This window comes from Amaranthus tricolor, chromosome 4 (genome assembly GCF_026212465.1).
Source record: "Amaranthus tricolor cultivar Red isolate AtriRed21 chromosome 4, ASM2621246v1, whole genome shotgun sequence".
Taxonomy (NCBI): domain Eukaryota; kingdom Viridiplantae; phylum Streptophyta; class Magnoliopsida; order Caryophyllales; family Amaranthaceae; genus Amaranthus; species Amaranthus tricolor.
This window is the reverse complement of record NC_080050.1, coordinates 23,410,653-23,465,025: the sequence shown is the minus strand read 5'-3', so window position 1 is coordinate 23,465,025 and position 54,373 is coordinate 23,410,653. Positions and strand designations below refer to the sequence as shown.

Genomic DNA, 54,373 nt, shown 5'->3' with positions numbered 1-54,373 from the left:
TCAGGTAAGACGTAGAACACAACTTGTCAAATTGCAACTTTACTTTGGTTAAACACCCATTAAAGACCAAAATAGACAATCTAAAAAGGAGCCCATCACTTTCATATGCAACAAATATTTAATTTATGACCAAACCTAGTACTTCCTCGTACGTTTGCCTATAAATATATATAGTGCAATAGACCTGATCTTACAAACAAAATATATGCTTGATTTGATTTAAGTAACGTAAGGCAAAATGTTATTCATTCTCTTAATTGTAGCACTATTTCTTGTTTTTCTTCTTATTTTAAAACAAAGGAAAAATGAACAAAATCGTCTTCCACCGGGGCCTAAAAGACTTCCGTTTATTGGTAATCTTCATCAGTTTGATCCCTCAAAACCGACTCATATTTTCTTCTCAAAATTAGCCAAAATGTATGGGCCAATAATGAGCTTGCAGCTTGGCCAACGAACTATGGTTATGATTCAATCTCCTCGTATAGCCAAACAATTTTTGTTAGCACAAGGTAATAATTATTATAACAGATTTTTACCTGTTGGTGCACGAATGTTTAGTTACAATGGTTTGGGTGTATTTTTTTCCCCTTATAATGAGAATTATGTAGAAATGAAGAAGATGTTTGTCGTTCATCTTTTAAATTCTAAAAGAGTTGAATCTTTTGCTTCCATACGACAAGAAGAAGTTACACGGGTTATTCATAAGATTTCATCTCTTTCTTCCGCTGCTCAAGTCGTCAATTTGAGTGATTTTGCTATAAATTTTACAAACTCTACAATAAGTCGAGTTGCTTTTGGAAAAAGGTATATATTATCTATATATAGATATCTCATCTATTTCCTTCTAATATATTAGTTAAAAATAGAGTATGTTAAGGTACTAACTCAACTAAAAGTTTACAAGTTTATAGTTGAGGCCACATAATATGTTATATGCTCTAACATGCTCTTCACACACGATCCCTTCGTTAGCTTCTGATACCATATTCAATCAAAAGTTTAAGCTTATGGTTGAGGCAAGGATATGTTATAGACCGTAACACATCCCCTCACACGAGAGCCTTTCGGGCTAGAAGTGTGGATGCAACACATGCTCTTCTCATATCCGGCATTAATATTTCACTTTAAATGAGGGGTGGTTGAGATTTGAACCCGTGACCTCTTGTCACGTTGGCTTCTGATACAATGTCAAGTAATCAACCCAGACAAAAGCATAAACTTATGGTTTGAAGCTCCATGATTGTATACTCTTAACATTATATATTTATTTTATATAAACTAAAAAATAGTAAATTTGGTTATACAGGTATGATGATGAGGATGGGTCAAGGAGCAGCTTTCATGGTCTTCTAAATGAAGCTCAAGCATTATTTGCAGGTTTCTTTTTTGCTGATCATTTTCCTGGACTTGGTTGGGTAGATAAGGTAACGGGACAATACTCTAGACTTGAAAAGACGTTTAAAAAGATGGATGAGTTTTATGAAAAAGTCATTCAAGACCATCTCTACAAGCCTAAATCTAGTGAGCAAGAGGATATCATTGATATTCTTCTCCAACTCAAGAAAGACAATTCCTTTGCATTTGACCTCACTATGGAACATATCAAAGCAACTTTGATGGTAATTTATTCATTTTCATGCATTACCTCCATAAAATTTTAAGATTTCATGAAAAAATTATCTACTCCTATAAGTTATATCATGAATCTTATGTTTAAATATTGAAAATTTATATTCTACTAAATTATATATTATCAATTTTTATAGGATATTTTCATTGGTGGAACAGACACGACCGCAGCATCAATAGTGTGGGTAATGACTGAGCTAATGAGGAATCCCAGTGTAATGGAAAAAGTCCAAAAGGAAATTAGAAGTATAAACAAAAACAAGAATTATATTGAAGAGCATGATCTTGTAAATCTTGAATATTTTAAGGCAGTGGTGAAGGAAACATTCCGATTGCATCCACCACTTCCGTTACTGATTCCACGAGAATCAGTTAAGAAAAGTAGCATTGATGGATATGATATTTTACCTAAAACTACAATATCTATTAACTTATGGGCACTCGGAAGAGACCCTGAAGTTTGGACGGATGCAAATTTATTTCTTCCAGAGAGGTTTATGGGAAGTTCAAAAAGTTTCTTAGGACAAGATTTTGAAATGATTCCTTTCGGAGCTGGAAAACGAATGTGTCCTGGTATAAACTTTGGTGTTCTTAACATGGAGCTTGTGGTTGCAAATTTACTATACACTTTTAACTGGAAATTACCAATTAACGTTAAGAAAGAAGACATTAACACTGAAGTGAAACTCGGAATAACTATGCATAAGAAAAATCCACTTTCCCTTATAGCAAATAAAGTTGGCTAATAAGTAAATAATAAATAAAGTGTTCAACGTTTAAGGAACCTTAGCTTCACATAAACATAGATCTAAATCTAATAAACTTCATGTGCATTTGCTATTATATTGTCACTTTTGTTTTTGTTTTATTTTAAGAGCCGTAATCAATTTCTTGATGTACTATTGTATATACGGATCAAAAATAATATTTCCACTTCATATATTATATAGTTCAAATCACCGTTATAATAATAACTCTAAATCTAATTATCAATAATAGTTTTTTCTTTTTTTTTTTTATAAATTTTAAAGTTATCATCATCGTTATATTAATATTAACTTTTTTAGTATATATTATTATAATCATAATTATTATGAAAATTATTGTTATTGCGATTATTATTTTTCTTATTAATTATTATCAGCGTTAAATAGTATTAAAATTCAAATTATTAGTAAGAAAAATTAGCATAAATAGGCCAACGCATTATTGATATATTTAAAAAGGAGTAGTAAGCTATATGTTGCTTTTAAATAACATGCAACTCAATAATCGGTGAACATTTTATGATGCTTGTAGAAACTAGAAAACATGACACGTATTAGGGGTGATTTTGGAGTGTTCAGGATGCCTAATCATATAGGACCCCAAAATTAAAGAGTCTCGTATAAAATAATTATATTAAAATAAAGTCAAGTACTTAATAATAGTTTAATTAATTATATTAATGATTTACAGGATCAAATCCTATTAATAACATTTTTTTTCCCTCCTTTCTTTATCTATTAACAAAATAATCATTTTAACTCCCAAACATCTTCACTTACATTGTTTAATTTTCATACATTCATTAAACATCAATAGTCACCAACTTTTCTATTATTTTTCATCAAGCCATTACCTTTTTTCTCTTTCTTAACATTAGAGATGAAAATTTAATTTTTTTAAAAAATTAGTTAATTTAATTTTTATAAAATTAATATATGTGTAATTAGAAATTATGTTGAGTTTTTATTTAATTATAGTACTTAAAAATATAATTGTATTGAATTTTTATTTTAATTTAAAAAAATCTCTCTTAATTATGGAAAGCCTCAAGCCCTCAAGTTTAGAAATTAACGCAAAATAAATTGGACCCTTAAAATACTATGCACTGCCCGGATGCACACTCAGGTGTACTTATTTTGGAAATTAATTACTCCCTTCGAACCAATTTAAATGTCTCATTTGTTTGGGCACGGTTATTAAGGATGGTGTGGGGTCCATTAAAAAGGGTAAGTAGTAAAAGGTAAATAGTGAAGGGTAAGTAGTGAAGGGTAGTTGGGTAAGTAAAGTATATGGGGGTATATTCGTAATTACTTGTGTGAACTAAGGATTTTTTAAGTAAAAAAATATTGACAAAAATAAAAATGAGACAACTAAAAAGACTTTGTCAAATAATGAAATGGGACAACTAAATTGATTCGGAGGGAGTAGTATATTGCTTCCGTCCTTAACGACAACAAGTGAATAGGAGACTTTCCAAAATGAATCGCATAAAAAGTACGTTGTGCTATAAATAGTTAAGACATAATAATTTTTAAGTGATACTTTAATTAGCTACTTTTATTGAGAATTTTTTTTTACATGTTAAATTAGGTACAATTGTATAGATTGATTCCAAAGAATGAGAACTCAATAAGAACTAAAGCTTTTACATCTTAAAAAAAAAAAGAAAAAAGCTTCCCAATTTTTGGTGTTTCAATTATAAAAATGAAACCTTTTACATATGGAGTATCATTTAAAATTCAGGCTTTTGGATGCATTTTATTAAAAAATCTCAACTTTTAAATATTATTTAAAAATCTTAACGTTAAAAAAATTAAAAGAAAAGATAAATGGACCAATAATATAATGACATGTATTTATTTTTACTTTTTATAGTGGTCATTATTAGGATGGGTGATTTAAAATAAAATACTCCTAAATTTGGGATTTTGATATGAAGACGTAAAGTTAGAATTTTTATAATTAAAGCACCTAAAGTTGGCATGTTTAAAATCAAATTTTCCATAATTTATTTGTATTTTATTCTAAATCATTATTATTATTATTATTATTATTATTATTATTATTATTATTATTATTATTATTGTTGTTGTTGTTATTATTATTTAATTGCTTTTTGTTATTGTAGTTAATTTATTGAAAAGTAGTAAATAATAATTTGTTTTATTTAAGATTTAAATATTAGGAAAATTTATTGTAAATAATAAATTTATTGTAAATAATAAATTTATTGTAGTTAATTTATTGAAAAGTAGTAAATAATAAATTTATTGTAAAATATTAGGAAAATTTACTTAGAATAGTCCAACTTTTTATTGATTTTTCTATAATAATCCCAAATTTTAATTAACCATGAATAATCTCAACTTTAGAGTCATTTACCCAAGAACATTGTTACTCAAATGGTGATCGATTTTTGCATGTTAATTGTCGCAAAACAAAGAAAGATAAATAATAAATCAAAAATATTAAAAATTAAAAGTTAATATCAAAAAATAAAATTACTTGATTTCTCTTTTTAAGTTTTTAAAATTTTTTTGATTATTTTATGATTTAATTTTATATTTATTTTTTTTTATTTTTTAAGCAAAATGACTTGTTGTATGGGTAAAAGGGTCACTTTGATGCATTCTTAGCAAACACCCCTCATAGTTGAGATTACTTTTGATTAATTAAAAGTTGAGATTATTGTAGAAAAATCAGTAAAAGATTAGATTATTTTAGATAATTTATCCAAATTATTATTATTTATTCTTGAAAAAACTACAACTATAGAGGACGCACCAAACGCTTCTTTTCTGGGTGTAGGTTAAGGATGGCTGTGGCCTGTGGGTATGAGATGGTTTTAAAGGTCGACAACATAAAAGACGAGGGTGGCGGAGATTTTACTGGTGTCAATTTCTGGGTTCATTAGATGGAGATTTTGTCTATTCATCAGGGAGATGGCGTTTAGGATGGGTTGGTGAAGTACGGGATAGGTTGGTAAAGGGTTTTTTTTTTTTTTTTTTTTTTTTTTTTTTTTTTTTGTTTTATTTTAGTTTCCTTTTTTTTTTATTAGGCAAGATAACCAGTGACGAAGTCAGGATTGTCAATTAGGGGGTTAAATTATCGATATACTAGCAAGTTATTTATCATATAAAAACTAGGTAAACTATTAAATTTGAACTTCATTTAGATTGAAATTAACTTGAATCATAGTAAAAATTATGGGGTATTTGACAAATAGAAGTTGAAGCTTTTCTATCATTACACCTTTTGAAAAAAAAAAGCAACGTATTTTTGACTCTATTTATTTGTCTTCTAACTCTCCAAAAAAACACTATTAAAATTAAGATAAGAAAAACATAAAGACACACACTAAAAAGGATAGTAATTTCTGTTACAATTATGTACTCTTAAATTATATAATATATTAATACGGAGGCTGAAGCCAAAATTACAATGAATCCCATTTTCGGCAAGGAGGTTGGGCCTCTGTCGGCCCCTAGTGTGGCTTCGCCCATGAAAATAACCTAGTTATCAATGAGTTACGAATGTTACAAGAAAACACATTTTTTTGAGTGAAAACACGCCTTATAAGTTTGTATTATTTATTGTTAATAGATAATTAATATTATATAAGGAAAAAGTTAAAAAAAAAGAAGGTATTTTTCCACAATTTTGATTAAAAATGTAATTTTACTTAGCTTTTAGGGGCCTAATTGTTGAAACTAGATTAAGGCCTTTAAAATTTTTAAAATAACTCTTACCATAATCAAAATTTGTTGAATGTTAATTTTTTTCGTTAGTTGAGTATAATTATTTTTTTGTTAAAATTATTTCGTTTATCTTTTTTTTTTTGGATCTACCCCTAGGCCCTCCCCAATCCGTGATTATAGCCGCTATGAATTGAATATATTGAATGTAATGATAATGATTTATATTTGTTTTATATCACCGTTGAATATAGGATATATATTTTTGAATAATATCATGAAAACATTGATTAAAACCCTTGTTGAATATTTGACATTTTACTCTTAAAAGTTTTGGCAAAAAAATAATCTTAGGTTGAAACACGTTTCATAATAATGTATTTGTAGAAAATCATAATGCGGAAATAAAGATTGATTTTGGTTTTGAATACTTGGTTTGTATTGAATTATAATGAGAGATACTACCTCAATTTATATAAGTAATAAGGACTAAAATAAGAAAACAAAATATTAACCTAAACCTAAATAATTAGGAAATAAAATAACCTTAATATTAAAAATATTAAAAATATCTTAATTTCCTAAAACATAACATTCTGAAATATTATCTTTATTTTATTCTACTTTCTATTTTCCTACACTCCCCCTAAACTTAAGTCTTGGGATCATCTAAACCGAACTTGCACAATAATTTCTAACTCTTCAAATCCAATCGCCTTTAATAGAAAGTCCGCTAGTTGATGTTTTGATTTAACAAAGAAAATTTTGATATTCTGATCTGCAAAATTTTCATAATTGATTTTCTACTTTTCGGGTTTAGATAAAAGGTAAAGAAACAAATTGAGTTGGTTTATTTTATTATTGGGTGAAGGTCAGAACAATGATACGAATATGGGTTTAATGAAACGGGTTTGATAGGGATTTGGGTAAGGTTATTTGAAAAAGAGGTACACAAAAAGTATTTTTCATATGCACCAATTTTCTTTCCTGCCTCCTTTTTCTCTTTCTTCTCGGTTGTTCTAATTTCTTTGTTACCTGCTACCTTCTAAACTTCTTTATGACATGTTGCCTTTATCTCACTTTTCTCCATTATTTTAGATGGACTGCTATTGTAAGCTCTGGTGACCATTATAGCGGTGGTTGTTGGAGTTGCTCCAGAAATACTCAAGTTTATCTTGTCGTCGGTGTCTCCTGCATTTCTCCCCCTTGCGACCTCACGGTGGATGAGATTGTTCATGGGAAGTAGCGAAATTGGCCTGAGAAAGATGTGAATCTAAGTCCACAAGTCATGAGCAGTAGTAGTATAGTCAAGAATACAATCAATAATGGTGGGTTCAAGACTTACAAGGACCCAAGAGATCACCAATTTATCACTTTGGATCCATTGTTGATCTCTGGTGGTAGGAGGGGCGGCAATGATATAATCGAGTCGCCCCGATCATCAATTTCACTCTGAATTTCTTTACACCACTTCGTGTAATTTTTGAAATTTAATTTTTCAGAAATTTCTCGCCAAGTATGAATTTTTTGTTGTATTTTTGGATAAGTTGGAACAAGTGTTTTTTTGAGTCATAGAAATCATAATTCTTGTTTGGTTTTTGTTTTTGATTTGGTTTGGTTTAATTGGTTTTTGTTTTGATTGATTTTGGTCGATTATGATCAATGGTAAAATACCGATAGAGTTTTTTCGTCCAAGAAACCTTATGGCGATGATACCATATAGAAAATCATAATGCGGAAATTGTAACACCCCGATATTTTCTCGATTTTTTTTTCCCTGATATATTTAATAATTTACTAGTAATATTATATATATATATATATATATATATATATATATATATATATATATATATATATATATATATATATATATATATATATATATATATATATATATATATATATATATATATTATTTATTATTGGGCTTGGTCATGAGATTTGCAATCCTTTTTGGCAATTAGAATTATTTGGGCCCAAACTTTTCCTTAACTCATCTTTTATTTTCAAAAAAAAAAAAGAAAATAGGAGGGACTCTTGTTGGAGCTTGTAACTCCCTTAGGGTAATGAAGGATCAAGGCATTAATCCCATATAATTAACCCTTCTTAATTCCTTAATCATTTTCATTTTGACATCCTTTCTTTTCTAAAGTTTCCAAAGACAAAAAAAAACATATCCTTTCAAAATTCCTCCTAATCCACATTCCTAACTCCATTACACTTGATCATTAGGTGTTTTCCTTTATAATTGTAAGTGTAATTCTTAATCTATGTTGATTCTTAAGTTTTAATTTAAAATTCTATGATTATTATATGTTTTATTTTATAATTCATGTTTAATTTAAGAATTTAAAATTTCATGTATGATTTTGGGATGTATTTTTCTATCTAAATTGATGAAGAATGTTTCTTTTTAGAGTTTTTAGATATGCATATATGTGAAGAATATGATTGGTTTGTGTGATGGGTGATTTTGAAATTTATATATAAAAATGAATGTTCATGTAAAAAAAATGTGTGTGGTTAAAGAAATTATTGTTGAACAATGAATTTAATCTCAAAGATGGTTCATAAGAATTATATAAATTTGGTTATTGATATTTAATAGGCAATGTACCATTTGGAATTCATTTGTTGATGAAATTTTGGTGAATCCCGTAGGGTTAGAAAAATGTTAAAAAAATCTGTTTTAGGGACACTTTTTGGCTTGAAAATAGGTTTAAAATACTTAGAGTACATTATGAATTATGAAAATTGGTACCCGGGGGTTTTGACGCCTTCCGGACGCAACGGTGAAGTCGGATTTTCAGTTTGACAGTTTTAAATTGCGTTTCTGGACAGATTATGTATGCTGTCCTGTTTTGTGCGTTTACCATGTTATAGTATGTGATGGATGTTCATGATGTGTGTGGTATTCTAGGTGTGGTTGTAATTGTATGTGTGTGTTATGGTTAATTTGAGGAAAGTGTGTATGTGTGCTTATTTCCCGAATACGATTGAACCTTGTAGGAAGTCGATTCATGACCGGGAATTGAATAGGACGCTTGAGAGTTGGTTATCTTGCTTAAGGTATGTACACGCAGCGAAGTTCGCATTTAGTCCGATGTATCATATAATAATGGTAAACAAAAGTAAAGTATGGATATATAGTATGAATATTGTTATCTTTCCGAATAAATAATTTTGATACATTATTTTGATAAGCAGAGGTAGTATGACCTCACTAACCTTAAAGTGGACGTAGTATGACGTCAATTGGTGGAAATGAATTACTCGCGGTATATGGGGGCATTATGAGCCACCGCGGGGGTATGCATACTTAACCATAGGCACCGAAGTAAGGTGAGTGTCTATGGTAGAGACTTGCTTAGGGGTTAGCTTCCCCTAATGTAATGTCTCACTTATGGAGATTGGTGTTGTACCGGCAGTATGGCTGGATAGTACAACAGTATGGCTGACTAACCTTTACATGAAATTGATTATTCTTAGTTAGCGCGATCGAAGCGTATTTTCTGAAATCGACAGCTATTAAATCTTTCTCTTGTTATATTTAATCAATTGGTATGCGACGTTTGCTGACGTGTACTTTTGGTCTTAACGACCCTGCGATGATGTTGTTTCCTTTCTGGGAAATGACTAGCAATAAGTTGAGTTGCAGGTCTGGGGAGTGAGGATTGTCCCTTGGAGAAATAAATCGTTAAGGATACAGAAGTCTTGATAAGAACTTCTAATAAAGTTTTAAAAAAATATTTGGTTTTATGAGGCGATTTCGTTCTCAAGTTGTAATAAATAGATTTAATTTTTTCGTTCTTGTCCGCTGCTAAGAATTTCTTATATCTAGTAGTTTATAATAACAATAATAGAACTCGATCCGCAAGCTTTCCTTGATTTCAAATCCGTTTTATAACTGCCTTCTAACATCCTGGTTTGACTCGGACTATATTTACCTTTCTTTAAAAAGGACGTCTTCTCTTTTCAAACGATCCGAGTTATTTCGAGATGTTACAGAAATAAAGATTGATTTTGGTTTTGCATACTTGGTTTGTATTGAATAATAATGAGAAATACTACCTCTATTTATACAAGTAATAAGGACTAAAATAAGGAAAAAAATATTAAGCTAAACCTAAATAATTAGAAAATAAATAACCTTAATATTATAAATATTAAAAATATATTAATTTTCTAATATATAATATTCTAAAATAATATCTTTATTTTATTCTACTTTTTATTTTCCTACAGTATTAATATACAATATAGTTGAAAGAAATGTTTTCAATTTTTTTTCGCAAATTCTCTCACGAAATCGTTATATAGTATTAAGCATGCTTCGAAAGATGTTCCGTTCACTTCCATAAAATACTCAATAAATCAGAGAAAATGGCTATCATGCATCTTGGAACGTGACTGGGGCATTGCAGAGACCGAAGGGCATCGTTTGATATGCAAAGGTCCTATAGGGACAAGTAAAAGTGGTCTTTTCTTGATCATCTGGATGGATAGGGATTTGGAAAAATCCAGAGTATCCATCCAAATAGAAAAAGTATGAATGGTTTGCCAAACGTTCCAAGATCTGATCTATAAAAGACGAAGGGAAATGATCTTTACGGGTTGTTTTATTCAACTTCTTGTAATCTATGCACATTCTCCAACCCGTAACTGTTCTAGTGGATACTGACTCACCCTTATCATTCTTGATAACGGTCATGCCACCATTTTTGTGCACTACCTGTACGGGGCTAACCCACCTACTATCAGAGATAGGGTAGATTATGCCTGCGTCAAGTAATTTCTAAACCTCTTTTCTTACATCATCTTTCATATTAATATTCAATCTCCTTTGAGGTTCTATAGACGTGGCATGATATTTTAATGAAGAGGGACTTATACCAGTGATAGAGTAGATTATGCCTGCGTCAAGAAATATTCTATGCATGCAAAAGGATGGACTTACACCAGTGATATCATCTATTGAATACCATATGACACTCTTAAAATTTTTAATCAATGCAATCAATTGGTTAAGTTGGGTATTATTCAGTTCATCATTAACAATTACTGGATAAGTTTCATTTTCTCCTAAATAAGCATATTTTAATGAAGAGGGAAAGGTTTAAGATCTACTTGAGGAGGCATGAATCTCTCCTCTTTAATCGTCACAAAAGCCTGCAAAATTGTTTCGTTCATTGGTTCCATGTAGAAATCTAGTTCATCTAACAGCTTCCTCAAACTTGCGGCCTCTGAGCACTTTCCATCCTTAACTCCTTCTAATATTGACCTCAAAGAGTCATCATACTGTGGGTGCATAATCTCAACCCTGGTTACTTCTGCTCTGCATAGTGATTCATCAGGGGGCCCTTTTATCATTGAGGGAAGATGAAACTCAATGTTTTCCCCCAAGATATTCAATGTGAGCTTGCCATTGAATACATCAAAAAAAGCCCCTGCAGTCTTCAGAAAACGTCTCCCAAGAATGATAGGTATGACATGATCTTCAACAATATGCATGATCACAAAATCACAAGGGACATACAACTTTCCTATTTGAACTGGCAAATCTTCACCAACTCCGACTGAAAACCTTACTGATCTATCGGCTAGCTGCAAAGACATCCTTGTTGGCTTAATCTCAGCATTGATCCTCTTGCATAAAGATAGCGACATAATGCTCACACTAGCTCCCAAATCAGCAAGTGCTTTAACTTCACCAAATTTGACTGGAATGGTGAAACTTCGGGGGTCTGCTTCTTTCTTCGACACTCTGCACTCTAGGACAGCCCTACATTCCCCCCTTAGTGTTTCTACGCCTGTTTTTGGCAGCGTCCTTTTGTTTGATAGCACCTTCTTCAGAAACTTGGCGTAAGAAGGCATCTCCTTTATAACATCAATGAAGGGAATGTTAATCTCAAGCATATTCAAAACTTCTAAAAACTCCCATATTTTTTCTCAAGCTTAGGACGCGCTAATCTCTGTCGGAAAGGAACAGGAGGTACATATACATTAGTGGTGGGCTCCTTCTTTTTCTCTAGGGCAAGTGCTGGTTGTTCCTCCTTTTCCTCCTCGTTAGGTGCTTCTTCCTCTACTACCACCTCTTCTTCTTCATTGTCAACAACAACCATGGGTGGAGGATCTTAGTGTAACTGCATTTACATGCCCGGAAGGGTTTTTCTCGGTGTTGCTTGGTATTAGTCCACTATGTTTGGAAAGGTTGCTTAATTGTTGCGCCATCTGTGCCATCTGATTATCAATGATTTTGTTGTGTGCTTGAATCTGCTAGATGAAACTAGAAGTATCAGTATTAATCTTGGACTCGGAGAAAATGAGGTTCTCCATTATAGACTCCAAATTTGATTTCTGCGGTGGATTTGGTGGTTGACGTTAATAATATGATGATGGGTTTAATGATGCATTGGAACTTTTATATGAAAAGTTGGGAAGGTGTTTCCAACCTTCATTGTAAGTGTTGGAGTATGGATTGAATCGAGGCTTCCCTGGGTTGTACACTGCATTAACCTGCTGACTCGATGCTGATTCAGCTGCTGTTAGAGGTGTTCATTCGGTTGATCGGGTCGTTTTCGGACGGGTGTTATTCGGTTCGGTTGCATTTCGGATCGGTTATTTTTCGGCTGTGTGTTACAACGGGTCACACTCGGGTCGAGTCGGTTAGTCACGGTTCGGTTAGAGATCGGTTATTCAAGCTATCGGGTTAGCATCAGTTCGGTATCGGTTGAAGTTTGTGTCGAGTGTCAATCGGTCTCGGGTTGTCATCGATTACTAATTGGTTCGGTTTTTTCGGGTACAGATCGGGTTCGAGCTTTATTTTTCGAGTAGTTATCGGTTACGGATAACTATTGATCGGGTCAATATCGAAATAAGTTAATAGTCAGGTTTTTAATTGATGTATGCTCATTTACTTACAAAAAATAATTACCGATTGTTTTATCAGAAATAGTAGTCAGGTAGATCAATTTATTTCAATCAGTTTATATATATATATATATATGTATATATATATATATATATGTATATATATATATATATATATGTATATATATATATATATATATATATATATATATATATATATGTATATATATATATATATGTATATATATATATATATGTATATATATATATATATGTATATATATATATATATATATATATATATATATATATATATATATATATGTATATATATATATATATATATATGTATATATATATATATATATATATATATATATAGGTATATGTATATATATATATATATGTATATATATAGGTATATGTATATATATATATATATATATATATATATATGTATATATATATATATATTATATATGTATATATATATATATATATATATGTATATATATATATATATATGTATATATATATATATATATATATATATATATATATATATATATATATATATATATATATATATATATATATATATATATATATATATATATATATATATATATACATATACATATATATATATACATATACATATATATATATACATATACATATATATATATATATATATATATATATATATATATATATATATATATATATATATATATATTTATATATATTTCTGTATGCAATCTCTTCTGTATAGAACTTTTGTTCTTCCTTTTTCCGTATTATTAGAAAACTGAAATTGGACTTAATTTGCTAAAATTAGGTGAAAATTTGATTCGAATTTATAACAGTTCCATTTACAATCGGTTCGGGTTTGTATCAGTTCGGGTTAAAAACAGTTCGATTAATAATCGATCGGGTTTGTATCAGTTCGGGTTAAAAACAGTTCGATCTTAATCGGTTTTAGTCAGGTTACATTCGGTTACGTGCATAATTCGGGTCGGGATTTGACTCGGGTCGATCACTGTTCAGTTCGGGTAACATCGGTTAAGGTTTATATGTCGGTTATAAAATTCGGTTGCAGTTCGAGTTCGATTTTGCCCTTTTCGGTTATCAAACTGTTCGAGTGAAGTATCGGTTCGGGTAATCGGTAAACCTAAAAAACTTACATTTTTCGGGTCGGATAATTTTCGATTTCGGGTCGGATTTTCGGGTCGGGTTTTTTTTGAACAGCTCTAGCTGCTGTACACTCTGACGGGGAATGACCTTGGATTCCACACACGTCACAAGCCTTCAATGTATTCCCTGTACTCAACTGGTCCATCCTCCTTGCCAATGCGTGGACATAATTTTGAATGACAAGTAGTGCATCCATTTCATATTTGCCACCTTTCTTGGTATTCCTTTTATCTCTCCAATCACAATTACAGGACATTTCCTCTATTATCTGCTTGGTTACCTCTGGGGGTTTTAGCCATCAATGTTCCTCCAGCTGCAGCATTTAATGAAATCTGTATCTCGTCCCTAAGACCATTGTAAAAATTCTGAATTAAGAGCCAGTCTGGGATTCCATGGTGCGGACACTTCCTTTGCAAACCTTTATATCTTTACCAAGCCTCATATAATGCTTCACCATCTTCTTGACGGAATGAAGTGATGTCATTGCGTAGTTTAGCAGTTTTGGCTGGTGAAAAGAATTGACCAAGAAAAGCTTTGGATAATGCTTCCCAAGTGCGATACTTGTTTGGCCCTTCAGATCTTAACGAATCTCTTGCCTCACCACAGAGTGAGTAGGGGAAACAAATCAACTTCATTTGTTCATCGGAAATCCTTTGATATTTCACAGTGCCACACTTATTCCCGAACTCATCTTAGTGGTCGTTTGGATTCTCCATCTCAGTGCCGGAAAATTGATTCTGAGCAACGAATTGAAAGAAAGCTGGTTTGATCTCAAAGTTTGCGGCTGTGATGGTTGGCTGAACAATACTCGACCCTAGACTTTCATCAGGTATGGCATTCTCCCGAAGGGATTTTGGATGTTCTTCCGCCATTTTTCGTTGTCTCGTTCTCCTTCTTCTTCTTTTCCCAATTTCAGAATTTATAGGTATAAGGTTTTCTTGTCCTTGAGACCTAGTTTGCATACACTACACTCAAAAATCAAGGTCAAGAGCAAAGTGAAGAGAAAAATGAAAACAACTCAAAATGATAAAGAACAATGAACTAACTAATCAAGAAAAACAATTAACGAAGGCACCACTCCCTGGCAATGGTGCCAAAAACTTAGACTTTACGTCCTTCAATAGTAATACCGCAAGTGCACGGCGTAGCTTAGTACGACGGCAAGCACGGGTCGAATTCACAGGGAGTGGGGGTTAAGTCAATAGTTTCTCGATCGATTAGTGTGTTCAAAAACGTAAAATATGATGTTTGGTGGTAGAAATAATTAAAGCAAGCAATTAAAAATGCTTAATGAAAATGAAGCATAAAAGTAAATAAGGATGCAATGAACTAAAGTAAGGATAAAATGATTAATAAGCTAAAGAGGTATAGGCTAGGTTTTCTCACCAAAGTAGTGTCTACTAAACTTTAACCTAATGTCATGGATGTTTTGTTATGGGGAAGAACGTATCATAAATACTAATGTTCTCTCTCGAGCAACAAAAGCTTCCTAATTCATACTCAACTATCTATTCTCATGGAGTTAAGCATAAATTAAGACATGAAGTACACATTCAATATTTCCAATAAAAGCATATACCTATTCTCATGGAGATGACTTAATTTTTAAGCATAGATTGTCGTTAAAAATCGACTTTCGCCCTCAATTCAACGACACTACACATGATAGCAAAATCCATCTTAAACCATAAACCACACAACCAAGGCAAAGGAAAGAAAACAATTTACACTATAAACCACACAACCAAGCCAAAGGTAAAGAAAGCAATTTAGACTACATACATGGTGATAACGCCTAGCTTAAGCCAAAATAAACTACTCACTCATGCTCTTATTGAAATTGTAAATTGCAAACAAGCCAAGTATCATAGATGAATAAATTAAACTGGAGTACTATAAAAAGATGAATGCAATATAAGTTTAAGAACTACAAGCATAAATATATGAAACTAAAAGCAATTAATCAAAGATAACTAGGTGACATGAATTGAAAACAATATAACCAAAAGATAGAATTTATTAATCTTTTGGGTTCAATCTAAGGATGAACAAGATGATTGTTGATGATTCAAAGTAATACCTTTTAAAAACTTCAATAATAATACATCAATGATTGAAGAATCCAATTGTAAATGGAACAATAGAGGATGAAGTTAAAATTGTGATCGAAAATAGAAAGTTCTTAATTGAATTGAAAGAGGAATTATGCTAAACACTAATTTTTAATTGAAATGAAAGCTAAGCTATGAAAAATGCATAAAAGTTACTCAAAATGAATGATGAAATCTGAGATGCCCAACTTCATCTTCCTTTTCTCTATTTATAGCCTTCAAAACAAGTGGGGGATGGTGGTTTCATGATTGCTCCACCACCCCTAGGTTGTAGTAGGACGTGAGACCCGTAATTGATAGGGTAGGGTGGCTAAGCAGTCCTGGCAACAGCAATAAAAAGGAGTAAATATGATTGGACCTTGAATGATATTTAAAAAGATCATAAAAGTTGCTACCGCCCATCTCTCTCGACCCGAGCGGAGCCCGGTTAACCAGTCGAGCCACCATTAGATACAATATCAGAAACTTCAAAAATTGGTCAAAATGTGAAAATCAGCTCCGCTCGACCGTCCTGTACTCCTGAAATGCATCTTGCTAATCATCAGAAGCTACTGGAAGTTTGACTGCACCTCGCTCAACCAGTCGAGCGACCTTCAAGAATGTGATACTCAGCTTCTGATCTCAAGTACGTGCTTCTGGACTGCTCGAGCTACCTTGGCTCGAGCTAATTCTGGTCGAGTGGGCTTTTTTTGGCTTGTTTTTGTGGCTTGGCTCATGATGTTTCACTTCTTTGAGCCCTCGGTTTTTAGGTGAGCAATTTATGCAACAAAAAGGGCTAGTTTGTGCTCGGTTTTGATGATTAGATCATGAAATGAAATAAAACACCAAAGTAACAAAACAAGCGTAAAATCCAATTAAACAATACAATAACATATAGTTCCTCACGCTAAACGAGCCACTTATAGGAGTAAAAATAAAGATAAAATGTAGCTAACAATCACAAGACTCAACTATAGTAGGGTCACGTTGTGTAATGACATGAGACTCACAAGCAACATGTGTATGCAAAGGAGACTCATCAAAGTAAAGCACATTATCATAAGACATATAATCCTCCTCTTCATTCAGGCCATCACAAGGCGTATCCACATAAGGCTCATTGTTGTAAGAAAGAAAAATTTCACTAAGGCCTTGGGATATGGCCTTACACTTCTCAATAAGACCCTTAATTGAGTTTAAAATAATATCATAGGGGTCTAGCCTACAATCAATAAGTGGCAAGGGGTACAAAGAAGGGAGGGAGGACACTAAGTCACCATTTACCATATTTAGATCACCCCCAAAGCTAAGACTTGAACAAGGACTCACACAATAATCCTTCAAGTTGCAATCATCCCTTGGTGCCGAATAGGAAGGATCGGTCTTCAAATGGTCATGGGAATTGGGCTAAGGTATGTCAAGGGAAGCGGAAAAGTAGTGAGTGTGCATGGTATCCATTTCCAAGCGATATATGTCCTTGGACAACCATTCAAAGAAGCCCTATGCTTGCTCAATTGGTTGAACCAAAAATACACCATTATGCGTGCACTCAACTAAATTCCTAGTTTCAACATTAAGGCCCTCATACATCAAATTACACATCTCCCACATTTCAATACCATGGTCACTAGGGAGAGAGTCATCGAGTCTCCAATAATACTTCCAAAAAGGTTTATGTTCAAATTGGTGAATAAAGCTAGCCATTGAAGAAAACAAGTATTATTGGATCTTTTTTTATATACAATCAACACCTATGAAATCAACTTAAGTCTTACAAATCTTACTCCCCGGCAACGGCGCCAAAAACTTGTTCACACAAATTTATCTCAAATAGTAAGCTACCGCAAGTGCACAGTGTTGTAGCACATACGGGTCGAACACAAAGAGTGGAATGCGAGACTTAAGGCCTCTTAGGTATTGGGATAACATAAGATAGGGGTAGATGATGGTTTAAGATTATAAATAACAAAAACAATAAAGAAAGAAAACGCCGAGGTAGGGGCTGACTTACATGCAATGGACCTCATATGACAAGTTAAGGGTCTACTTCGGGTTAATTGTAAAGGTGTGGATTCAAATACGAAGAGCGATTCGATCCTGGATTGGACTTGGGATCGCCTCCAAGAATCTTATTCCCCTCACTCTCGTGAGCGAGAACAAGACCCACGGGCAACAAATATCCAACAACCCGTCAATCCCTCCCTACTCTAGTAGACAAAGGGTGAAACTCCTAATTTGTGGGTTGAGTGCAAGGTTCAACCCTCGTTGATCCCTTGCCCTCAACTCCGTTCATTGAGAGAGGTCGAATCTCTTAGAAACCTAACTCTCGTTGGTGTTAAGAGGGCGATCTAAGTGACCTTAACACAATAAACAGAGTAACCCACTTCTTCGGGTTCACAATAAACCAACATCAATCATTCACTACCAAATCATTCCATATGCAAAGGTTAGGTCAACCCCTAACCCTAAAAGACTACTTACTACTTATACTATCAATATATTTAGCAATGACAATAAATGCATATGATGATCAAGCTACTGAAATTAAGCAAAAACATAGTATAACTCAACAATGGTGAACATCACAAAGCATTATGAAATTGCAAAATAACAAAGGAATAATGTGATTAAAGCAAGAAGGAATATATCTACAAAGTTTGAGAGTGACTGGTAATCAAAGATATAAAACCTAGAAATTGCAATAGCTTCAACTCTCAACAATGGAGGTTGAGATGAAAATAAACCCAAAAATGGTGAGAGAATAGAGAGAATACTTGAAGGAATCAAAATCAGAAGATAACCTTGATTACAATTTAATTGATATGCTAAAAGATAAAATCTAAGGTTCTTTAGACTAATGAAAAACAACATAGAAAGCTAGAAACAAAAATAATCTACAATAGGTAAGCTAAAATTATTCTAGGGCTCCCCTTTTGCTATTACATCAAGCCTTATATATAGAAAAACACCCTTCATGACCTAAGACCTCTACTAAAAATAGACATCATACCCTAAGAAGGCCGTTCAAATCATAATTGGACCCTAGGGAAATGTGCTCTTGTATTGGAGAAGCCAAAGGTTCAACTTGAGAAGTGATCGATCGATCGATCGATCTCAGCTGCTGGTCATCTCTCTAAAAGGGATCGATCAATCGATCTAAAGAGATCGACCGATCGATCTCAACTATTGTCACCATGAACCTTCTAGAGTTGAAATGAATAGGATCGATCGATCGATCTAAAGAGATCGATCAATCGATCTCATGCTGCTGCTACATACTGCTTCTGGAAATGCTGCCAAATGAGATCGACTGATTGATCTAAAGTGATCGACCAATTAATCTCATCAAAATCTTCCACAATGCTCATGTTAAGGTCCTCTTGCCTTCTTTCCTTCAAATGAGTGCTTGGGACTATCTCCTATCCTCGGTTTAGCTCCTTGCCCTCTCCAAAACCTCCGGGGGATAAGGGGCACATCGTCCCTAACTTGCTTTGCTCAGAAAATGGTGATCAATCCTGCAAAAACAAGCAAAATACAATATACCCTACACAAGGGCGATAAAATCCCATAAAATAAATAAGAAAGAATAACAACCACATGAGAATGTAAACTAAATAAACATAAAACAAGGGTAAAATGGAGAGTTATAAGTTACCCAGTTCAACATGACCGCACCAAACATGTTTAGATTGAAAGACACTTCATCAAAGAGAAGTTAGAGAACGAGATTATAAGCCTTCCCTTTGTCAGATTGAAGGATCAAAAAAGACACTCCCAGTATCCCGCACAAGGCAGGGTTCGAGTGAGCTGTTTTTCTTTTTCCTAAAAGATGCGGACAAATCATACTCGTTCCCCCAAATCAAATTGAAGGATCAATTAGCTGATATTCTCACAAAGGCAGTAACATTAGAAGCTTTTGAACAAACTTTGTGCAAATTAGGTATTAGTGACCCGAAGATCTAACTTTAGGGGGAGTGTAGAAATGTATATATTTAGGATATCAGTAAGTATTCTAATTGATTGTATTTATTTTATTCTGATTTGGTTTCCTTATTTTGTTGCTCATTAATTTGTATAAATAGAGGCCTTTGTATTATAAATTATGTAATACAAAATTAGTATTCACTGGCCAAAATCCTTATTTTATCGCATTATTATATTCTTCAAAACGAGCCAACAACTTTGTTGAAAATATACTGATTGATCAGAACTTAAAGCATGTGTGACTTAGCGGACTCTCTGTATAACTTTTTCCTTGACAAAATGAAAATCAATTTCTGGAAGCTTTATTTAGGAATTGAAAACCGGATTAATTAGTAGCATAATGAGTGGCTCTAAGGTTGTCCCAATTAATTGTGTGTTGAACACAACAAGTATAACCAAGCTCACGCAAAAGTGATATAATCCAGAACATTTCAGTAAAGGTAGAGGCAACAACACAAAATGCAAATAAGTGGCTGAACGTGCAACAGTCTTTTTGGCGTTTTGAGCTCCATGTAATAGGATGTTTGCCTAGATAAAAAAATGTAGCATAAAGTACTACTAAAGGTATCCTTGTTGCCAGCCCAGTCAGCATCATGGAGCAAAAAGGCATTATTTATATTGAGCTGAAGGAACATCCTTTAGAGACAACAATAGACAATATAGTTTGAAGAGTAATAATCTTCAAGATAGGACTAAAAGTTTCATTATAGTGAATTCCAGGACAGTAATGGAAGCCCTTAGCAATTAAGCAGGCTTTAAGACGGTCCACATAACCATGTTGCTTATAATAAATACAAAAAATCATTTACATCCAACAACATTCGGAGCAGAGGAAGAAGGAATAAGACACTAAGTGCGATTCTTTATAAAGGGTAGAAAATTAATCATCCATGGGTTTACGCCGCAAAGGATGTTTGAGTGCTTGAAAAATGGTAGTGGGATAAGCAATTATAAGTTTAGTGATCAATGTCCACAAGTTTGCCTAACAAGGCTAATTTAAGCTATGGTTTTGATTTGTTGCATATATATATATATATATATATATATATATATATATATATATATATATATGTATATGTACATGTACATATATATATATATATATATATATTTCTGATCGGATAATTCGGATCAGATATTTTTTTAATACCCAAAATGATACCATATAAAAAATAGAGGAGTATTTTTTAATTGAAATTGATATTGCATGATGTATATCTATTTTAATCAAAACGATTATAAACTAACCTAGAGATATGTAAACATAATAATTGAGTGTACTATAATATTGGTAAGGGCATAATATGATTACAATAATAAAGGCAACCAACTAATTGAATATTATGCAAATACTAACAATAGATGTAATTAACATAAATAGCGTAAGGCAAAAGAAGGAAGGATGTTATATTCTTGAATGTCCTTGATTTCTACAAAGATCAAGGGAAGGAGATTGATCATGGTATTGTGATATCTTTGACACTTCTAACCAATCCTGACACTGAAAATGTTAGAGATGATGTTCTTTCAATAGGTGTTGAAGAAACTCGAGTTAAGAACAAGATCATATATAATGAGAGATCAAATAAAGTATAAGTTGAAATTGTTCCCGCTAGCTAATTTAGGTCTAAGATATGGCACTGTAAAGTTCCCATCCCGTAGAACTTATGTCGAATGGAACTCAAACAAGATTATAATTTAGAAACTTATGATTATCATCCTATTCGGAGTAGAACTCAAGAAACAAGGCAAGGTTAAGAGTGAAAGGATAAAATCAATAAATGACATAGATTATCTAAAAACATTTTTCCAAATTGCAAGGTTAGGGAACATTAATAAATTACCTTTTAGTCTTTCGCGAGTTTCATACTGTGCAAAATGGACATTAAATGTGCTTTGAAATGATTTCTAAATGGGAATGTCTTTGTGCAACAACTTCCTTTCATCGGGAATCATAAGCTTCTAAAACATCCAATAAGATTGACATAATGCTTATAGGCTAATGAAAGCACCTAGATTGTATTATGGGAGGCTACTCCTTGAAAATAGTTTTAATTATGGCAAAATAGACAAAGCCTTGTGTTAATATCTAAAGGAACTTAACTATTAGTTGTTTAAATGTATGTGGAAGATTTTATTTTTGGCGCAATTTACGATGTTTTGTAAGGGATTTGCTTATTTAATAATGTACAGTGAAATGTAATGAGTATAATGGAGAGTATAGCAATTTTTAGGTCTGCAAATTAAATTAGCAAAAACAGTCATCATGATACATGAATTTGGATGTTGACCCATCAAGAACATACATCGATTCAAGACATTTGGCTAATCATATATCTATAATACCAAACATTTTGGCTTGTTTTGTATCTTTATATATCGAGGCCCGGTCCATACCAAGAGCACCATGAGCAATGGCTCAGAGCCCCTTTTTTTAAGGGCCTAATTAAAAAAATTAAATAATTATATATCAATTAAGTGTTGCACGTCTAGCTTTCCAATAATAATACACTCCAATACTCCGTACCTTCCTAATAAATGTCCCGGTAAGTTTTTTTTCATTTTCAATAAAATTTTATAACTTCCTAATATTTATTCTGACTGATCATTTTCACGGATATCAAGGATAATTTTCATCTTCCTATTTTTGAAACTTTCTAATTACATTCTGATTCCTATTTTCTCTAAAAATAATCTTCTCATCTTATAAGTGTGAAAAACTCAAGTAATAGCCATTAAATGTGACTAGTGAAGGTATCATCTTTTTTTTATGACAATATTTTTAATTTTTTGTTAAAATTTCTGGTTGAATTGTTTGAACTCTATTTTATTTTGATAACATTTTAAAGTTTGTATAATTTTTAATTGTTGGAGGAAGATTAAATAATATTATTGTCAAAAGCTTTGGGAATTATGCTCCAAATCAGGTTGTATTTCTCCTCTTTGGATTGTGATTGAAAATTTGTTATTAAGGGTGATTAATCAATAATTATGTCTCCTAAAAGAAAATATTTATCTAGATGTGAAAAACGTAAAAAGAAAAAGTGAATTGATGATTTAGTTCAATCACAAAGAGGAGCACTTGATAAATTTTTTTAAAAAAAATCACAAAATTAAAAAAATGTGAATGATATTAGTGATACTTTTGTTAATGATGTCATTGATAATAATACTAATATTGATAATGTGCATATGAATGAGAATTCTAATGTCGTTTATGATATGAGCATGTCAATGTTGTTAATGATGATATTGATAATGATATTGAGCATGTTTTTGATGCTAAAGTAGATGATGATGCTTTTGTTAATGATGACATCCATTATAATGTTGACATATTTGACCCAAGAAATTGGGATGGTTTAGATTCTCAAATGATTGACATTTTAGTTGTAAAGGGTGCCAAAAGAGAGTACTTGTCTATTATAAAACGAGCCAAAGATAAAATGGAAAAGACAATTTTTGGCCTCATTCTACATTAGGGTCTTACCGAATGGAGAAAAAATTAATAGAGATTGGTTGGTATATTCAAAAAAACTTGATTGTGTTTTTTTGTCTTTGGTGTAAATTATTTAAGAAAGGGGTTGGAAGAGGTCAATTAGAAAATGGTGGTTTTAGTGATTGGGCACATCTTTGTGTTACAATTAGAAAGCATGAAATTGGTATGGAACATCTGCAAAAGACGACCACGTGGTATGATTTACGTTTAAGATTTTAAAAGAACACAACTATTGATAAAGTAGCTCAACAACTTGAGAAGGAGAAAAAAACATTGGAAAAATATCTTGTTAAGTATCATCGCAATAATTAAGTTTCTTGGAAAGCACAATCTTGTATTTCGTGGTACTAATGAAAAATTGCATTAAAATAGTAATCGTAATTTTTTAGGATTAATTGAAATGTTAAATGCATTGACCCAATTATAAAAGAGCAAGCTCTTCGCATTACTAATGAAAAATATAAACAATATGAAAATATCTTTGGTTTTTTATTTACTTTTGACATATTGCATTCACTTGATAATTCATATTTAAAATCTTGTTGTATTCATTTGGAAGAAACACTTAAAAATGGTGAAAAATATGATATATATGGTTATGATTAGTATATGGAGTTGAAAATATCTTTTGTTTTTTATTTACTTCTGACATATTGCATTCACTAGATGATTCATATTTGAAATCTTGTTGTATTCGTTTGGAAGAAGCACGTAAAAATGGTGAGAAATATGATATATGTGGTTATAATTTCTATGAGGAGTTAAAATTAATCTAAGAATTTTTACCTTCAGTGGCTCTTGATATTTTAAAACGATTGAAACGTGTTGATTGTTTTCCCAATGCAGTTATTGCATATAGAATATTATTAACTATTTCGGTTATAGTTGCAACTGCCGAAAGAAGTTTTTCAAAGTTAAAGTTGATTAAAACTTACTTGAGTAGTTCTATGTCAAAGGAAAGACTTAACGGACTTGCTTTAATTGCAATTGAGAATGAAATTTTGGATAAAGTTGCGTATGAAGATTTGATTGATGAGTTTGCATCAAAAAATGCCCAGAGGAAGAAAATTTTCAAGTGATAAACATGTAAGTTTAAAATTTAATTATGTTTTTAAAGGGGCTTATATTTTATTTTTCACTCAGAAGCTCTACAATGTTGAAGACGACCTTGCATATATCATGGCAGATTTAGAGACTGAGTTTTACTATAATTTTTTATAAAATAAATAAATAATATATGATAATGAAGATTTTATCCTCAAGTATTCATAATTTCTAATACATTTTTTTAAAATATATTATGTAATTTTTATAATGTTCTCAAGTTGTAATCGATGAGAATAAAATTTGTAAATGAAAATTAGAATAGGATAACTATGTTAATCATACCTTTTCTTCTGATTTTTTGAACTAAACTTTATTAAATTTTTATTATTATTTTTATCATCATATTTAATTCCATTTATGTAATTATTATTGTGTATTTAATGAAAAGATTGAAAACATAAAGTTATTTAGGTGTATATGTTTGTAATAATCGATGAATAGTATGTTATTTTAGTATGTATATTCTATACTATAAATAGTACTTGTATAGGTTCGAAATTTTTACTCAAAAAACAAACGTTTCTCAAAAATTACTACTAAAAAACAAAAAACATAACATTTTATTTAGTAGTAAAAGTTATAACAGCTGAATATAAACTACAAGTGTCGCATATTTAACCTTTAATATCCTTAATACAGTAACACTTGAAATATTGCTTCATATATATATATATATATATGATGGAGTAATTTTTAATGCATATAGTAGATAGTAGTAGAATCAGGAGTTGTAACGCTTAGCAAGGCCTTTCACATTGGCATTTTTGAAAAATTAAGCCTCCAGGACCAACACACCTTCCACTTGGCCAACTCTCCCGACTGCAGGCATTCCTGCAGGCTCCGTTACCACCACAAACACCTTTGAAGTACTTGCTTGGTTTAGTGCATGTGTCAGCCTCAACTTCAACCATGCACATATCTGTTATTTTTAAAAGATAACAAATATTATACATTTATATATATTCAAACAAAATTTTATTATTTAAGTATAAGTCCAACATGTAGTAGGGAAAATTGCATTTGTTGTGTTCCATTTCATATCCTCAAACTTCAATTTTAATTGTTGCAAAAATTAGCTATATTATCAACTACTCCCTCAGTTCTTAAACAAATTCTCATCTTTCATTTTAGACTGTTTCAATTGTTATTTTCATAAGAAACCTTTTCATTTATATCTCAAATTTTGAATAAAAATATCTAGAAATCTTTTTATTTATATCTCAAATTTTGAATAAAAATATCCTTACGCATCCTCATTTTAATATTTTAATAATATTTGTAGTCTTAACATATCTTCCATTAACATTATTTTAACATTTGTTATATTTCTTATGGTCCTACATGTTTCTTATTAAGATTATAAAAACATTTTAATTAGTTGTGGTCTTCATATATATTTTGTCCACTAATTTTTTTTAATATTTTTTATATTTATGGTCCTAATTTCCTTCCATCAAATTTATTATTCAATAAAATTATTATTTTTTTTAATTTACGTAAATATTTTTTATGGAAACTTCATTGAGGAACGAAGAGAGTTATTTTTATCTATTGGGTTGTTTTAACTTCTACCCAACACTGTACACAAATACAACTTAAAGTTTTATAAGAAAAACTAGTGTAGCAATAATATTTCCAAAACGAGCTTTGTCTAGGACCTCAAATTTTTAGGGTCCAAAATTTTTTTTATGTATAAAATTCATATTAACTTAAATTAAATTTAGGTATAATTTGCATATGTTGCTATGAAATATAAATTATTTATTTTTCATAAAATAGTTAAAATATCAATAATAAAAACTAAAATAAAACGTGTATTACATTATTTATTCTCTTTATAATTTTAGGGGACCTTTTAATCTTTCGCTTTGGAACCAAAAATAAATGAGACAACCTAGCTATTTCCTCCACTCTATTTTATAAACTACATAAAGGCTTTGCACCAGAATTAAGATATGTTATATCCTGCTTCAATTAAAACTAAGACATGATTTTTTATTGTTTATTCTCTAATTAACGGAAAAAAGTTGGAACCAGTTGAAAATGGAGAAAAGAATAGACAGGAAGTGGATAGTACATACCAGAAGCAAGCAAAACGAGAACAATCAAAAGTACAAGCCCAACAAATTTCTTCTCCATATTTGGTTATTTTAGTTTAGTTTATGTGTTATCTGTGGTTTTGAGACACAGATATATATAGGGCCATAAATAAGCAGATATTTATATGATGTCGGTATTAGAGCACACCTTTGTTGAAACTAAACTTAAACGACGTACACTTGCAAAAAAAATCTACCTTAAATCTCTTTTAAGTGTATTGACAAAATTAGACTATGTGGCCTGTAACCTTGTGCTCTTGTCCGTCGAGATTACGTATTTGATAGTAGGTTAGGTTTTGAGTATGTTCAACATGTTTGATTGTAATGGGCTTTAAAAATTTGAAAATTTTAATATTAAATTACGTAATGTACTTCCTCTGTTCCAATTTACTTGCAACATTTGTTTTTTCACGCAGTCTAATGCACTAATTCAATTCTTAATATCTCTAATTATATATAATAAAAAATTATAAAAATTTGATATTAATAATCTTTGCTATGAGACGAATCAAACAAGATCTCACTTGACTATATTTTAACCTATAAATTAAAAATTAATCACAAATTAAGAGTGATGAATAAATAGTGTCAATATTGCAACTAATATGGAATGGGGGAAGTATATGTTAAGTGTTTAGAGACACAAAGTTTAATAGAAAATATTATAACTTTTAAAATTACATATAACGGCCCGTTTGGTTGATGGTAATGAAGTAATGGGAATGAAATGTTGTAATGGCAATAGTAATGAAGGAATGGATATGAGAATTGGTAATGAAGATTCTTTTGTTTGGTGTGCATGACTAAAGAATGGTAATGGAAGATAATATTTCATTGATTGCATTTGGTTGTTAGTAATAAAAAATGGTAATGACTCTTAGTTTCATTATTGTATATTTGTATCTAAAAGCATTATTGTATCTAAATTATTCTATTTAATGATTCTTTTTTTAATAATAATACTTTTTTGGATAATTACATACATTATCTTTTTTTTCTTTATTATTTTTTTTCTTTAGCTCGAAACATTACCTTATTTTATTACCACAGTAATACTTCATTACCGTTACAGCCTAATACCAGGTTGTTTGATGGTAATAAAAATGGCCCTTTTTGGTAATTTTATTACCTTATTTTATTACCATCCATTACCATTGAAGGCATCCAAACAACCAAATTTTTTATTACTTAATTTTATTACCATTGCCGCCCTCTAATACCATGTACCAAATGGGCCGTAAGGTATTTGTTAAGTTTTACATATTTTTTGGTTTCCATCATATTCATGTTCATTAATTAGTGGTATGTCGAATCATAGCCACAAAATTAGTAGTACGTGTTTAATAGGGTTTGATCCATCCTATTTATGTCAGTACATTAACTTCATATTCATTATTAAATATTATTGTTTTTGTTGTTTCGAACTGACCCGATGAAAAGAGTTATTTATTTTCAGCATTTAAGTACATGTTACTAAAGTTTGCCACCTCTTTTTATTTTATCGCCACCCTTTTGAAATTGCTTATTTGTCCCTGAAGTTTGAAAAATTACAAAATTGTCACTTGACTTAAAACTTAATTAATAAATGTAAATCACACTTAATAACACTATTAACACTTTAATCCGGAAGATTTGTCTATATATATCGAATTCTCAGACGCGTATGAATTACGAATTCAAACACGATTCTATCTCTCTAAAGCTCTTAAAAAAGCTGTTACCTGTAATTGGTTAACTATGGCTAACGAAAGCGACTTCGAATAGGATGCGGTACGTAAATTTTTCGATTTGAATCGTTGGAAATTTTTAAAAAAAAAAAATTAAATCGCACAAAACTGTGGTTCAATCGCACAAAATTAGGCGACTGGACCATGGTTCAGTCGCACAAAATTGGGCGACTGAACCATGGTCCAGTCGCCCAGTTTTGTGCGATTTAATTTTTTTAAAATTTTTTTATTTATTTACGTAAATTTCATTATTATTATTATTATTATTATTATTATTATTATTATTATTAATATTATTATTATTATTATCATTATTATTATTATTATTATTATTATTATTAATGTTGTTGTTGTCATTATTAATTTTACTTTTTGTAATTTTTTATTATTCTTATTAATATTATTATTATTATTGTTGTCATTATTATTATTATTATTATTATTATTATTATTATTATTATTACTATTTTTATTAATTCTTTTTATGGTATTAGTATTATTATTAATTTTTGTTATAATTATTATTTAAATTTTCGTCATTAATGTGATTAATTTATATTATTTTGATTTCAAATTTGCAGGAGTTTGAAAACTTTGGAGACAACGTAGACTACTCCGGTAGCGTTGTTATGGATAGGGAATTTATTTTCGTAGCTGAGTTACATAGTTGGGCCGATGTGATAGCAATAACAATTGGTTTTTAATTTACACGTGCTTCTTATAAAAAGAAAGAAGGACGTTCTAGAGTTAGTGTCTATTTAAGATGTCACCGCTATGGTAATATTAGGGGTGATGTACATAATCTAGATAATACTGCCCGACCTGGTTCTAAAAGTAGAAGTTGCGGGTGTAAATTTTTGATTGTAGGAAGTAGTCGTAAACCAGGAGAAAGACCTTGGACGGTAAGGGTGTGTCCTAGTGAAAAAAGAAAACATAACTACCCATTCTTAGTGTACAAAGATGGTCATGTAAGGGCGAATAGGATCAATGTAGATATTTGGGAGCACATACGACAGCTTAGTGCAACCGGAATGCAACCGACCTTTATTATGAATTCTATTAGAGATAATTTTCCTGGTTTTTATGCTAGTATGAATCAGATATATAATATTAGGCAATCAATAAAGAGAGAAGAGATGGAGGGTTGGACTCCCCTTCAACACTGTCTTCATATGGCCACAGAACTTAATTACGTGGTCTGGACAGACTTGGATAGCGAAGGGCAATTGAGCAGACTGTTAATTGCAAATCCTACCTCTATCCAAATGATACGTACGTGGTCATATGTTGTGCTTATAGATACAACGTACAAAACGAACAAACAAAAGTGGCCACTATGTGAAGTGATCGGAATGACGCCAACCAATCACAACTTCTTGGTTGCGTTTTGTTTGATGCGAGATGAGGCGGTTGTGTCGTATTCGTGGGTGTTGCAGGGATTGAGAAATATTTTCGGCACTGCTCAGAGTCCTAGCGTCATTGTAACCGATAGAGACGAAGGTTTATCTGCAGCTATTTGTGACGTCTTCCCAGGTAAAAAAGTTTTGTTGATTAATTATTATCGTTCTATCTATTGAATATGTCTTAATTATGTTCAATGTTTTGTTTAATGTAGATGTGCGACATTTGTTATACATCTGGCATATTGCCAACGACGTTGAGAACATGGTGGACAAGTTGTGTGGCGAAAAAAAAAAATGAACAAGGCCAAATATTCAGATAGGGCAGATGGAACCCCTTGATTGAAAGCTCTACAATCAGGGAATTTGAACAGAGATGGCAAGCGATCGTGAGTACTTGGTCGGTTAGGAACAAAAAGGTCGTTCGGTATCTGGCTGGAACATGGATTCCACTTAGAGAGAAATTTGTGCGTGCGTGGACGAATAATTGTTTCCATTTGGGTAACCAGACTACCAGCAGAGTCGAAAGCCAACACTCATCTTTCAAGTATTACCTTGGTAGCGGTAATAGCTCATTCGATACCCTTTTTAAAAGGGCACACACAGATATTTCAAATCAGCAAGCCAGGATCCGACAAGCGCTACAGGAATCCATGAATTCTGTAGCAAGGTCGTTGCGACAACATTTCTTTAGACCTTTATATATAACCGCATGTTAGAACTGGGTGAATTTGTATTAAACAAATGCGGTTGTGTACTTGAACAAACCCATGGATTGCCGTGTGCATGCTATTTACATATGTGCATCGGTTCACATGGTGCTTTGTATGTGGATGACATTCATCAATTCTGGAGTACTTTGAGGTACACAGAGGTAGGAGACGAGACCAACGAAGGAGTACAATACACGAACGCCAATGATAAGGAGTACTTTCAATCTCTGGTCGATGAAGTCCTTAAATCTGATCCCGCTATTGTACGCCGAATGTCTCAGGTACTTGAATATGAACTACACCCAGAAGGAGCCGAAATACCTGAGCCTTACGCAAGTCCACCAAGAAAGGGAAGACCAAGCACAAGTAAAACCATGAGAAGGAAAAAAAAGCGCATTTGAATATAGCAGATCATCTTCTCGTGGTCGAGAGTCTAGATCTTCATCCCGCGGGAGATCTTGTGGCAAATCTAGTGGTCAAGAAACACAATCTTCAGTAGGAATTAAGTTTAGTTTCAACTTATCCGGTACATGGCTATCCTTTTTATTATTTACTTTCATTTGTTACAGCTTCATCTTATTAACTTTATTTTCAATTACTACAGATGATCCAGGAGGGCGCGATTTTTCACAGTTTCCATGGCCTAATGACATCCCATTCATTCTTCTACCTTACTTGTTTGACTGGATTGATGTGTTAGGTGATGGTAATTATGGATTTAGAGCTATTGCTGTCACAGAGTTAGGAGGCGAGGAAGCATGGCCTCTTTTACGACGTGCTATGTCTATGGAAATGCAAATGAACAGAGAGCAATACCTAAGTTTGTATCTATCACAGGAGTCGTTAGACGAGGCTATATTCAGAATAGGTTCACACGGCAATGGACCTGCTCCTTTTATTCACTGGATGGATGCACCGATGGCTTTGTACTCTGCAGCAACGTTTCTAAACATTGGCATTGCTTATTATGGTTCTAGTAACGCTGACACGATGTACAACTGTTTGGTTCTTCCATTAAGGAAAGCACCGGGCGTGCATAGTGTAAATAAAGTTATACATATATGTTGGGTGAATGGAAATCATTATGTTCAACTTTTAATGAACGACGATTCAGCCCCGCTGCCGCCCATCCATCAACATTGGAGAGAAGTAGTTGACAATTTCACCAGACATATTGACACACATTTCACTACGAGGATTATGCTCTGGAATAATCTACGCGGGCCACGACCACGACCAACTAATAACACCGCTGAAGATGCTGTAAATTTAGATACTCCATAGTCTTACGTGTTGTATAAATCCTTATTTACTTGTATTATAGAAATAATTCAATTTGTCCATAGTTATACTACTGTATATAGTGGTTGTTATAGAACATATAGAACACATTCATTGTGTGTAGCAATGATGTAATCATAAATTATATGTGATGTAAATAGCGTCGACGAAAATAAATACAATCATTAATGTTAAACAGTTTAAGTACACACTATGAAGGGCCATGCCTTTTAAAAATTTGCCATTCGGCAAATAAATCTCTACAATCATTAAGGTATATTTCTAACGCATGTCGTTGCCGGGGGTTCATATCCGCGAGCGAAGGAGGTAGTCTAGCCACTGGAGCGAATCGGCTAGGCCATTCATTGAGGAACTGAAAAAACAAAAGGAAAAAAGGAGTTAACAAGATATAAAACAACATCAAACAAACACAAAGACATAGCATAAAACAAGTATATTTTCAAAACTCACGTATTCCGCTCCGCTCTGGGAAGGACCAGGACCGGAAGTCGGGCCTTCGTTGGGGGCTATATACGGGTGCGAGCACACTCTGAACCAGTCAACGTAAGTAGGTTCCGCCTCTGATGGAACAGATGCTCGGCGAAGTCCCTGCTCAACAACGCTGGCACTAAAGGGGAACCTACTTCATGCCTCCAAATAAACAGCAGAAGAAGCAAACGTCACGGAATAGGTACCGTGTGCCGGTCGGAGAGCCTTGCCTGGTCTCATAGGAGCGGGGGGAATAGCCTGCATGAACCCGATCTGTCGCAAAGTCCGCTCCGGCAAATACACTTCGACGATATAAAAGCACGTGATATCCCCGATGATGGTGGTGCGTGGGTGCTCATTCAACAACGCACTAGGAGCAGAATTGTACGGAGTCCATTCCACCTGCGTGCAGGCCAAGTTAACAAATAAGAATAATGTAAAATTAAAAACACATGCATAATAAAATTAACTTTAAGTACAATACCTGAGTCTCCGTCATTGAGTCAAGAACCCTGCGGCAGTCCCTCAGCCTGTCCACCTCACGACATGGTTTCTTCGTTGACCATATCTTCGCCCTAGTCATGTTTGGCACATCTTCTCGGCGAGGATGAGGGCGAAAAGCGGGAAAGTACTCATAGATCCATATCTGGAGCAATGTCAGGCAGCTTGCAATGGTCTTGCAACCAGCCCCAGATGCCATTCCGAGCTGCCTATACAAGTAGGCCAAGGTCACCGCACCCCAGGCCACCTCCTACTGATCAACGTTCACGGCTAGTATCGGGTGAGGTCGCATGCCAATTATGGTCTTATCCGCCAGCAAGTTAGAGCCGACGATAGCCATATAGTACGCTGTCGTCTGGGTATCCATGGCCTGCGACCTATGACACAACCGCATCAGTTCAGCAACGTTCACGCAGCCGTAGAACGCACCTCTACGCCGAAGCTTAGACATAGGCTCCTCGAACAGATTGGTGATACCGACCTGCCACTCCGCCTCAGAAGGCTCAGCTGACAGAGAACCTTCAATAGAAATGCCCAGTATGCGTTGCACGTCGTGCAACATAATCGTCATTTTCCCCCATGGCATGTGGAAGGTGTTCGTATCCGGCTGCCACCTCTCCACAAACGCCGATATCAAAGCACAGTCGATGTGTTGGTGCATAATTTCCGGTAGTCGGCCTAGGGAAGTGGCAGGTAGAACATCGTTTAGCGCATCGAACATATCCCTCAGTCGGATGATGGACTCCACCGACCTCTTCCTAATACGACAATCCAAAATTGGAGGCGTATGCTCGGAGCCGTCGAAAATAAGTTTAGCTATGTGCCCCCCATAGCTAGGGATCAGTCGCGTATCTGTCGGCCCCCAGGCTGGGGCGATGTGACTAACCAGTCCGTGTTAGCGGACTGTGAGGGCCTGCTCTCTCGTGGCGGCTCATTATCGACGAAACTACGTTCTGCGCACTTAGATGCGGCAGATTAACTAGGGCCGCCACGTGCGAATCTCCCGTCGGGCCCCCGAACAACAGTCCAGTCCAATGAGCGAGAATCAGGAGCTTCGTATTGAACATCATCAGCATCATTATCATCATCACTAGAAACCCCAACTACTCTAGATGCTGCTAGACTGGTCATCAAGAGGGGTTCGGACTAGGTCTAGCGCACTTGACCTTTGGGCAATACTGTGTCTGGCAGCCTCTTCCTGCCTAGCTCTCCTAGTAGAACCCGTTACCCCCCTTTCATGCGGGTCCCCTATGAGTAAGGTAGGCCTAGAACTATTACCTCTCAACAATTTTCTAAAAAAACCCTTTCCTTTTCCTTGATTACTAGCCATTTACTACAATTTTTGACAATTTCATTAAATATTAATAATAAATGAACGTAATCAAACATTACATTACATTAACCAGATGAACAAAAAACAATATTAATTTTCTAAATTGACAATAATCATAAAAATAATAACAACATTAACAAAAATAATAACATTAATAATAATCATAACAATAATAACACAAATAATAACAATAATCATAACACTAATAACAAAAAAAATAATTATAAATAAAATTAAAGGATAATATAATAACAATAATAATAATAACAACCACTATAGTAAAAATATTATAATAATAATAATAATAATAATAATAATAATAATAATAATAATAATAATAATAATAATAATAATAATAATAATAATAATAATAATATAAATAAAAATTATATTAATTATTCTAAAAAACAAAAAATGGAAAAAAAAAAGCAAACAACACCAATAATAAAAATAATTTTCAAGACAACATACAAAGTTTATTAATAATAATAATATTAATTATAATAAACATATTTAAAATAATAAATTAATAATTAAAAGAAAAATAATAATTTAATAATAAAAATAATAACAATCACAAAAATAATAAAAAAAATTATTAATAATAACAGTAATAATAATAATAATAATAATAATAATAATAATAATAATAATAATAATAATAATAATAATAATAACAACAACAATAATAAAATTATAAATAACAATAATAATTATCAAAAACAAACGAAAAAAAATAAAATAAAATAAAATGAATCGCCCAGATCTGGGCGATTCATTTTATTTTTTTTTATAAAATTTAAATAATTTACATTCGAAAAATAAAAAAAACACAATAATAACAATAATAATATAAATAATATAAAAAAGTTATTAAAAATAAAAATAAAAATAATAATAATTATAGCAAACATATTTACATGAATAAATTAAAAATCAAAACAAAATATATATTTAATAATAAAAATAATAACAATCACAACAATAATAACAATAATAATAAAATTATTAAAATAATAATAATAATAATAATAATAATAATAATAATAATAATAATAATAATAATAATAATAATAATAATAATAATAATAATATAATTAAAAATTATAATAATTATTCAATAAAAAAGGAAAAAAAATTGAATCGCCCAGATCTGGGCGATTGGACCCCGGTTCAATCACCTAAAACGTGGCGATTGAACCGGGGTCCAATCGCCCAGATCTGGGCGTTCAACTTTAATTTTTTTTTTTCGTTTGTAAATTTAAATTAATTACATTCGAAAAAAATTACCTCAATTAATTGTTTGCGGATTGAACTTAGTTTTTTCTCCAACAATTTGATTTTGTAAGTTGGTTTTTAAGTGTGGTAAGATAAATTTTAGTGAGAATGTGGTATATATAGAAAATTTTAAGTTCCATGGCAAAATCGTAATTTTTTGATAATCCAGGGGCAAATACGTAATTTCTACAGGAGTGATGATAAAATGAAAAGGATGGCGAAATTTAAGGATTGGGAAACGTGTTTCTAAACCCATGACTTAAGAGTGTTAATAATGTTAGTCCTACATTGAGTGTTACACCGTCACAGGAATAGGCACACGACTAGTATAGGTGCAGTAAAAAAATATAAAGGGTGGAGAAAAAATCGGTAAATTTTTTAAAAACTTTGTGCAATTTCAAAAACTTATAATATTTTTATAATAAATTTGTGTCTTTAAACATCTAACATATACTACATAATTTAACATTAAGGTCCCTAATTATATGGTATTTGTACGGTCGAACATGTTGAACATCCTTTGAACCTCCCTTGAAAATGATGTGTCTTGTATATAGTCTTAACACTACAAAAAAAAGACAATTTACCGACTAAAACCCACCGACTAACCCCAAACAATCGGAAATTTCCTACTGCTTTTCCGACTGACAGGCATTAGTAGGAATTTCCGACTAAATTGCTACTGAATTAGTTTTTGGTCGGAGTTTTAAATTAGAAAAAAACTAAGAAATTTACCATTAATTATTTTCCGACTGAAGTTAAGTCAGAAAATTTACCGACCATTTTCAGAAAATTACGAGTAATAATATACTATACAACAAATATTATACTAATGATACACTAAAACGACTAATAATAATACTAATAATAATAATAATAATAATAATAATAATAATAATAATAATAATAATAATAAATATGATTAATTAAACTAATAATAAACTAATACGAGTAATAATACACTAATACGACTAATAGTTCACTAATACGACTAATAACAATAATAAATCAGACTAATACGAGTTATAATATACTAATACAATTAATATTATACTAATGATACACTAAAGCGATTAATAATAATTTTATCACTAATAATAATATTAATAAATAATAATTATTACGATTAATTACACTAATATAACTACTACGACTAATTACATACTAATAATATATTAGTACCAAACTACTACGACTTTGTTTTTGAGTAAACACTAATACAAATAATAATGCACTAATAACGGCTAAATAACTAATAAAGTAATAATAATGCACCAATACGAGTAGTAATATACTAATACAACTAATAGTATAATAATAATACACAAATACAACTAATACGAGTAATAATATATTAATACAAGTAATAATATGCGAATACAACTTATAAAAATACTAATACTACGCTAATACGACCAATACTACACTAATACGACTAATAGTACACTAATACAACTAATAATAATAATAATAATAATAATAATAATAATAATAATAATAATAAGTGGTAAGAGTGTTATGTTATTAGTTCAATAACATAGCTTAGAATATCATTAATTAACAAATGGCCTAATGGTTGGAGTATGGATGTAATATCCATAAGGTCTTGGGTTTGAACCTTCCCTAAGACATTTGTGTGTAAGCTGATTAATGAGATGTAGGGCGCCACATGGGCATGTAGGTTGTCATTTGGGAGTGATGTGGGTGCCACGTGGATATGATGTGGCACATTCTTTCAACCATGTTTTATCACGACCAACCTTATGGTTGGAATCTGGTTGGAAAAGTGGTCGGAAATTTTTAAAAAACTTTTTTCTTGTCATTTTTGGATAAATTCTAAAATATTCGAAAATCAGTCGGTGTTGCTATATACCGACTGATTACCGACTGATTACCGACTGTTTTGGGCGGTCGGAAAGTTGTTTTTTTTTGTAGTGTAATAAGTAAAACACATAATAAGACATTTGAGATGAGGCAACAATCTTAATTAATTGCAATTAACATTCTTCACAGATAAAATGAACCCTTAAGTTAGTACTAAGATATGGTGTAAAATTATAGTCTAAGAAAAATGGAGAAAAATATTTCGCTGGCTTAAATCTTCGTCGTATTACCAAGTGCCTCACCTAAGTGCGACAACACGTGAGTTATCAATCTTAATAAGCATGGTCTATGGTATATTGGAATGTATGAGATACTGTTTTCCGTTGTTGAGAACATCATGTCGTCATCATTATTAGAATCAGTGTATCTCGCTCATAGAAAACTATAATTAGGTTATGGGGAAGGAAGGAAGACGACAACCCATACCCCTAAAAAAGAATACGACCAAAGAGTCCTTCGGCTCGAAAAAATGCTTAAAAGATAGACTCTTGCATGAAAACTGTTCATTGAAGTCAGAACTACTATCCCACAATTTACCAGACAAGTTTGACCCTTAGGCATAAAATTTAAAATGATGATAAAACATATAACTAAAAAAGCTAGGTAAAAATGAGTAAAAGCATGATAAGTCAAAGACCAAGAACAAGAACGCCAATAAATTAGAGTGTCAGTAGTCTAAGACATGAATAAGATGTCTCCAACTGCTTTTTATGTTTGGCAATAGCAATTCTCACATTTGTAGCTTGTTTCCTTGTGGAGATAGTATTTGGGGATAGGTCACTATTAATGTTGTTTTTCTCGTATGAGGAAATAACTATTCGAAACGTGAATTAAAAGATATTATTCAGGTATTGTGGCACTTGTAAGTTGTAAGATTGTTATGTCTTAAGCATGTTATTGAGTATACCATTGATGCCCTTCCACGTGATTATTCGCATGTGCTTAAATTAGCACATGGATGATTGTTTTGGTCTAGTAGTTAGCTTGTATAACTTGATGGAAGTGTTGGCTTTTTGATAAATGTGAAGCTAGTTATAAATATTAGTTGATTAGAGAGATTTTTGATATAATTAATATAAGTTGCTGACTCTTTATTATTGGGAATAACTAGGCTAAATAGTCGATATGCCAACCGATAGCTTAAAAGTCAGCTTTTTAGAAGTCTAAACAGTTATTTTTTAAAAAACATTTTTTTTATATTTGATCAACAAAAAGCCAAAAGCTGAAAGTTAAAAGCAAAAAGCCAACCAAATACACCTAAGCTATTAGGACTATGACATGAGACTTAAGGATATTATTTCTTATTAAAATCAAAGGTGTAGAATACTTCTTATCCTTATTTTGAAAACCCTTTATATTGGACCCCTCCTATATATAGGGGAGAGACCCAATAAGAAAGGTGTTCAAAATAAAAAGGATAAGAAGCATTTTACTCTCTTGATTTTAATTAGATATATATATATATATATATATATATATATATATATATATTACTAAAAGGTGTTATTTTATAGAAAAATATGATACTTTTCAACAAAAAAGTGTTAATACTTTCAAAAATAAAATTTTAATAAAAAAACCTAATGTAACATATATTGGTCTAAAAGTAATAAATTTTTATCTTAAAGTAACACCTTTTAATGTTAAAAAAAGTAATATTTTTTTACTTTATCAATTTTCTTGTTTATTAATCTCTGAAAAGTATGTTTTTTTCAAAAAGTACACTTTTTATGTAAAAAGCATTACTTTTTTATGTAATAAGCAACATTTTTTTGTCAATTTTGTTCAATATTTTTTTAATTTTACTTTGCTAAAGTAACACTTTGTTGTCGAAAATTATCATATATTTTTATAAAAAATAACATTTTTTAACCTAAAAGTAATATACCTTTTAAGTAAAAAAGCAACATATTTTAATCAAACAGATTGATTCTCACGGTTCTCATATAAGGATGTTGCTCTTTATTAGAAGGAAAGGGAGAAGGATTAGAATTTCGTTTTAAATTGCAAGCCCGTTTTCAAGGAAATAATTTGATTAGTTTCAATTCGTTCATAAAATATCAAAAAGACTAAGTTTATAAAAAAATTTATTCACCTTCACATCTCTCTCACACGTCTGATATTGATCAACATACTCTATTGGTGTTTTCTTGCTTTTTCTCTCAATTTTTATTATTCATTTTCTAAGATCTTTAATTAATCTTAATAAATGCTTTTAATCATTAGAAAACATGTTTAGGATGATCTTTAAAATTCATACAAATACATCTTTATATTCTAACATGTGGAATGCTCTCCTATGAAATTTGGAAAAAAGGGAAGCATAACCCACAGGTATTGTACCTTATGAGATACTAGTGTGATTTACAAAACTTGCTTATGAGATAACTTTATCTAATCTTTTATGTATAAAGTTCTATGATGTGTTCCATATTTTCAAATTTAAGCGCTACATAGACGGTAGGTCCTATTTTCTCAAACATGAAACACAAGTTGAGGAAAACCTGAGTTGTTTTGAAAAATTAGTTAAGATAGTAGAGTGTTGGAATGTATGATACTCTCAAGTGCATCGTGCAGCACAAGCTTTATGTAGCTGTGAAGGAGTACATTGCAAAAGGTATACAGAAGGTGTGCAGCTGGTCAGGACAGTGTGTCATCAACAACATCAGTTTAGCACGTGTGTTTATTAGTTCTTGTTTAGGTTGTTATCTTATATCTTGTAACAAACTATAGTTAGTCACACAGTTAGTTATAACTAACTATTTTCTTGTTTCTAGGATAGCTGTACTCTTTGGCTAAGGCTCTATACATAGCCCTCCTGTATTCATTCAAGATTATGAAATAATAATACAAAATTTGTTGTCTTTCATTGTTCCTTTGGTACACTTATGACTTGGTATCAGAGCATAGCCTACCCTGATTTCTTTCTTCTGTTTTATTTTTTCTTTTTGTTGTTCTTTACATCCATTTTTATCTATCTCCTCCTATTATTTTCTTTACCCATTTTTTTGCATTTTGCTTTTGGTTTATGTTCAAAAGGCAGCTTTTAATGGGGCATAAGGGAGAAAAGAATCAAGATCCTACTATGAATTCATCTTTTATTTACTATATCCACCCAACTGATACCGGTCTTAAACTAGTCACAAAAATCTTCAAAAGAGTACGTTTTAAAGGATGGAAAAGGGCCATGTACATTGCTTTTCCAGGAAAAAAATAAAATGGGTTTTGTTGACGGTTCCATCAAGAGATCAACATCTAGTTCACCTCTTAGTAAATCATGGGATCGAGTCAACGATACTATGATAAGTAGATCATGAATACCGTAGATGAAAATATCACTAAAAGCATTTTGTGGCTGAAAGCGACTAAGGAAGTTTGGGATGAACTAGAACATCAGTTTGGGCAATCTTCATCGGCCCAATTATTTCACATTGAAGATGAGTTGAGCAAACTAACTCAAACCGCAACAATTATTATTGCAACTGAGTATTTGTTGCGGTCAAACATAAAACCGCAGCAATTAGTTGATTTTTTTTTTCTAAATTCTTTTTGTTATTTATTGTTGCGTCTAAGGAAAACCGCAGCAAATGACAAGCAGCAAATAAGGTTTTTTCCACTAGTGTTTACCCAAAGTTGAAGGGTATATGGGATGAGTTGGATGCTCTTGATCCAATTGCTACAATTCTTAATGAAATTACACAACAAATATCATCAAACAAGAAGCAACATCTTGATGATGAAGCCCACACTTACAGCTGCTGAAGCATATGTGATATTATTACAAGAACAATTTCATCAAGAGATAAGCAAGAATGTTATTACTGATAATCAAGATTCTATTGCATGTAGGATTGAAAAGAAAAAATACTATGATGGTAGAAACAAAGAAAAAGGCGAATATCATGGAAAAAGACAAACATTCTTTTGTGAACATTGTAAAGTTACTGGACACACCCAAGACAGATGCTGGAAGTTGCATGGGTATCCATCTAAAGTCAAAAGCAACACTTGGAAGAAAGAAAACAAGGTTGCATCAAATGGAACTAATGTTGAATGCATGAATTTAAACAGTATGCATGTTGCAACTAGTGAAAACAGATTGTCTAATGAGCAGATTGGACAACTTCTCAGCTTGCTCAATAAATAGAATGCCCCAAATGAAATCAAAGAACCATCCATTAGTAATAATGAACATCTTGCATGTAAATTTTGTCTTAGTATTCAAAGTAATGAAAAGTGGATTGTGGACAGTGGAGCTTCAGATCACATATGTTCTAAATTGCAAATGTAAACTGGTATGGCAAATTTTAATTACTGCAAGTGTACGGTTGACGTGTAGCTACGGGTCGAACACAAGGAGGCGATTTAACCAATTAGTTTGCCTCACGACTACAAGACATGGATCAACAAATAATTGGGTCGAGAAACTAACGCTATAATGCAATTAAAACTAATACTTAAGGCTAAAGCAGTAATTAATATGAAGAGAATAATAATATGACAAATTCTAGGGCATCGGGTATCACCTAGTTCTAACATGGGAGTCATTACTCTCATCATTGTATGAAATTGAGTCATTGGCATAATTAAATGTGACCTAATTAATCTCAAGCTTTCGCTCTGTTGATTAATAACGGTTTAAGACCTTACTAGTATTAATCCAAACTTCCGTTTTATTGGCTAAACTAGTAGGAATTTAACTTAAATATATCTCAATCCTAAATTAATAAAGATGTTTAAACTGAGATTCATTAAGCATAGATTTACTTATAGACCCAAATTTCACACAATTAATCGGTAACATATCGTCTCATGCTTCAAATTAGGGTTTATACCCTAATCCTAGAGAAGAAAACTACTCACTAGACATGGTAATGAATATGCAATTCATAATGAATGATGACTTAATTGAAACATTAAACATGAAAATGATGAATGATTTCAATGCACAAAGATAAATAATAAAGCAATAAACAAAGAAAACTTTCTAATTGAGAAGAACATAAATGTAAATTGCAAGGAAATTTAACATAACAATGGAGTTCAACAACAAAGAGCTCTCAATGGAGTTCAATAACAAAAGTTCAAAAACTTGTAAAACTAACTGCCTCCTAAAAAAAGAAACCGCCACTTTATATAGTTAAAAAATTAACCGTCAAAACGCACAAATTAGGCATCTAACGAAAAGGCAACGACTCGTGACATCGTGGGAGACGAGTCTTCGCTTTGCTACTGCCTGGGGTATGACACTTCAATGAGTTGGCGGACGAGTCGTGGTAATATTGGGGACGAGTCGTCGCTCAGCCTTTGGAATGCAGTGCTCAGATCAGAAAGTATGCGACGAGTCGCGGCATATATGAGACGACTCATGGCTTTGGCTCTAGACTATTATGCTGAGATTAGTAGATGTGTGACGAGTCGTGGCATTTTGTGGGACGACTCGTCGCTTTTGTTCTAGGCTGTAATGCTAAGCGATGAGTCGTGGCTTTTCGGCATGGCTTAGCTAGGACTCGTTTCTTCCCCTTGAGGCTTGTTTGGCTCAATCTCTTTACTTCTTTTAGGGGTCTTAGGCCATTTCTTCAGACCTTCACCCTCTTATCACCCCCGGGACCTAATAAAACTCCGATTTTGCCTCAAAAATTACATAAAATACATTATTAAGCACATGAAACAAAAATATCAAATATCCCTAACAACACTACCTAAAACCCACTAAAACATCGTATAAGGAACGTGGAAATAACATAAATAAGTGCAAATAATGATTGGTGCTGTGAAATATAGCAATGAGTTAGAGTAGAAGGAAAACCACATTTTATTACTATTCTTGATAGTTCACAAGTTAAAGTAGAAATTATTGGTACTGTGAAACTTAGCAATGGTATCATTCTAAGGAATGTCTTGTATGTTCCCAAATTTTGCTTTAATCTTATATCTGTCAATAAACTGTCGCATATGTTTTGATAGTAATGGATGTTTTATCCAGGGGTCTTTGACGAGGAATCGTTTGCTTCTTGGTAAAGCTGAGCATGCGCTTTTCTTCCTTCAAGATTATAGCATAAATAAATATTCTAATAATGAAGCTGATGGCAAAAGCTACACCCCAGTAGTAGGAGTTCAGCACAACAACCAGTTGTTTGATAATGTAGATGCAAGGCTTTGGCATCTTAGAATGGGACATTTGCCCTTTAATCAACTGTATTTTTTGTTCCCTGATCTAAAGATCAAAAATGCACATAAAGATTGTTTTTGCACCATTTGTCCTCTAGCCAAGAAAGCTAGAGAGCCTTTTCCTAGAAGTGCAAAAAGATAGTTGATATTTTTCAACTTTTACACATTGATATATGGGGGCCTTTAAGGCACAATTCAAGAAGCATGTAGCAGATGCGGCACTCTCGATACATAATTAACATTAATAATTATACTTAAGATAAATAATGCAGAATTATAAAACGCCGAACTGCTAAAAACCATTTAAACTAAAATCATTCAAAACATAAGTAAAAAAATATCTTACAATTGAGAAAATATAAAATAAGATTTACTTAAATATGATAAAAAAAAAAAACATAAGTACAATATAGTCATCAAGTAAAATAATTGAAGCTAAGTCCTCGATAGAATAATTAAAGTTGCGGCCTGGATCGAAACCTGAGCTAAATTTTACTGCAAAATACTGTCATCCATAATACGAATGACAGCCGATTAAATCGGTCAGCGATAAAGCCGAGTACAATTTTCTCAACAAGCTTATGATGCGATAGTTAAATCATGCTTACAAAATAATCATCAAGCACAATATAGAAGGTTATTACTCATTATTGACCTTTACTAAGCCATTAAGTTACATTCTCAATACTTGCAGAAGTTCATTACTGCTACTAAATACTTGGTAACCTTAATGCTTATTTAATCAAATTCAATTAAGCCTCATAACTTTACCATCATAGCACATCACAAGATCACAACAATAATGACAACTGATATATGTAAGGGTCTGGTTAGGTGAGGACCGTAGTCTTAAACCCTAACTATGGTGGGAGTCGTCACTCCTCTCAATACTGTTATGCTCGAGACTTCACAGGATGGGTTTTTATCGGACCCCCTGTCTGACACCACATTTTACGTGCCGGCTAACACGGACGCCGGGATTTTACATGCCAGTCCATGGTTCGACGTTACCTTACTATCAGAGTCATACAATCAATATCATGCAATATCAAACAAGACTTTAAACCGAAATAGTTTACATTCTTATAAGTCAAACTTCCACTAGTCAAAATTTTGACAATTCTACCCTTTTAATAGAAACAAATTACTAGTATCTAATAAATTAATATTAATTAAATAACAAATTTGCGTAGCTATACTAAGATTCCTGAGGCTAAACTAAGTCATTATTATGTCATAAATAATCATAAAAGTCAAGGGTAATATTTCTAAGTACTTAATAACTGTAACACCCCGATATTTTTCCGATATATTAAATGATTTACTAGTAATATTATTACTATTATTCTTTTTAGAAGAGTATATTTTTTTTTATTTATTTTGTTATTGGGTTAGATCATGAAATTTCAACTTTTAAGGCAATTAAAACTATTTTAAGCCCAAACCTTTTTCCCTAACCTATCTTTAATTTCAAAAAAAAAATAATAATAAAAAAAAATAAAAGAGGGAAGTTGGAGAGTTGGCCGGCCATATGGGGTAAGATGGGAGATTTGTAACCCGTTGTAAGAATATTGAAAGATCAAAAATTATTGCCTTGAATAATTGTTTCCTTAATTTCTTTATTTCCTTAATTCCTTTATTTCCTTAATCTTCGTAATTACCTTAGTCTCATCATTAGCATTCTTCTTTCAAAACTCTTAGAAAACTCAAGGAAAAAAAAATATTCTTCTTCAAACTCCCTCTACTCACGCCTAGTATCATCATTTTGTTCATTAATTGGTGTTTTGTTCTTGTGCAAATTGTGAGTAAATTTTTAACCTAGTTTTATTTTTAAGTTTTAATTTAAATTTCTATGATTTTTATGTGTGTTATTTTATAATTTATGATTTGTTTATGATTTAAAATTCATGTATGAAAGTATGATGTATTTTTCTATCTAAATTAATGTATGGTTTTAGGGTTTTGGATATGTTTGTATGTGTGTGAAGGATTTGTTTGATGGATGATTGAAAAGTATATATATATATATATATATATATATATATATATATATATATATATATATATATATATATATATATATATATATATATATATATATATATATATATATATATATATATATATATATATATATATATATATATATAAAGGATGCTCATAGAAAAAAAAAATGTATGTGGTGTTAGAAATTTATTTTTATTGATTAATAGGAGAAATTTATAATGTTGGTAGAGAAATATACATGTATATATGTGATGTGTATGTGTGTATACATTTGTGTAAAAAGAATTATTTTTGAGGAAAAAAAAATAATAATAATTAATTAAAATTTATTTTTGTAGATGATCATGAAAATTATGTAAATTTTGTTGTTTAGATTTAATAGGAAATAAAGCATTGAAATTTATATTTTTGTGATAAAAAAAAAAATGAAATGACAAAATCCCGTAGGTTTTGAAAATGGTGAAAAAAAATGTGTTTTTGGAACATTTTTGGCTTTGAAATTAGGTTAAAAATACTTATACTATGTTATAAATTATGGAAGTTGGTACCCGGGGGTTTTGACGCCTTCCGGACGCAACGGTGAAGTCGGATTTTCAGTTTGACAGTTTTAAGTTGTGTTTCTGGACAGATTATGTATGCTGTCCTGTTTTGTGCATTTACCATGTTATAGTATGTGATGAATGTTCATGTTGTGTGTGGTATTCTAGGTATGGGTGTAATTGTATATGTGTGTTATGGATGATTTGAGAAAAATGTGTATGTGTGCTTATTTCCCGAATACGATTAAACCTTGTAGGAAGTCGATTCGTGACCGGGAATTGATTAAGATGCTTGTGAGTTGGTTATCTTGCTTAAGGTATGTACACGCAGCGAAGTTCGCATTTAGTCCGATGTATTATATAATAATGGTATACAAAAGTAAAGTATGGATATATAGTATGAATAATGTTATCTTTTCGAATAAATAATTTTGATACATTGTTTGATAAGCAGAGGTAGTATGACCTCACTAACCTTAAAGTGGACGTAGTATGACGTCAATTGGTGGAAATGAATTACTCGCGGTATATGGGGGCATTATGAGCCACCGCGGGGGTATGCATACTTAACCATAGGCACCGAAGTAAGGCGAGTGTCTATGGTAGAGACTTGCTTAGGGGTTAGCTCCCCCTAATGTAATGTCTCACTTATGGAGATTGGAGTTGTACCGGCAGTATGGCTGGATAGTACAGCAGTATGGTTGACTAATCTTTATATGAAAATAATTATTCTTTATTAGCATGGTCGAAGCGTATCCTTTCTGCGAATTGACAGCTATTAAATTAAATCTTTCTCTTGTTGTATTATTTATTTGGTATGTGACGTTTGCTGACGTGTACTTTTGGTCTTAACGACCCTGCGATGATGTTGTTTCCTATCTGGGCAATGACTAGCAGTAAGTTAAGTTGCAGGTCTGGGGAGTGAGGATTGACCCTTGGAGAAATAAATCATTAGGATATAGAAGTCTTGATAAGAACTTCTAATTAAGTTTAAAGAACATTTGGTTTTATGAGGCGATTTTCGTTCTCAAGTTGTAATAAGTAGATTTAACTTTTCGTTCTTATCCGCTGCTAAGAATTTCTTATATCTAGTAGTTCATAATAACACTAATAGAACTCGATCCGCAAGCTTTCCTTAATTTCAAATCCGTTTTAACTGTCTTCTAACATCCCGGTTTGACTCGGATAATATTTATCTCGTTTTTAAAAGGTCATCTTCTCTTTTCGTACGACCCGAGTTATTCCGAGATGTTACAATAACGTATTTTATCAAATAACCAGTAAAATAGTAAAACAGATCTATCATAACTATATAAAAAAAACATAATCCGACAAGTTATTAAGGGTCCAAAATCTAAATGAAATGAGTTTTCAAGAAAAACAACGCTAAGCATTTTAACAAATTTGTTTGACTATTTTACCGATAAACCGATTAATAATTCTTTATAATTGCTTGAGTCCAATATAAAAAAAAAATTATCGAAATACCAAGATGATATGTAATCATTTTAAAGACATAAGTTTATTTAACTAGTAAATTCATATATATCTATATTATCATATTAATCAAGAATTTCCATATTTATAACTCTTTTTTTTTAGAGTGTCCCAAAAGTAAAAGTATTATTGTTTTGACGAAAATATCACTAAATTGGATATGACTTTAATATTACCATATAAAGTTTAAATGATTAAAGTAAAATCATGTTGATCATGCTTTTATATTATCGAGTAACCATAAATAAATATCACATAACGAGAGAGTTAAGAAAATGTGTACCATATTCCTCCGAATGTGGTGCTAAACCAAGTAAGAGAATAATAATAAGAAAATAAGAACTCAAAGAAATAAGCTCCAAAAGAGAAAGTCTTCAAGGTTCCAAGCTTCAAAGAAGTAGATCTTCAATTATCCAAAAGAAAATGATATCTAAGCTCCAAAAGATAATACTTGACTTTTTAAAAGTTGATGATTATTGGCTTAAGAAGTGATAAGATCAAGCTCCATCTTCATTTGATTCTTCAACAAATAAAAAGGGTATAAAGTTAGTAAGATGCTAATGAAGTGAAGATATAAGAAAGAATGGTTGAAAGATTTGAGGATGGGGGTGCAAGTGATCTCATGGCTAAGGAGGGGTATTATAATGGGTTTTGGGCAACTTTTTAGTTCATAAGATTGTATGAAAAAGAAGGTTAACTTATGTAAGTGATTTAGAATGTGTAAGTGAATGTGTAAGAGTTTGGAGTGTAGAAGAAGGTTAACTTGTGTAAGGAAATGGTAATAGCTTGTGTAAGTGATGAACATTATGGATTGATGTAGAAAGGATTTTGGTTCATCAAATTTTTGTTCTAGTTTATACTAGTGAAATGTTTTAGATTAGTGGGAAAGTATGATTAAGGTTTGATTATGAAAATATGATAGTTTACTTAGAAAATTTTAGTTAAAACTATACTTAAAGTTAATAAGAAAAATATAGTTAATTTTTAGGTATAAAATAATTAAATCAAAGTTGTGAGGTTAAAATGATAAGTAGTAAAGTTAGTTTAAGGAAACGAAATTGAAACTTAACGTTTTAATAAAACCGTAAATATAATATTAAAATTTTACTTTTCGTAGTATAAACTAATAAAATAATATTTTAGTGCTTTTAAAGAAATTTAAGAATATATATACATAATTTTTTTTTTAAAGTTTAATATTTGGAAGAAATTACAAAAATCGGAATAAGGTTTAGGAATTAAAGGTGATTTGAATTAGATAACCAAAGGATTAGGTTCGAAAAGAAATTTCGGAATAATTAATCGAAAGATTAAGATTAAGAAATTTGAACCAGTTACAACTCTTTCCCCCTTTAGATAGTTTCGTCCCGAAACTAGGACTTACCAAAAAGGTTAGGATAACGCTCTCTCATGTCGACCTCTTTTTCCCAAGTTGCCTCTTCAACCCCGTGGTTTGACCACAAAACCTTGACCAATGGAATCCTCGAATTTCTCAACTCTTTTACTCGGGTATCTAAGATCCTGATTGGTCGTTCCTCATACACCAAAGACTTCTCAATCAAAAGCGGTCGTGAGCTAGAGCATGAGACGGATCATGAACATACTTCCTCGAATTTCTCAATTCTTTTACTCGGGTATCTAAGATCCTGATTGGTCGTTCCTCATACACCAAAGACTTCTCAATCAGAATTCTTGTTGCATTTTAAACATTTTTATACTTTAGTACTCACACAATTTAACAAGAAAATTAAATTTGTGAGGGTTGATAATGCTAAAGAGCTCTCCAATGGAGACACTTTGTCTTTCTATAAAGAAAAGGGTATTTAAATTCAAACTACTTGTGTTGCTACTTCCCAACAAAATGGGGTTTAGAACGTAAACATAGGCATCTTTTGGAGGTCATCAGTCTAAATTGCCTATTTATTTTTGGGAAGATTGCCTTATGTGTGCTGTACATTTGATAAATAGGATGCCTCTCCAAGCTATTTATAGGAAGGTACCTTATGAATTGTTGTATAGAAATAAACCTAATTACAATCATCTTAGAGCTTTTGGATGTCTATGCTTTGTTTCTACATCTAACAAATAAAGAACAAAGATAGATCCAAGAGCCTCACCTTGTGTTTTCTTAGGTTACTCTCCTACCCAAAAAGGGTACAAAGTTTATAATTTAGACACAAAATCAGTTTTTGTATCTAGAGATGTGAAATTTTTTGAGAAATTTTTTCCCTTTCAAGTTACAGATGTTCCTTCTACTTGTACAAGAAAGTTTTTTCTCCCTGTCTGCAGTAATGCAGATGGAACATCTACCTCAAATTTACTTGAGTTTAATGTGCCTGCTTAGGTTTCCACCATTAAAAAATCAACAACTGAACATCCTGTCCCAAGGACTAAGTCACCTAGAAAGGTGCACAAACCTGCTTATTTGCAAGATTATGTATGCAATTATTCTACCAAACAACATTGGTGCAACATTATTGATTATCATACATCAACTATAGTCCATCATCAAATTGCACAATTCTATGAGACACATACTGAACCACAAAATATGATGAAGCAAGTTAAGATCCTAATTGGATTAAAGCCATGAATAAGGAAATACATGCTTTAAAAACAAATCAAACTTGGGAGTTTGTTGATCTTCCCAAAGGCAAGAAGGTCATAGGGTCAAAATGGGTTTATAAGATTAAATTTAAAGCTGATGGTTCATTGGAACGGTGCAAGGCAAGGCTTGTTGCTAAAGGATATAACCAAAAATATGGGATTGACTATGAAGAGACTTTCACTCCAGTTGTGAAAATGACCACTACAAGATGTCTTTTAGCCATAACTGCTAGTCACAAAAGGATCATTCATCAGTTGGACATTAACAATGCTTTTCTTCATGGAGATTTACATGAGGAGGAATATATGAGAATGCCCGAAGGGATTCCTAACCCTAAGAACCAAGTATGCCTTCTTAAAAAATCATTGTATGGTTTAAAACAGGCTTCAAGACAATGACATGCCAAATTAGTTGGTGAGTTAAGAGTTTTAGGCTTTGTTCAGTCAAAGAATGACTATTCCTTATTTACTACATGTATGAATGGCCATACTACTTTGGTGGCAGTTTATTGTAGATGACATAATCATCACAGGAAATGATGATCAGGAGAATGTTTTTCTGAAACAACATTTAAATAACAAGTTTACCATCAAAGACTTAGGTATTTTGCACTATTTTTTAGGCATTGAAGTTAGTTATTCTTCTAAAGGACTCAATCTTACTCAACATGGATATATAAACGAGCTTCTTAAAGAGAGTGGTCTTACATCTTTCACTAAGGTAGCTACTCCTTTGCCTATGTATCTGAAACTTTTATCTAATGAAGGGAATTGTTTCATGACCCCACTCTTTATAGGAAGTTAATTGGCAAACTCAATTTTTTGCAACATACTCGACCAGATTTGTCTTTTACCATACAAACTCTTAGTCAATTTATGCAGCACCCTAGAATACCATATTAGAAGGCTCTACAACATACATTAAATTACCTTTGTTCTACATGTGGACAAGGGTTAATTTTGCAAGGTTCAAGTAGACTTGTGGTACAGGATGTGTATTTATGTTGGATAATTTCCCTATTTGTTGGAAGTCTAAGAAGCAACATACCGTCTCCAAGTCCAGCTCTGAAACTGAATACAAAGCTATTGCGAATGCTGCTTCTGAAGTTGTTTGGCTTGTTCGCTTGTTGAAAGATCGTGGTCTTACTAATTTGCAGCCTGACACTATTCACTGTGACAATCAATATGCGCTCTATATTGCGAAAAACCCTGTTCTTCATGAATAGACTAAACATATAGAGGTTGATTGCCATTTTACTAGAGAGAAAATAGTTGAGGGATTACTTAATCTCACATATCTTCCCACAAAGAATCAGTTAGCAAATGTTCTTACCAAGATTCTACCATCTGCTCAGTTTAAGAAGTTGCTTGGCAAACTAGGTGTCTCTTGTCATGACCTCTAGTTTGAGAGGGGGGGTGTGGACTGTATGATACTCTCAGGTGTAGTTCAAGCTTTATGTAGCTGTGAAGGAATGCACTGCAAAAGGAATATAGAAGATATGCAGCTGGTCAGGACAGTGTGTCATCAACAACATCAGTTTAGCACGTGTGTTTATTAGTTCTTGTTTAGGTTGTTATCTTGTATCTTGTAACAAACAATATTTAGTCACACAGTTTGTTATAACTAATTGTTTTCTTTTTTCTAGAACATTTGTACTCTTTGTCTAAGGCTATATATACAGAGGTGTTCATTCGGGTGATCGGGTCGGTTTCAGACGGGTGTTATTCGGTTCGTTTGTATTTCGGATCGGTTATTTTTTGGTTGCGTGTTACGTCAGGTCACACTCGGGTCGGGTCGGTTTGTCACGGTTCGGTTGAAGATTAGTTATCCGAGCTATCGGGTTAGCATCGGTTCGGTGTCGGTTGTAGTTCGTGTCGAGTGTCAATCGATCTCAGGTTGTCATCGGTTAATAATTGGTTCGGTTTTGCCGGGTATAGATGGGGTTTGAGTTTTTTTTTAATAGAATTCGGCTACGATTTACTAATTACTATCGACCGAGTCAATATCAGATTAAGTGTTAGTCATTTTTTAATTGATAACAAGATTGCCTTTACTTAAAGCAAAATAGTTAAAAACTGCAAAGCAATTAGTGATCATTATTACTTTGTTACTTTTACTTGTTTGACCGGAAATTAAGATCATAAAATTCTATCAATTTTCATCTAATTTGATTAAAAGTAGTTAAATAAACATTGACCATTGATTATTAACTCTAAATATATGAAAGCATGTATTTATAAAATTTAATTAATTAAAATATCTAACACTTTATTAGATTAACTAATAAGATGATTGAATATGAGTCTATCATACTTCATTGTTAAAAATTGGTTCAGGTTTACAGTAGTTCGAAATAAAATTTGTTCGGGTTAAGTCGGTTTTAGCCGGATCGAGTTCGGTTTCGAGCATGATTCGGGTCGGATAGGACTCGGGTCGGTCTTTATTAGGTTCGGGTAATCTCGGTTAACGGTTATGTATCGGTTACAGCTCGGGTTCAGCTTTTCAATTTTCAGTTATCAACCGGTTTGGGTACAACTTTGGTTCGGGTACTGTCGGTTCGATAAACCTAAAAAAGGAACACGTTTTCGGGTCGGTTTACTTTCCGTTTCGGTTCGGGTTTTCAAGTCGGGTCACTTTTGAACAACTCTATATATATGTAGGAATGCTAATAGATGATCGAATGCAACAAGAGGGGGGGGGGGGGGGGTGAATTGTTGTGTATTAAGTTTAAGATTTTTGCCTCTAATTTTTGCGGAATTGTATCAAGTAAAGAACAAAACTTAAACTCAAAAACGAAAAGAAAAATAATAAAAGGAGACAAAGATTTTACGTGGAAACCTTCTTGGCCTAATAAGAAGTAAAAACCACGACCCCCCGGGATTTCAAAATTCTCACTATGTTTTAGGCAATCAATTACAATTACATAAAACAGTTTGCTTCACTTGAAGCTTCTCTTCTCTAGGCCTAATTCTCTTTCTCTATTCTCCCTTTCTCTTTCTCTATTCTCACGATTCTCTTTTCTATACCCTTAGACTTCTCATGAGTCTATTTACAACAAAAACACTCAATTACCCTTACAAGGCCAATTCTCAAGAGATTAAAAATTAAAATAATTACTTAAGAAAAATATAATAAATTAATTGGCATTTAAAAACAGAAAATATTTTTCTTAAAATGATCTCCCTTTTAATGGACACTCTTGGATCCTCTTGGATGGATTTCGGTTTGAGCAAAGTTTCTCCTATTTATAGTGGGAACAGACAGCAGTTACCTCAGACACACCTCCCACTATCATCCACGTTCTCAAAATAAAAGGATAGTGGAATTGCCAAAAGAATAAATGACCGGCTGTCATTTTCTCAAAGATAAAATCAGTTTCCTTAAGCTAAAAATAGCATAGGAGTTAAAAAGAACAAGATCCTAAAAAATAGGAGATCTTAATCTTAAGAAGAAAAAGTCTTAGGCTATTTTTAGATAACCTAAAAATAGTTTTGCCAACCAATTTATTAAATAATTAAGCAATTAAATTAATTCGTAACCGTTACATCAACTTAAAAACAGAAAATAATTAATTCGCAATTTTCCAGCCGATGTTTCTCTCCGGACCTGTATCGTGGGGAACAGCGCACTGTCTCCATCTACAATTTTCGTCAGGACTTTAACTCTAGGAACAACAAACTGACTTCTAAAGCAATTGTCCAACTTCTTGGATATTTGAGACATGTACAACTACAACGAACCAAGTCATAGGCTTCATCAACGATTAACACAATCGGATTTTCACCTACAAAACAATCTCTAAAATATGTTTGTTTATTTTAGAAGTGAAGTCATCATCAAAACCTTAAGAGCCAACAAATTCCCCCTTTTTGATGATGACAAACTTTATAAACAAACTTAAGTATACTAGAGTAAAACAAATGTTGAAGAGCATGTTAGAGATTAAAACAACTCTTCTTAACTTAGCAAATCAACTCGTTACAATATAATTTACCAAGCACTCA

General features: G+C 32.1%; 2 protein-coding genes and 1 non-coding gene across 3 annotated transcripts; 2 read left to right on the top strand and 1 right to left on the bottom strand.

Moving 5' to 3' along the window:
* Positions 1-207: 207 nt before the first annotated feature.
* Positions 208-2,585, top strand: LOC130811559 (cytochrome P450 71A1-like). The gene is made up of 3 exons (XM_057677890.1): positions 208-804; positions 1,307-1,619; positions 1,767-2,585. Exons 1-3 carry the CDS (start codon positions 239-241, stop codon positions 2,373-2,375), a joined length of 1,488 nt encoding a protein of 495 aa, XP_057533873.1. The 5' UTR covers positions 208-238; the 3' UTR covers positions 2,376-2,585.
* An 11,964-nt stretch (positions 2,586-14,549) lies between these two features.
* Positions 14,550-14,656, top strand: LOC130811974 (small nucleolar RNA R71). Its single transcript, XR_009041584.1, has one exon. It is a non-coding gene; the product is annotated as a small nucleolar RNA R71 (small nucleolar RNA).
* A 10,716-nt stretch (positions 14,657-25,372) lies between these two features.
* On the bottom strand, positions 25,373-27,083 carry LOC130811558 (defensin-like protein AX2). The gene is made up of 2 exons (XM_057677889.1): positions 26,924-27,083; positions 25,373-25,761 (listed from the first exon to the last, which is right to left on the bottom strand). Exons 1-2 carry the CDS (start codon positions 26,979-26,981, stop codon positions 25,580-25,582), a joined length of 240 nt encoding a protein of 79 aa, XP_057533872.1. The 5' UTR covers positions 26,982-27,083; the 3' UTR covers positions 25,373-25,579.
* Between the last annotated feature and the right edge of the window lie 27,290 nt (positions 27,084-54,373).

Bases quoted from the DNA above. Each gene is read 5' to 3' on its own strand.
- LOC130811558 (XM_057677889.1), bottom strand. From the start codon at position 26,981: ATGGAGAAGAAATTTGTTGGGCTTGTACTTTTGATTGTTCTCGTTTTG. The intron at 25,762-26,923 runs GTATGTACTATC...TAAAAATAACAG, and splicing joins TCTCGTTTTGCTTGCTTCTG to ATATGTGCATGGTTGAAGTT.
- LOC130811559 (XM_057677890.1), top strand. From the start codon at position 239: ATGTTATTCATTCTCTTAATTGTAGCACTATTTCTTGTTTTTCTTCTT. The intron at 805-1,306 runs GTATATATTATC...TTGGTTATACAG, and splicing joins CGAGTTGCTTTTGGAAAAAG to GTATGATGATGAGGATGGGT. The intron at 1,620-1,766 runs GTAATTTATTCA...CAATTTTTATAG, and splicing joins ATATCAAAGCAACTTTGATG to GATATTTTCATTGGTGGAAC.